At 33.1% G+C, this 72,089-nt stretch overlaps 5 protein-coding genes across 7 annotated transcripts in view; 1 reads left to right on the forward strand and 4 right to left on the reverse strand.

Annotated features, from left to right (window-relative positions):
• The first annotated feature begins 10,688 nt into the window (after nt 1-10,688).
• LOC127085594 (polygalacturonase-2) lies at nt 10,689-14,662 on the forward strand. The gene is made up of 9 exons (XM_051026106.1): nt 10,689-10,999; nt 11,157-11,282; nt 11,441-11,608; nt 12,393-12,413; nt 12,503-12,710; nt 12,893-12,974; nt 13,095-13,203; nt 14,081-14,197; nt 14,284-14,662. Exons 1-9 carry the CDS (start codon nt 10,769-10,771, stop codon nt 14,503-14,505), a joined length of 1,284 nt encoding a protein of 427 aa, XP_050882063.1. The 5' UTR covers nt 10,689-10,768; the 3' UTR covers nt 14,506-14,662.
• Nucleotides 14,663-16,888: 2,226 nt separating this feature from the next.
• On the reverse strand, nt 16,889-24,459 carry LOC127085595 (actin-related protein 7). The gene is made up of 7 exons (XM_051026107.1): nt 24,145-24,459; nt 23,807-24,037; nt 22,212-22,353; nt 21,519-21,763; nt 20,569-20,752; nt 17,720-17,787; nt 16,889-17,383 (listed from the first exon to the last, which is right to left on the reverse strand). The coding sequence occupies exons 1-7, from the start codon at nt 24,220-24,222 to the stop codon at nt 17,231-17,233; spliced, it is 1,101 nt and encodes a 366-aa protein (XP_050882064.1). The 5' UTR covers nt 24,223-24,459; the 3' UTR covers nt 16,889-17,230.
• Nucleotides 24,460-40,855: 16,396 nt separating this feature from the next.
• LOC127081465 (uncharacterized) lies at nt 40,856-41,470 on the reverse strand. The gene is made up of 2 exons (XM_051021719.1): nt 41,181-41,470; nt 40,856-41,093 (listed from the first exon to the last, which is right to left on the reverse strand). Exons 1-2 carry the CDS (start codon nt 41,468-41,470, stop codon nt 40,856-40,858), a joined length of 528 nt encoding a protein of 175 aa, XP_050877676.1.
• A 24,363-nt stretch (nt 41,471-65,833) lies between these two features.
• On the reverse strand, nt 65,834-66,417 carry LOC127085598 (photosystem II 5 kDa protein, chloroplastic). The gene has a single exon (XM_051026111.1). The coding sequence runs from the start codon at nt 66,338-66,340 to the stop codon at nt 65,933-65,935; it is 408 nt and encodes a 135-aa protein (XP_050882068.1). The 5' UTR covers nt 66,341-66,417; the 3' UTR covers nt 65,834-65,932.
• Nucleotides 65,834-72,089, reverse strand: part of LOC127085597 (uncharacterized) — an 11,130-nt gene continuing 4,874 nt past the window's right edge. For 2 of the 3 annotated variants that reach the window (XM_051026109.1, XM_051026108.1), the window contains exons 9-13: nt 72,036-72,089; nt 70,636-70,708; nt 70,455-70,535; nt 68,383-68,463; nt 65,834-66,752 (exon numbers count right to left, since the gene is read on the reverse strand). The exon at nt 72,036-72,089 is cut by the window's right edge and continues 8 nt beyond it. In XM_051026109.1, coding sequence (XP_050882066.1) covers nt 66,585-66,752; nt 68,383-68,463; nt 70,455-70,535; nt 70,636-70,708; nt 72,036-72,089 — 457 coding nt within the window. In that variant the 3' untranslated portion in view covers nt 65,834-66,584. The remainder of the gene's footprint in view (nt 66,753-68,382; nt 68,464-70,454; nt 70,536-70,635; nt 70,709-72,035) is intronic. The other variant, XM_051026110.1, reaches the window with a different exon arrangement.

Consider the following 72,089-nt stretch of genomic DNA (forward strand, 5'->3'; position numbering starts at 1 on the left):
TTCAAGCCTCAAATGACAAACCCTTAAACATAAAAGTTGTAGATATTTTCAAGCAAATCAATTTGGACTCAAATTTTGAATCATTTGGATTTTTGATGAGAAAGTTATGGGCACTTGAAGTTGGACTTTTTCACATTTCAATGCTTTTGGTCCAAAGTGACCTATAATGTTTTGCATTATCACATGTACTTCTTTTAGGATTATGAAAATTTGTTAAACATAAAAAATGAATTATACATCTTAAAATTTCCAATTAATTTAATCCCACCTCAAAATAATGAAAAATGAGGGAGTTAGGTCCTTGGGAAGTTGACCCAAAATTAGGGTTTCAGTCAAAATGACCTATAATGTTTTGAAATGGATGATGACCTTCCAAGATTCAAATAAATTTTTGATGAACATGAAAGTTGTTAATATGGTTCTTAAGAATATGTTTTCTCTTGGAGTCATCTTCATTTGACAAACACATCAAAAGTTAGGTCTTAGTGGATTCCAAAATAGTCAGATGAATTGACTGATCAACTTCTCAAGTCCAAACTTCACATCTTGAAGAATTGATGATTGAGGACACTAAAATAAGCTCAAATATGTGTGAAATGATAAATGAAAGAACTTCCCTTGATTGTATTTGATCATGGGTTGAGGTTGCTTCATGAGCAAGGCACAGTTGATGCATAGTTGAATTAGGGTTTCTTTGGGAAACAATCCTCAAGCTCTTTGGTTTATCTTGATCAAATTGACAAATTGAGATGCTTGGGAGGCATATATGATGAATGAGAGCTTTGGGAACCATTCTCATGCTTGCTTTCAACTTCATCTGGCCATTCTCTGAGCATAGGGGCCTCCAGGGAGCCTCAGATCTTGTGATTGCTCAAGCTACAAAACAAAAGATGTTAGTGACATATTTTTGTGCTTTTGGTTAGTAAACAAAAATGAGAAAAGCAATAATATATAGTTCAAGCATGCTTGGTGGTCTCAAACCAACTCACACAAGTCCCAACCCTAGGGTAAAGGAGCCAAGATGTTATGATCCTTAAGGCAAAATGCAATGTGCAATGATATGATGCCATGAGGGATCTTAGGGTAAAAATTAGGGTCTTACAAGGTCAAGCAGTTTTTGTGATCTATCTCTATAGATTCTGATTCCTAATATATAGGTTGCTTCACCTAGGTCCTTCATAGAAAAGCATTTCCCCAACCAAGACTTTACTTGTTGCAGGGTAGGGACATTGTTTCCAATGAGTAATATGTCATCTACATATAATACCAGGAAAACGATCATGCTCCCACTAACCTTCTTGTAGACACAAGGCTCATCTTCGTTCTTGATGAATCCATATTGTTTTACTGTTTCATCAAAACGAAGATTTCAGCTTCTGGAAGCTTGCTTCAATCCATAGATTGATCTTTGTAACTTACATATCTTTTGGGCTTCTTATGGTATGTCAAATCCTTCAGGTTGTGTCATGTACGCATCCTCAAGAAGATTGCCATTAAGGAAAGCAGTTTTGACATCCATCTGCCATATTTCATAATCATGATATGCAACGATAGCAAGTAAAATCTGAACAGATTTAAGCATTACAACTGGTGAAAAGGTTTCATCATAGTCAACCCCATGAATTTGTTTATATCCTTTTGCAACCAGTCTTGCCTTATAGGTATGTACTTTACCATCCATGTCAGTCTTCTTTTTGAAGACCCACTTGCATCCTATATGGTTAACTCCTGCAGGAGGCTCTACCAAGGTCCAAACCTGGTTTGTGTACATGGAATCCATTTTAGATTTCATGGCTTCTAGCCACTTCTCAGACTCGGGACCAGTTATGGCCTCTTGGTAGGTCACAGGCTCATCTTGATCCATGAGTAATACATCACCTTGATCAGTTATGAGATATCCATATCTCTCAGGTAGGTGACGTATCCTGCCTGACCTACGTTGGTCTTGTTCTACTTGAGCAGGTTGTTCTTTCATAACTACTTGTGTTTCCTGCTCTAATTCCTCCATAGGTGTATCAATGCTTTGTGATTCTTGAATTTATTCAAGCTATACTTTCCTCCCACTGATTCCATTGGAAATAAAATCCTTTTCTTGGAAAACTCCAGTTCGAGAGACAAACACTTTGCCCTCAGAAGGATTGTAGAAGTAATACCCTCTTGTTTCTTTAGGATACCCCACAAATAAGCATTTGTCAGATTTGGGCTCAAGCTTAGCTGAAATTTGTCGTTTCACATAAACTTCGCAACCCCAAATCTTCATGTAAGACATATGTGGTTTCTTACCACTCCATATCTCATATGGTGTCTTCTCAACCTTTTTGGATGGAACACAGTTAAGTGTGTAAGCTGCTGCCAATAGTGCATGTCCCCAAAAGGAGTTTGGAAGATCGGCGTGACTCATATCATGGATCGGACCATGTCTAACAGGGTTCGATTTCTTCTCTCAGATACACCATTCTATTGGGGTGTTCCAGGAGGAGTAAGTTGGGATAGAATTCCACACTCTTTCAGATGGTCATCAAACTCTAGGCTTAAATACTCACCACCTCGATCTGATCGAAGAGTTTTAATATTCTTACCTAGTTGGTTTTGTACTTCATTCTTGAATTCCTTGAACTTTTCAAAGGACTCTGATTTGTGTTTCATTAAATACACATAACCATATCTACTGAAATCATCAGTAAATATGATGAAGTACTTAAAACCTCCTTTGGCTGGTATGTTCAGTGGTTCACATACATCAGTATGTATGAGGCCCAAAAGATCATTCGCTCTTTCACCTTTTCCTGTGAATGGAGACTTTGTCATCTTTCCAATTAAACAAGATTTGCATGTCTCATATGATTCATAATCAAAAGAGTCCAAGAGTCCATCTTTATGGAGTTTGGAAATGCGTTTCTCATTTATGTGGCCGAATCGACAATGCCAAAGGTAAGTTGGATTTAACTCATTAGGTTTCATCCTTTTAGTATTAATGTTATAAATAGGCATTTCGAGATCAAGGACATATTGTCCATTGCTCATTTGTGCAGTAGCATAGAATATATCATTCAAATAAATTGAGCAACAATTGTTCTTTATTATAAATGAAAAACCAAACTTGTCCAAACAAGAAATGGAAATAATATTCCTGCTAATTGCAGGTACATAATAACAGTTCTCTAACTGAATTATCAAACCACTAGGTAAAGTCAATACATAAGTTCCTACGGCTAAAGCAGCAACCTTTGCTCCATTGCCAACTCGTAGGTCAACTTCACCTTTTGCCAAATATCTACTTCCTTTTAGCCCCTGCACATTTGTACAAATGTGAGAACCACATCCAGTATCTAATACCCATGATGCAGAAGTAGATAAATTTATTTCAATAACAAAAACACATGAAGTTGAAGTCTCTACTCTATTCTTCTTATCTTCCAGGTACTTTGGGTAGTTTCTCTTCCAGTGTCCGGTCTTACCGCAATGGAAGCAGGTGCCTTCCTTTGCTATGCCTCCACTAGGCTTCAAAGCAGCAACAGTGGGTTTGGGTTTGGCAACTTCCTTGCCTTTCCCTTTATCACCCTGCTTGATGGGTCTTTTGTTCTGTCTCTTTCCATTTCCGATCATCAGAATGGACTTCCCTTTTGACTTCAGATTCTGCTCAGCAGTTCTTAATATGGCTAGAAGTTCAGGAAGAGATTTGTCCATATCATTCATATTGAAATTTAGGACAAATTGACTGAATCTATCTGGCAACGATTGTAAGATTAAATCAGTCGCAAGTTCTTTTCCGAGGGGAAAACACAACCTCTCAAGGTTCTTCACATGCCCAATCATCTTGAGCACATGGGGACCTACAGGGGCTCCCTCAGCTAACTTGCCTTAAAAAAAGGCTTTTGAAACTTCAAACCTTTCATGCCTTGCTTGCTCTTGATAGAGCATCTTCAGGTGTTCGATCATATCGAACGCTACCATATTCTCATGTTGCTTTTGCAACTCTGAGTTCATGGTAGCTAGCATGAGACAGGCAGTTTCATTGGCATCATCGACATGCTTCTTATAAGCATCTCTTTCTGCCTTAGGTGCAGAACTAGGAGGTTCCTCTTCAGGATCAGGTTTCTCCAAGACATACAGCTTTCTATCATGTTTGAGGACAATCCTCAGATTTCGGTGCCAATCCAAAAAATTTGTCCCAGACAATTTTTCCTTGTCAAGGATTGATCTCAAAATGTTGTTATAGGTGTTTATTGTCATGGTAATCCACATGAAAATAATGAAAATATAAGTATCAATAACATATTTAATTAGGCCTTTAATTAAATATGCTCCTACTATTTTACTCAAAACAAATGACCCTCACCATTTGATTCGGAAAATCCCGTTGGAAGATTTTCTAGTGGGTCGAGATCCACATTTCACTTTGTTTTAAGTACGCGTAGGCGGATTACACAAAACTAGGTTATTTAGGTAGGAACTCCTTCCAATTGTATCTAATACAACTCTCGAATATTTTAGTTGGGTGAATAACTCCTTATTCTAATCCATCACATGGATCATTTCCAACTCTTGCTTCTAAACATATATAATCTTATTATAATTTGTTTAGTTAAGTTTGACCCATTGTTTTAGCAATTGGATATTACAATTATCCCATCGCACCTTACTAATATAGAACATGCACCTCGCGTAGGCGAAACCTACATTATCCGATACTAGTCTTGATGAGTGCTAAAACTTGGAAAGCATAAACTTAATATTTAATTTGAGGGAATTTGCAATTATTCTGATCTCACCGGCTTATTTATCATATAAATCGTCTCTCACATGCATCAACATACATTCACATGCATCAACATACATAATGAAACAGTTATGGCCCCTAGCGCAATTGTTCTCCCAAGCCAATGAGAGAACCTAAGCTAACCTAATAACGATCTAAGCTTCTCCAAGCAAGATCTTCAAGGTTGTCCTCCTTTGATATTGAATTCTTCTCTTTCTTCATAATATTACATTACATAAAAGAAACTCGTTTTACATACAAGGGAGTGAGATGAGAGAAGAAGTTATATTAAGAGATTAAAAGAGAGGCACGACACACATGTCGTATTTTAAAATCCCAAAACAAAATAAAGGAAAACTAAGGCCATAACCGATCACCACAAGACAATAATAATAAACACATTATTATTATTATTAATTTTAATTTTAATTCTTTTAATTAATAAAAACCAAATTAAATTTCGGCGACCGATCACACTACGCAGACTTAGCCGGGGGTCCGCTGCCCGATCACACTGCGCCGAAAATTTTAATGAACAATTCATTTAAAATCGACGTCGTTTTTGCATCAACACAACTCTTGCGCTGTCACAAAACAGAAAAACCGAGAATTATGACTCTGTGAATGTGACGACCGTCACAAAGCTTGTTACGACCGTCACAGGCCCATGACGAACGTCATGCGGCCAAAGCTTTGAAACAGTCAACAAACGTTGTGAATGTGACGACCGTCACAAAGCATGTTACGACTGTCACGTCCAGCTTGTTACGACCGTCACAGGCTCATGACGAACGTCACATGGCCAAAATCAGCGCTTTTGAAAGAGTCAACAGACGTGATCCAACAAGCCCTCAATTCACAACTCTTTGACGGCACAACCCTTGTGTCGTCACTAACCCTAATGCACCAACTTTAGACCGTCAAACACACCTCGATTGTTGATTCAGTATGATTGATCAACAGGTCATTGCTTCACCATACTAATGTCGGATTCCGAAGCAAATGACCATTGATCGCTCAAAGGAAAACAACCATTAAGTCTTTGAATGAACGAAACAGAAACAGTATATCATATATACCATATTTTTCATTAGGATTATTTATATCATATATATAATTTGATCGATCTCAATTGTGTAACCTATGGACGATCGATGTATCGCTGCTTCACCATACTAATGTCGGATTCTGAAGCATAGTCAACATCAATCATTCAAATCGTACACACATGATGCCAAATTTAATTACTCGTTTATTCTTTGATTCATTCTATCTTTTAATCGTATTAATACAAAAAATACAGAAAATAAACAACTATCAGATGCATGGTTTCGTAAGTGGCTCTGATACCACTGAAGGAGATTGGCGATCCAAAACGCAGCGGAATTTAAAATTTCTCCTTTAGTGATCCTTATGAATGGGCATGATCAGTGATAGAATTGTTACCTCTTGTGGCGATTGTAACCTTTGATGCAGATCTACGGAGCGATCACGAACGTTGAACGATGACAACGCCTCTACTCAGTCCACACGAACGGATTCCTTCAATGTCAGTGCTAGCTGCTACGAATGAAGGCTTTGAGTGAGAGAGAGAGAGAAACGAAATTGCAACTACACTCAATGCTTATGCACAAGGGTTCTATTTATAGAACCACTTGTGTGGGCTACAAGCTAAAAAGCTAACTTAAGTGTATGTGCCCCATATTTTATAATATGCCAAAATCACTTAAGTGCGTGGTACCTTACCATATTTCGTATTCTACTTAAGTACATCGTACCTTACGATGTTCTACAATTCACTTAAGTGCACCGTACCTTACGGTGTTCCTTATTTACTCTATCTCTCATCAATATGTCCTTTGTGTGTGACCCTGTAGGTTTTCGCGGCATTGGCAATTATATTAAATCACGCATTTAACATAATAAACAGTGAGCGGTATCTAGCAACACATCACTGCTACCCAAGATACGAAAATGTCATGTGATCTGACAAATCCTTTTGTGATAATACTTATGTGTACAATTACCCTTTTGCCCTTATGTCTATATTGAACACAAGGCATAGACCGTGTCATCCTTGTCCAGTTCAATATTGGGCCCTTAGACATTTATCCTGTTACGCAGGATGGGCAAATTCCATCTAGGTCACTCATGTCCCTTAGCATGCTTCGTGGAGTATCCATCAACTGTCTTTATGGTCATCCAGTTACGGACAACGTTTGATCAGCAACAAGACATTTGACTCTACATCTAGGGTTCATAGTGGTTTCAAGTCGAAGGGTGGTATACACCATTATCACCATGAGAATAACTTATGACACTTTGCATAACATTCTATATAGTATTCTCATAGTGGGTCACTTCATTATAAATATTACTCTTAATATTCATACCTATGTTTAAGACTTGATAACTTCTTATCCATGATCCATGAGATGTGATCATCAGTCTATATACATAATAGTCTTAATGCTTTAATGTTATCCCATTTCACAATAAAGCTCGACTACGGATACTTTAAGAATAGTATCCTTATGTTTAATGTGATCTCATGATTAAGTCATACTTGATACATTAAACGGACTAGCTATTTTAGGGACTTTATTAAACAAACATAATAAAGAAAAAGCCTTTTATTATTAATAAATAATTTGATACAAGTACCAAAAGTATTGACCTCTAGGGCTTACACCAACATAATTTACATATGGTACTTCCAGAATTTCGAGCGGATTCATGAGTACAACTAAGGGGAACTTATTTGATCTACTTGTACTCGAAGTTATCAAAGGGTTGTAGGTGGAAGACAAAACAGGTCATAGACAACATCACACTACTGGCGGTAATATTTATTGGTCTTTTATTCTTTATGTGTCATTTTCATTTCATCTTTATAATGTCATTACTTATGATTCGTGTGTGCCAAACTTTTCAGGCTTGGATCCTCCAGCACTTCTCGCGCGTCTCCGATTGGGCAAGTATACCGACTTACACTGAGGATATGTTGTGTGCTACTGCATTTGTCTCGTTCATAAGGAATCATGCGACTGATCCCTTTAGAGTGTATCTTGACCGCTTGGTTGCCGAGGACATGCACTTCAACAGCTATGTCGATCACCGTGAGACGCAACCACTTGACGAGATATTGTTATACTTTAGATGGTTGGCATGTGGATCACGTCTCACTGCTCCTCGTCTTCCTGAGCGCGTCATGCAGTAGTTTGGCTACACTTAGAGCATTCCCATATGCCCTAGTGTATCTGCTCCTCCTACTTTGACACATAAACAGATGGATTCCATGTTTGATGATTATGAGAGTCATCTGATATTGGAGGAGGCACGGAGTACTATAACTGTGAGCGGATGGAGTTACATCGACGGATACATCAGGGGTTTTTTCAGGGTGTCACATTCGTATATGGTGTAGGCTGCTCTAGGAGATCCACTAAGGCTAGCTCATCGGAAGATACTAGAGGAGAAGCATGCACAATTATATCATGTTGAGGATGTCTTACCTATATGTCGTTGCATATTGGAGATTGCACAAGCAGACATTAACAAAGATATCTTTCCTGATGGGTCTGATGTGAGGCAGATCCTAGATGTCATCATGACAAAGGCACGAGAGGCATTGATGTTCCGAAGACAGCGCCGGAGGGCGGGGGGAATTGATGGCCAAAGAGCCCGAGGAGGCAGATGAGATGTAGTCCGACATACACAGTAATGTTGTAGTATATAGTAGTTGTACTATGGTTTATATTTTATTTTCATGTCATGCTACTTTATTGTTGTATTCGACTTTATTTATATATGACATTTGGACCATCTGGTGTTATATACGTCATTTTTTGCATATGGATTGTATGGTTTATATGAATTGTATTATTTATATGAATTATGTATTTTATATACTTCATCTGAATTCACGTAAACAAAACATAACATGTAAAATTTTGTTCTGATAGTTTACGGAGATACAACTCCAAAAAGTAAACGGAACTACTTCTTCAATATAATAATCTTATAAAATATGTGTCTCTGATTCATTTAAGCGTTCGGAGATACATCTTTAAAATCTAAGGACATTTAAGTATTTTTCTCATGATGTTTAGGTAAAATATAGTATGAATTAAGTGATTTCATTTAAATTACACGAATATGGCTCATTTGATGGAGACAAGATACGATAAAAACTAAAATAATATTAAAATAAATGCTAAAATGTATTTTTGGTCCCCCTAATTTGGACGTTTTAAATAATTGATCCCCTATTACAAATCCAACTATTTTGGTCCCTTAATTTTTATGGACTTTGGATTTTTGTGATACCCTCCATTTTTGCATATGTGGTTATGATGACTAGGAATTAAACATTATTTTTAATTACATGGAATTACTGAGTAAGATATTTTATTTTTTAATACTTTTTTACATAATTAATAATTTAATAAATTTATTAATTAAAATTTTAAAAAACAATCGAGACCTAAAGCCCATTTCTTTGGAAAATAGGATCAATTTTTAAAGACTCACTTTCCTCTCAAGACACTTATGCAATAAACTCCGCACGTTAAATTTATACAAACCCTTATACTATACTAAGAAAAAACAATGTGGGACTATACTACCAATACCACTACAACTCACCTTTCAAATTCAACATAAAGAATTAGATGTCATTCTTTTACTAATATGCACTCTATTAGTTCCTCTTCATGTCATTCTTACCATCGTTGTTTCAGCACTTAAGAAGGTTGGTAATGACTAGAATTAGTTGATGACAGTAATAGTGCTCTTTCCTTTTTTGATGAAAGTTAAGCATATTTTGCAATGAAATGCACTTTTTATGCTTTGGATATTTTTCAAAAATTCTAATTAATTAAATATTAATTTAAATTATTTAAAATATTAAATTAGTTAAAAATATTATTAAATATTAAAATATCTTAGTCATCAATGACAAATAATTAAAAATAATTTTTTTATTCTAATCAGTCACATATATAAAAACGGAAGGATCACATAAATACAGAGATCATCAAAATTAAGGAATTAAAATCGATATTTTTATAATAGAGGACCAATCATTAAAACCTTCTTTCAAACAAAGAGATCAAAACTGGATTTAAACATAAATAACCAATTTTTTCTGTATATGTCATTACCTTAATAGTAAAAACTACATTTTACATCAATCAGTTATACCAATTTAATTTTCTATAAATTAATGCTTTAATGTTACAAATGTCATCATTTATTTCTTTTTTCTGACTGGAAGAAAAATCTCCGTTAATCAAAAGGAGTAAATAACCTTCATACCAAAATTATAGAAGCCAAATCTTACATTTACACTCCTTCTAAAATGAACCAGAAGTTAACAACTAAATAAAACTATTAAATATCAATCAAGAGTTCGATCCTATTTGATTAGAAAGAAAGTATTTGAATCATGAATAATAAAATTCAGATCTTTACTTTTGTTATTATATGCAAATCTCATCAACTATTTCAACTCAATCCTTCAGATAAAGTACGTAATAATAACTATGGCAAGAATTTCTTCATTTAAAAATAAATAAATAAATACCATAAATTCAAATTCATTCTCTTTCAATCAGAAAAACAATGTTTAAGGTATTAAAAGCTGGTCAACGTGGAAACACATAAAATGCTTGAATTATTGGTAAACAATCACATAGTGATAGAACAATAAAATAACTAACCCAAAATTGATTTTGTTTCCTAAATTCTGGTATCACCCCATCATTAGTTTTTCTTCCAAGTCTCAAGCATCTCAATCCTAAGAAAACTTTGTTTCTTTTCTACAATCAACTCTCTCTTTCCCTTTCTCTCTCTATATTCAATTCTCATTTTCTCTCTCTTAAAACCAAGCTACAAATCTTCCTATAAATATATGACACTTATTCCTTTGTCATTTACCTCAAATATCTCTATCATCTTCTTTACAACTTTTTCATTTTGCTTCATTTTCTTTAAAACATAAGAATAATGTATCTACAAATTTTCACCATTTTAGCCTCGTTTGGCTTGTGTTTTGCCTCTTACTTAGAAGAAACACATTTTCAAACAAATCATGGGAGGTTTATGAATCCAAAATATGAACAATTTGGTGTCATGGCAAGGACTCATCGTCCGTCTATCGCACCTTCTCGTTCTCAAAAAATTGTTAATGTCAACGATTATGGAGCTAAAGCTAACGACGGACAAATTGATAACGAGGTAACTTTAGAAAAAAAAGTCAAAATATATTTATATATATTTGATCAAATTCTAGTTATTACTGTCACGTCTCATTAAGATTGTGACACAATATTACGGTCACAACTACATGTTGATGCTGATTTTTAAAATCATGTGTCTCATTTTTGCATTATAGGCATTTGAAAAGGCATGGAATGAGACATGTTCTAATGGGAGAGTTCTTGTTGTGCCTGGAAATAGTGTCTATCATCTAAAGCCAATAATATTTTCAGGTCCATGTCAACGCAATACCGCGATAAAGGTAAGATAATATAAGATATTCATTGCATTTGTAATCTCAGTACATTCTTATAGTCTCACTATATCAACTACAGTTGAATTGAGATCAGACGGTTCAAATATATGAAAATTATTCATAGATGTAATGGTTTTTGTTTAATCATTGTTTCATTATGGTAGATTTATGGAACAATCAAAGCATGGCCTAAAATATCAGCATATGAAGAAGATAGGACACTATGGATTAAGTTTGAGAATGTCACAAATCTCATAGTTAATGGAGGTGGAAGCATTAATGGAAATGGAAAAATATGGTGGAAGAATTCTTGCAAAGTCAATGAAAGTCTTGTATGATATACCATCAAATTCCTATTACTCTTTATTTTTTTCCTTTAAAAAATGTATATGCTTTTTTTAAAATAAATTTTATGTATTTTATTTTAGCTTAAAAAAATTATACTTTCCTTGTCTATGAAAACTTTTTTTTAAATAGTAAAAATCATTTTAAATTCACTTTCTATAAATTAAAATATTAGTTTTGACATATAATAACATAAAAATACATTATAAAAATTAAAAACTAGTTTGAAATACATAACTTTTTAAAAATAATATAATCTTAAAAATATTTTTTTTTAAATATCTCAGAAATATATATTTTTTTAAGAAATTACACAAAATAAGTTAAATTTTAAATGATTTTTTAAAATTTTGATATACATAAAGAATTGTAGCAAAGAGTTGAAATATTTTTTAAAAAAATTAAATTAAATTTTCATTTGAAATGATACTAAACGGCCTTATTTGTTTAATTTAGAAAAATATTTTTTTTCATTTCTTAATTTTTTTCTTTTTTTACTTATTACAAAAATCCTTTGGCAATTAAACATTTTTTCTTTTAAAAGATGAATGTATATCCATATAAATATTCTAAATTATGGATAGTGTATATATATGAATCTATGAATAACCATTTAATATTATTTATTTTCAATCATTTTAATAATTAATATATGGATATTTTTTCTCTCTTCAACTAGGAAAATATTCCATATCTAAATATTTATCATTTTAACTTTATTGAAATTTCCAATACTAACCTTAATTTCTTTACTCTCCTTTTGTTTCACAGCCATGCAAAGGAGCACCAACTGTAAGTTACATAAGCATTTTTGTAACCTTTATTACATGCTTTGTTCCCATATTTGTTTATTTAATTAATTAATTTTTTTTCATCTATAGGCTATGACATTCGATGGATGCAATAACTTGAAATTGAATAACCTAAAGTTCAAAAATGCACAACAAATGCATATAAGGATTCAGAATTGCAATAATGTTTGGGCTTCAAATCTTATAATCAGAGCACCAGGAGATAGCCCCAACACTGATGGATTTCATGTTACTCACTCACAAAATGTTCTCATAACCAACAGTATCATTGGAACAGGTAAAAATATTTTACATTCTCCGATTAAGTAAATTTGATTTTTTTATGCATTTGACAGTCAAATATATCAAAAAGTTAAATTTACTTATAATATCATATTTTAATATATATTATATTATAAAATTATTTTTGAGAAATTTAAATAATTTTAATATTCTTTCTCACTATTTATTTAATTGAAGGTGATGATTGCATTTCAATAGTAAGTGGGTCCAAAAATATTAGAGCTACAGATATCATATGTGGACCAGGGCATGGAATAAGGTTCATAATTCTTTTGATTAATTATTTTTTCAAAATTTAATTTTATATTGATTGGTCAAAAATGTTGATGTATTATTATTATTATTTTTTATTTTACTTCGATTATTATTATTTACCTAGCATTGGAAGCTTAGGAAAAGATAATTCAGAAGCTCAAGTGTCCAATGTGGAAGTGAACAGAGCCACACTAACAGGAAGCACTAATGGAGTTAGAATTAAGACTTGGCAGGTAATTAATTAAGCATTTTACAACTTTGAAACGGTTTAATACAATAAATTAAGGGTCACTATTATAATATAAAGTATAGAATATGGAATTGAATTTACCCACTAAGTTAATTTTTTAGGGCCAATTTAGGTGCATTAGCACTATTATATTGGGAAGTTGACTAATTGATAAATGAAGTAATAGTGCACTCAAAATTTGTAAAAGTTCTTTTTGTTAAAGTCAAATTTTTTTGACCAACATAAAAATATATATTTATTATATTAAAAAAAATATATTAAAATATTTTCATGATTCAATTATATACGTGTTTTTCATTGACAGTAAAACTTTTTAAATCAATGGTGATTATAATTGTGAGAAACTATTATTCATTTGCAACTATTATTTTTTTTTAATAATATAAAGATTAAAATTTTACTTATTTTTAAATAAATAATAATATTTCAGTGGATTCAAATTCGCGCGATTAAGTAGAAGAAGTATAAGCAAGTTTATTTTGGTTGATTATTATTTCTAACTAAACATAAACATAAAGTTTGAGTTGAGATACTTTAACTAACCAAGTTTGGCAAGTTTACAAATTCCACCAATTCCTAACCTTATTACTTCAAACATGTCAACAACATTTTATATTATAAAAACCAGTTTGCTCAACTTTTTTTAGTCCTTCTTCTTAACTAATTTGAACCAACAAACAGTTTGATTTTTCATTTGTTTTTCATGGAATGACATCACATTAAGGATGGTATAATTCTTTATGAATAATGGTGAAAACACATTTACCATTTATTATAATATATTGTTTAAAGTAATGGTTTTATCGTTTTTTAGATTTTAATCATACTTATTTTTCTTTAATATAATGAAATTTCATCAGGGAGGCTCTGGCTATGCAAAAAACATAAAATTTCTCAACATAGTTATGCATAATGTGTCAAATCCCATAATCATAGATCAAAATTATTGTGACCAAGAAACAGAATGTCAAGAGCAGGTAAATTTGTTATTATTTGTAACTATTAAAAATATTAAACTTTAATCAAAATTATTTTGAATTGATTGTGATTTGTTGAATTGTAGGATTCTGCAGTGCAATTGAGCAATGTGGTTTATGAAAACATAAGAGGAACAAGTGCCTCAGAAGTGGCAATCAAACTTGAATGCAGCAAAGCTGTTCCATGCAAAGGGATTCATTTGCAGGATGTGGTTTTAACACCAGAAGGCAATGATGGAACAATTGCAAAATGTGAAAATGTTAGATATTCAAATAGTGGAAGGTTTTTTCCTAAATGTCAACCTTGAAAAAAGAAGGAAGAATTGAATTATTAGGGTTTGTGTATATACAAGTCAGTTATTCAGAATTAGGCACAAAGGCTTAAATATTCTTGTTGGCCAAAAAATATTGTGAAAAAAAAACAATGATGAATAATTTAAACATAAAATATTGTTTAAGTTTTTGACAAGCAAATGTAATTTTCAGTTCAATAAATATTGTTTAAGTTTTTGACAAGCAAATAGTGAATTTCTTTTCACAGCCTCATTATACTTTATACATTTTTATGTAGTTTTGTAATCTGAAACTACATGTAAGGAGATTTTAAAATAAACTAGTATTTTTATAAATTATAGGCTTAATAAGTTTAATGAATTCATTAGTTTTTTAATTAAAAAATACTATATTAGTTCTTTAAAATTATTCTATTATCTTAATTAGTCATTTCTATTAAATTTTCAAAAAAATAAAAATGTTAACTAACTGTCTACATGACAGTTCACATGGATTTTTAATATATGATTTGATTTTTTGACTTCTTTCTTTTAACTTTTTCTTTTTTAACATCAAACCCTACCATTTCAAAAATGAAAATAATGAAAATAATGTTTCTTCATTCATGCGTGTTTATGTATTTATGTCTCATTCCAAAAATAAAAACTTAGTCGTCATCAGCTTTTTTTTCTCTTTTTTCGGCCACCGAGACTTAACAAAAAAACTAACATCGTTTCTTTCATTCATGCGTGTTTATATATTTATGTCTCATTCCAAAAATAAAAACTTAGTCGTCATCAGCTTTTTTTTCCCTCTTTTTGACCATCGAATTAACAAAAAAACTAACATCGTTTCTTTGCTCCTCGTCGCATGACTTTCTTAATGAATCTGTCGGATTTTTCGTTTCGAACAATTTGAATATTTGGTTAGTAATATGTGATTTTTTGTGTTGACGCTGAGGAGGTTTTGTAGTATTTTGCTGGGTGGAACAATGGTCGGAAAACAGGTCAGCGACAAGGTTTATTGACAAACTCTTTCATTTTGATTTCTCATTCAGAATCTAATAGAATATGGTTCAAAATCCTATATTGAGCAGAACACTTTTATTTCAAATTTATATGAATTTTAATTTTTTTTCTCGTGTTAGTTCTATACATCTTTTCTTTTAGTCACTATTATAAATAAATTTGTCTTTTTTTTGGTATATTTGAAGTTAATGTATTTAAGTCATATATAAACTAGATACATTAATTGTCAAATGTATTAAAAAAGTCAAATTTACTTGTAATAGTGACAGGAGGGTGTACATTCAAGGCAATAGAAAATTAAAAAATATATTTAAAAAGTCAAATTTATTTATAATAGTGATCGAATGATGTACATTTAAAATAATAGAAAATTAAAAAAAATATACTCAACAAAGGTGTCTTGTCTACGGTAGCTGTTCTATACTATGGTCTTCTTGGTTAACTGGTTTAGGTTTAGAAATTTTAGTTTTTGTTTCGATAATTAGTTTAATTAAGCTCTTAAAGCATAAGAGCTTATTATATAAATGCTTATGTATAAGCTATTTTTAGAAAGTATCCTGGAGTATGACAATAAGATGAAAACAGGTTATGGACATGTTAAAACATGAGTTGTTTTCAAAAAATTCTCCTGAGCAGTCCCTTTAGTGCTTATGTGAGTAAATAAAACTAAAATAAGCACTTAATGTGTTTTGGTGTGTACTAGAGAGGTAGAAATGGGGACTGAGGAGGAAAAGAGGAATGTTGGGATTTGTGTTGGTTACTTTTGATCTTATAATAGTTTCTCTTTTTCTACAATTGTGGCATTGCATCGGTTGATTTAAAGTAAATGTGTGCAAAATTATGATTAATCCAATTATATTATTAAACTGAATTGTATTGCACCATACAAAAAATTGAACCACTTAAATAGTTGATGAACTTAACTATTTAATTTAAAAAATTCTAATTCAATTTAAAACTAGTTGATAACCAATTTCTTTTATAAACTGATTTAAATTTAATTATAGGAATAAGTTTTTCATAAAAAGAAGAAAAACTATTGAGTGAAAAGAAGAAAAAAAATTGAAAATTAAAAAATACATTTTATTATGAAAAATAAAAAAGATTTTTTTAAAATAAAAAATAGTTTTTTGAAAATAAAAATTAAATCTGAAAAAAATATTTTGCATCCCAGAAATTTAAGGTATGTATGTGTTATGTTACAGGCATTTGAGGTATATGTAATATGTGTGATAAGCTAAGACTATAACCGTTGTTGAAATATGGCTTATAAGTTACAAGCAAAATGTTGTTTGTTAGAGGTGAAATTGTATAAACTGTGCAAATAGATGTTAGAGGACCAAACATAGCCTCTGTTTGTTTCTGTGTCCAAGGGGCTAAAAGATGCGTGTCTGGCTAATGCTCTAAATTGGAGCTTCTTGCTTTTTCATGTTTTCTACTCATTACTAGATAAGCAAGCTGCTATTGTTGTACCTTACACATTTTTCAGACCCAGATTTTACAGAAATCGTCTAGATTTGGTGCCTAAACACTGGTAAGCGGAAATAAACTGAGTTTAATGAATGGAGATCCACTGTATAGGGTTGAAGTTTATACAATACAAGTACCTGGACATCTAGCAAGACTGGCATTTAGAATCTGAAGTCAACAGAAGGCCTACCACATGATCTAATCTAAACACAAGTGTGTATGAACTCGTTGTTCGATGATGATATTGTGCAGAAGCGTTCTTTCAGAAGCATTTCCGGTGAACAATGGAAGGTCCATTTTCATCATAATCTGCCTTAGTTACATGCTGATTTTGAGGAAAAACTACTTTGGCGAGTATAGCGCCTCCCACCCATGCAGAATACATGGTTAAATTTTCTGGCATATATTCTGGAGGCTGTAATGAACCAGATATTATCCACCAACAAAAACAAAAATTAGTCGATGAAAAATGATAAAGATTATGCAGAGGTTATAGCCTCATAGGACAATATTGAACAATTACAAAGACTATAATGCCTATGATGCATGCTATGTACTTTACAAGACTACAAGTCATCACTTCAGATAAACTTATTCATAAGCATTTATGAAAGCAAAGTTAAAAAATCTTGCAATAATTTCAAATTTGTTGAAGATGGGTTTGTCATATAAGGTGAAAAACCATACTTATTTTAATTGAGAAGTTCTTACAGTTACAAGGTAGAAGCTAATTGAAACTAGATCAAATTACCTTAACCAAGGTAGGTCGAACAGCAGATGAACTTAGCAAAGATTCCTTCTGAAATCTCTCTTCAAAACCTGCAGCAAGAAGAAACATGAGCATGTTAGAATGTAAAAGTAAAACAAACAGCATCCTCATGAAGAAAGAGGTTAGATTGATTTGAGATGGCCCTAGTCGTATCATGACCGTAGTGAATCAACTGATAGATTAGACAATAGAGATATACTTGCTGGCGAGAAAAAACATAATACCATATGAAGTAGCATCAAAGTTCAAACATCATCATACAGAACACCACTACATTCCACCTTTAGATTCAGTAGGGTTGTTCAAAAAAACCATGAACTGAACTGAACCGCCGAACCGAATCGAACTGAAGTTAAAATAACCGAACCATTATGTTTGGTTAGTGAACCAAACCATATTGCACAAACAGTTATAGAACTGAACCGAAACTGAAACCGAACCAAACTGAAACTGTAACCGAACTGAACCGAAAATGAAAATGAAAAATACTAAAAACATGTTTTAATTTTTTTTTATAAATTTTTTTTTAAAATAGTTTAACAGTTCGGTTCTTTAATAAATTGTTCGTTTGGGAAAATTTAACTTCTAACAGTTTGGTACGGTTCGGAATTTCAAAACGGTATATCAAACCAATGATTATGGTTCGGTTCAGTTCGAAGTAAATTGAAATGGTCCGGTTCAGTTCGAGTAAATTTTTACTAATTTGTTTCGGTTCAGTTCGGTTTTTTCCATGAACCATACCATGAACAGCCCTAAGATTCAGATTGATTTTAATATTGTAAAACAGAACAGTACTTCAAATATGAATAGAACACACAAAATCAACATTAACACATGGTTAAGACGATAAACATAACTATGAGGTAATCAAGCAGTGAAGAATAAAGTGAAAACAGAATAATTGCCTCTTGATAACTACATGCAACAGAAAAGTTATACGGCAACAATAACCAAGCCTTATCCTACTAAGTGAGGTCGTCCGCTACATGGACCAACTTTAGCCATAATGTTCTATCCAGGATCATGTTTCTTTCCAAATCGTTAATCTTGACATCTTTCTTAATAACTTCTCTTATAGTTTTTCTAAGTCTTCCTCTTCCTCTAATTGTTTGACTTCTCTCCATCTGATCTACTCTCCATACCACATAATCTACGGTGGATCTTCTCTCTACATGCCCAAACCACCTAAGTCTATTTTCCACCATCTTCTCCATTATAAGTGCTACTGCTACCCCAACACCCTCGAACATTTTCATTTTTTATATAATTTTGTCTAATCTTACCACACATCCAACACAACATCCACATCCAACGGAAAAGAGGTACACATTTGACTATATTCCCCTATTTCTATTTTTTTTAATCTGAATAGCTTGTGGTTTTGGGATCGAACAGATGTACCGAGACCAATGAGTATTCTCTGTATTCGTCAATGATCCATGGATCATTAATATATAGACCATAACCTAGTTTTCATAAGTATTCTCTGTATTCTGCAAGTAAGCTTATGAATAAATTTAAGTTTATGTAAGTATTTGGTTTTTATGATCTTATTTGTGAGCTATGCTTAAGAATTTAAATTTACACAGGTATTTCAAGTGATTAAGGTTTTATGTCCTACTAATGCTATTTTATATGCATATATATGTTTCAGAATTTTGTTTAATCTTACAACTAGCGTTACAATTCCCCGATTTAGGATTTTACTTCCCCTTTCCGATTTTGCACAAAATCTCGATTTTAACTACCTTGCTTATTCCAGTCCAGTCAACCATAAGATATTCAAAACCTAGAAATCTGATCATGAACCAAAGGGACTGATGGTTGAATTGGCCTTTTTATTTTTATTTTTATATGAACTTTTGAACAATAACATATAATGTCATCACCACACCAGCTATTAGAGATATATAACATAAAATCACTCACGTGCCTTTCTTGCTCAGGCTGTGATGAAGAAGGACGTAGACTTCAATTTACCTTTCTATTCATTTTACCACTACTATTTTCAATACTCTCATTACTGTTTCTAGAGCATTGCTCTATTCTTTCTCCTATTATACCAAGATCAATTGTAGTAGTAACTAGTAAAGAGAGTTTAAGTTAGTCCAATCATCATTCTGCTTAATAAATATTGTAGATCATCTAATGGTATCTTATACTATCTTATGGGATTAATTTCTTATCTTAGATTGTCTCTAATATAAAAATAGTTTCCATACATCTTGATTTATCATCATGATTTGTTTTTCTAATTAATTATGATTTCCAGTCTTGTATTTAGAGTAAATGTAGGTTGGTGTGTAGTCTTCGTTCAAAATCATAGTCATAAATAAATCATATAAATCCTAATATTTATTCAAAATCTTTATTATTTCTTTTACCTCTTTTTATTGAAAATCATAGAACTTACATTTGTAATTAGTACCTATTTTAAAATAAAAATTCAATCCTTGTAGAATCATGAACTTTTAGCCACCAATGAGCAACTAAAAGCACACTAGACTAAATAGTGTTTAGTCCCTGTAAAAATTATTAAAATTTAAATAGTGAATAAAACAACTTAAATGTTATATTTTCATAGGCTAAATAAAAAATAATCTTATTGGCCCAATATTCAGTGGCATTGCACTGCAATTTAACAAAGAATATGACCCCCATACACTAAGTAGAAAATTGTGATTCCATTTAGTAAAAAGTTAAATGCAGAGATAAAATACATGTCGACCGTGCTTTGAATTAAAAAAGAAGAAAAAATGTAACAGATTAGAATTGAAGATTTGATCAAACTTGTACTTGATAGATAAGAACTAACAGAAATAATTGTTTACCAGTCATAGAAGAAGTGCCACCACAAACTACAGTATTTTCCAGAAGTTGCCTATGATTATCAGATGTCACTGTTGAAATAGTACGCACAAGCTGCTCTACAATGCCATGAGCCTCTAAACCCAATAGACTTGGCTGGAATAAAGCTTCACCAACTGTATATCTTTCTCTTCCAATTGTTATCACCTGCACAAGAAAGTTAGGCAAAGGTCTGTCATCTCTATGATAATATTGTTCTACGTGTATGAAACTGATAACTTGCTATAATTGATCAAATAAAAAATTACATGTTTCAGGTTGGATTAACCACATTCTTCCTCTGGAATGGCTATGGTCACAAACCTACTAGAGACCGAAAAGTTTTTACAAACTGCTATATAACTATCCGTCAATATTCAGTTACTTCCATGTAAAGAAGAAACAGATTTAGACCTGAAGCAATCTTCAACTTTTTTCCCCAAATGATAATTTCCTCACCACATCTAGACACAAAAGAAAAAGAGCTTGGGACTTGCAACTTGTTGTTTCATATTTCAATTCAAATAACTAAAATAGAATCTTAAATAACCTAAATCTTGATCAGACACATTAGAAGATAGAAAAATCCTCATGACCAGCCAAAAACATAAAGTTTGATGTTGATAAGGAGTAAAATAAATGCAATCCAAAGTAACAAACGTCAACCGCCTCCTCTCTTCTGTTTAGGCATTGTTTAAATCAAGAACGGCAACAAAAAAACAAACCCTGCTCTCGCCTTAATTAGTCAACTCATCATCACCTCCCTTTTTATTTGCTTCCCACTACCATAACCAGTGTTAAATTACCAATTGTAGGATCTAGATGAGCATTAACTTGATTTTAGAACCAACCAAACACAAAATCAGGAACAAGTAAATGAGCGATTGTCATATTAAGTCATAACTATTAAAGAAAACAGAATCAAAAGGTGGACCTGTCCATCAGGAAGGGTATGTGTCTCCACAGGACAATAATCTTTCGTCTTCAGATAAGCGTAGTCATCTTCAGCACAACATGAGTATAGCTGTTTGATTTTCTCAACATCAGACACACTGATATTCACTTGCGGATTGGACTTGCCTAGTTCTTGAGCCAGAAAATTAGTTAGATCAGTACCTCCAAACTCAAATCTTCTTGAGGCAATGTGGTTGACAGCACCCTCAATAACTGGAGCAATATCTGGATACAAAATCCAAATAAGATAAATTTAGACAGAAAAAACGGTAATATCTAGAGCATAGTAAAACTGACAGAAAAAACACTCGGTCATCCATTCATGTAACAAGCATTAGGTATTAGAACTTCATTAGAATGGCTACTTGAACCACTGTAAAGAAAGTATATCAGAACTGTTTGTCTTTCAAGTTACCACCATCACCATGTGAAGATAATTCTATATCATAAACGATATCTGTTATTTAGTTTGATAAATAGAAAATACCCAAAAAGATGTGATTTAAATATGAAACTTAAATTAGTTTGTTTTTCTTTTTTTAAAACCCTTTCACTATAACCCAACTTTATGATTGACATATAGGAAGCACATCAAACAAACCAACAATTAAATGCAATACTTATTCATAAATTCTAAAAATCTTGAAATCCCTGTTCCTTCAAATATGGATACCTATTTTTCCATGACCAATATCAACCGTGCATCCAGAGATCCTTCCCACAGCATAGAGTGACAACACTGCCTGCTCCGAGGCATAAAACCCTGATATGTTGAATGTTTCAAACATCAGTTGCACTAACTGTTCTTTGTTAGCCTGAAATACAATAATAAAAATACACATTTTAAAAGATAAACCATTAAAACACACACATTATATGTATAAAAATGCACATCAAAAGAAAACTATCTTCATCCCCAATTTAATTTTCAAGGAAAGACCGCACAAACAACTCAACGCCTAGTTGGATAAATATAAATCATAAACATTAACATTCAAAAGAAGAAAACATACATAAATATGATATCAAAATTATCTAGGATCACCATAATACAGCAAGATAACCAAGGAGGCAAATGGTATAATACACAAGAACACATACACAATCCCATGATGCATCTCAAAACCCTGTTTGGATAAAAGGTGTAAATAAATACTAATTTGAATCAAGTCCGTTAGCTTTAGTCCAAAATTATTGTTAAAAAAACTATAACTATTACACTAACTATGTTAACAGATTTTGCATAGATATTGAATCATATTTTGATACTTATAGACGGAACTTAAAAGTAATACTACCTCCGTCCCAAATTATAAGACGTTTTGGGCATTTCACAAGAAACGTAATTAATATTGTATGGGGAAGAGATATTATGTACTCCCTCCGTTCCTTTTTAAGTGTCACTTTCTTGATAAATTTGTGTTTCTTTTTAATTGTCACTTGTAGAATTCAAGGTAGTATTAAATGCACTTTTGTCAAAATTACCCCTATGTAATTATTACAGAGAGAGAAAAAGTAAAATGAACGTAGAATATAATTAAGGGTATTATAGAAAAAATGAGAATTATTGTTTAAAAAATAATAATAATAATTAGCTTTCTTGGTACGTGTAAAAAGTCAAAAAATGACACTTAAAAAGGAACGGAAGAAGTATTACTTTACAATATTGTCCTTCATTTATTACGTATGAAAGAGAAAGTTAAAGAATTAAAAAAAGAAATAGTAATAAATGATGCAGGTATAATAGGAAAAATATCATTAATATTGCATTTAAATTATGAAGTGAATTATAATTTGGGACCAATTTTTTTTATGCAAAGTGACTTATAATTTGGAACAAGAGGGAGTATTATGTTTGCAAGATGGACAAACATGACCAGACACTAAACAGTAACCATAATAACTTATTTTCACAATCTTAAATCGGTAGCATCTGTCACTAAAGCCCAAAACAGTCTCATCAAAGCAGGAACAAAACATATATAGCCCTTAAACTCCAAACTGATGGGGTGTCCAGTGTCAGAAGCAGTATTGATGTTTGAAACTGACACAACAACAACATGCGGTAACACTCAAATAACTTCAGTTTTCTCAAATTCTTATCGGCCTCTATGTGTCACAGTTGTGGTGGACTGGTGGTGTATGTGCTTCATTGAACAAAACAATTTGCAAGTTCGCATTGCAGTTAACAAATTTCCAACAAGCTGAAAATAAGATAATAAAAAAATAAGCCTTACAAATAAAGAACAAACTCCTAAAATCAAATACCTTAGGGGTACAAAGTGGATCCGTAAACAGAATTTGACCTTCATTTCCAATTTCCCATCCAAGACCAGAATACAAAACATAATTCAACAAATCCTCCATAGCATCCCAATCTCTAACATAACCTCTCACCACCGGCTCCACCGCAACATCATCCACCACTAACTGACCATTACCATTATCACCAACTGATCCTTTATCATCAACCATTCGTTTCATCTGACTAGGAATAATCTGAACCACAACAAACACAAACATCAAAAACAACAACCATAACTAAGAAACTCGAATTTCTGTTTTGATGAAAAGAAAATCAGAATCAAAGCTGTTATTGGTATTACCATGGCGGGAGTTTGATCGGGAATTGCGAAACCGGCTTTGAGGAGACTGGAACCGGCGTCGATAACTGCGGCTTCCATGGCTGTGCGGGTGAAGAACCAAAACCCTAACCCTAAATTTGAGGTTTCTGAAAGGGGGTCGAGTGTGTATACGTTAATTGAAGAAATGAAGAAGAAAGAGGTTGCAGTTAAATTATTTAGCGGGACTCAATTTGAATTGTGAAGTTTTCGTGGTTGGTTTTTGTGTATTTCTCGTTTGTTTTCAAATCTGTGGAATGGATGTGAATTTTGCTCTTACATTTCATTTTCTATTTTTATTTATTTTTCGGTTCAATTTATATTATTTATAGTTTTTTATAAGCATTTTTTTTACACAAAAGTTTTTTTTATAAGCATGTTATTTACCATAATAGTTTTCTTTTATTGCAAATCTCCAATCATATCCTACATTTACCTTAACTTTTTTTTTAAGTCACGTCATCTCATTCGATCCAGCCAGGTCGTAATTCAAAACTAGCTTGATTGTTTAAGTCAAATGAGCTAACTTCAATTAAGCAGGTCATACTTCAACAATAGTTTGATTGTTCATATCATACCCTTTCATCTCGCATATTCAGGTCCTACCTAAGAACTAGGTTGTTTATTTAGTACAGACTCACTTACAAGGTCTTACCTCAACATTTACTTGATAGTTCAAGTCATGCTAGCTCCATCCAACTAGGTCATACCCTAACATATGCTCCACTTTTAAAGTTATATTTAGTCAACCATATCAAGTTTGCCCTAAACTAGGTTATACAAGATAATTTGTATTGGCGCCTTCTAAGTGTTACCACACAAAACAGTTAACTAAGTTATGTGTGATCAAACTCCATGTGTACTTTACAAACAACTAGTGTTTTTAAAACATGCATTGGCTTCAGACGCCCTATACGGATGAGTTACAGCCAGATTTGAGCACATCTTATCAGACATGGACGGTGATCTGTGTATTTTAATACACCATATTTTACTTTGTGCTAAGAGATTTTTTATGATTTGTGACTGTTATTTTACTGTTTTGAGTGTGTTTCCTAAGTTTACCTTATTTATGCTATGAATTACGAACTAAAAATTGAAAGGAAAATAAATTGAATTGGAAAATATATAACCTCAAAGTTTATAGAATCCTAAAATAGTAGATCAACCGAAGGTTTAACCTTCCATGGAATTTATTCGTCTAATTGTTATTTCGTGAAAAAAAAAACAGAATCCCTAACATAACCTGCGGTTTTAGTTTAAGTATTACAAGGAGTTCGGACCCTAATGAAAATCGACCCGAAAAAACATAAAAACCAGCCCAAAACTAGTTATTTGATTCGAGTTTTGAGTGTGTTTCCTAAGTTTACCTTATTTATGCTTTTATTTTAATTCGAGTATTTATTTTCTAAATAAGCAGTAATTTGACACCTTCTTGCACTATAGATCATAACTTAAGTTACGAGAATCGGATTGACAAGTTCTAATATATGTTGGAAAGCTGAAAGAATAAGCTACAAGTTTCATGTTGAAGTAAACATCTAATTTGGAGTTCAAAAGGGTCGAATAATTCGTTTTATCATCAAAATTAATCAAATAACTAGTTTTGGGCTGGTTTTTATGTTTTTTCGGGTCGATTTTCATTAGGGTCCGAACTCCTTGTAATACTTAAACTAAAACCGCAGGTTATGTTAGGGATTCTGTTTTTTTTTTTCACGAAATAACAATTAGACGAATAAATTCCATGGAAGGTTAAACCTTCGGTTGATCTATTATTTTAGGATTCTATAAACTTTGAGGTTATATATTTTCCAATTCAATTTATTTTCCTTTCAATTTTTAGTTCGTAATTCATAGAGTAGGATTAATTAATTTCAATTGATGCATGTTCCCATTTTTAATCACAATTAAACTTAGTTTTTTCGTTTATTCGCTCTATCTGTAACTGTCTGCTTAATTCGGTAAATACAAATGTAATTCATATATTATTTATTGTGCTTGTTTGATCGATACTTTAATTAAAGAGGAATCGAATCTACTTGGATAATTGGTAAAATAGTAATCAATGATAAGTAAGAAACTGAACTGATAGATTAACTCGTTAATCATATTTGTTTCTTTTAATCATAAACTTAATCGAAAACCTAAATTTCATTCTTTTCATTTAGTTCGTTAATTTAACAAAGATTCATTGTGATACGACCCAAGTGTCACTTCCGTATACTATATTTTATTAACTCGTTTTGACCCGTGTGCGACAGCAGATTAAATTGGCACCGTTGCCGGAGACTCTCTGTTAATTTTAGCCAATTTTAGAATCCTAATTTAGAGTATTGTTAGCTATTTTTTGTTTGTTTTTTGTTTTTTGTTTGTTGATTTCCAGGGTTGTAGTATAGTGGTAAATATCTTAGTCTATCAAGTTATTTTGTAAGCTACTATTTTGAATTGCTTCGAATTTTTCTAAAAAATCAAATAATGTTACTCCCTTTGAAAAAACATCTAATGGGTTTTGACCCTCAAAATCGCAAGTTTCTCATTTTTCTATTTTATTTGATTTATTTTCTATTTTCATGTTCTCAAAAAGATCAAAAACAAATTGTAGATTCGATATTTTATTTGATTTGATTTGATTTTTAGTCATATTTTCATTTTTTTTAGATTTTATTTTAATCATTTTTCTATTTTTTCATTCTTTTTCTCAAATGGACATTGTTGGTATTTTCGTAATTATTGCATTGCGGTGTTTTCTGATCTTATTTGGTTATGTGTTAATTTGATAATTGTATCATGGCTTGTCAAATTAGAACTTTAAGACAATTTGCTTCATCTGATTCACTTTTTGTTGATTTCCCTTCTTTGTTTGATTTTAATGACATTTATATTTGTGATGTTTGTACTAATAGTCACTAATTGTCAGTTTGCACTAAAATTGAAGCTGCTTTACAAGGTGATATTTCTACTAATATTTATTATGAGATTTCTAATGACAAATTTAATGTTATAGATGTAAATGTAGTCCTTTTCTGCAAAAACTTTATCATTCATTGAGCAACCACTTGCTTTAGAGCTAAAGCCACTCCCTGTGTTTTTAAGTTTAATGAAAAAATTTCTTTAATAATTTCCTCTAAACTTGAATATGAACAAGAACATAAGTTACATGTAATGAGGGAACATAAAAAGGCAATTGGATGAACCTTGAATGGGATTCCTGGTATTAGCTCATCGATGTGTATGCATCAGACCCTACTTGAATATGGAGCATAGGCAGTGAGGAAACCCCAAAGGCGACTTAACCCCTTGATTTTAAATATTGTGAAAAATGAGATATATATTGCACTATAGGATAAAGAGAAGACCACTTGCCCATTCGAAATTTTTACATATAGAAGAATGTTATTTGATCCTGAAATAAAAATCGAAGGCATTGATAAAACTTTCAATGTTAATGGACACCTCCTTAAACTATTTCATGAAAGCCCCACATTCGAAGAAGAAAATGTAGAAGAGCTCTTAGTGGGAAAGACTATTTATGCAGTCATCTATCTTCATTGACTCATCGGATGTGTTCTTTCCTCTCTCTCCTCTCTTTTATTTTATTCTTGATTATTTCATTGAGAACAATATGTGTTTTAAGTGTAGGGGAGAGATGTCATTTACTTTTCTTGCTTTGCTTCTCCATTTACTTTTATTGTTTTGTTTTCTTATAAAAAAATAAAAATAAAATCCATATCTTTTCGTTGGATTTTGGGGTTGCAAGTGTGAGTAATTTCTTTGTTCTTTTGACTAAAGATTTGTGATGTGATGTGCGTGATTTTCGTTGCATTCTTAGTATGATAAATAGGACTAAATTCAGAATTATACATCATTTGTTCTCTTGATCTTTTCTTTTTTATTATTTTTTGACATACCTTTTAATACAATTTTAGCACCTATTAGTTCATCCATATTAATACACATTCTTGACACATTAAAATATATTTTAACTTTGTTATTAACTATTAGAATTAATAGTAATTATTAGAACTTAATTGATTTTAATCCCTTAACTCATGTATTAGTTGAAATTCTCAAAAAATGATAATACACTTAGATTCTAGAAATTAGGTAGTTTTAGTCTTAGAATTAATTCAATATAACTCTATTTTAGAATTCCTACCAAGTACAACTTGGAGGTGGCAGGAAGATTCCTCTCTTCATAAGCCAAATAAAATTGTTTCCAAAGCCTTTAAGCCATTTTCTAATAAAATATTAATTTTATTTTAAAAAAAAAAGTTAAGAAGAACTTTTTTTATGGTGACATTTAATTTAGGAAAGTGAAAAAATTTCATACTGGTACAAATAATGTTAAAGTTAGATATATCAACTAATTTATTTAAAGGTTGATATCTTAAATCAAATGCATACTAGTAATGTTTTTACAATACATAACAGATAAAAAAGAGTCTAAAATATCTCAAGATTCAACGCAAACTTGAAGGTAAACTCAACGATTCTCTTTCTGCTGATTTTGACCCTCGCTTCCTTGATAGAAAAAAAAAGATTGAAATTGAAGATGCCTGATAAGCCAATGAGTGAGAATTCTATGAGATCAAAAGATGGACAAGATCTACGAGAGCGAAGTACAAGGAAGATGACAGAAATCGGGTCTTCTCTAAGACCTCATCTCAACCAAAAAATTATGTTGATGTGATTGATATGCAAGTAGTTGAGAACAATGGAGCAAGATCATATAAGGATATGGTTATAGGGTAGAGTGGAAACAAGGACGAGGAAGACGAATATCAGGAAGATGGTGTTGATAAAGAGGACATGGAAGAGGGGGAAGGGATGAAGGAGGAGGAATGTCGTATAGGAGAATATGATTGTTCAACTTTTGTTTTCTATATATTTGAAGAGAGGCAAATTCATCATCCATTGAGGAAATCAGTGATTGTGAAGTTGTTGGGAAGCAAAATTGGTCCCAAGGCCCTAGAAACGCGTTTGAAGCAAATGTGGGTCTGAAAAGGTGTAATTGGTGTTATTCATTTGAGTAATGATACTACCATATTGATTTTACGTGTAAAGATGATAAGAATTTATCTCATTCGTATGGGCCATGGTTCATAGATGATTAATATATAACAGCGAAGAAATGAAACCCTGTCTTCCATCTAACAAATGATAAAATTGAGAATGTGATTGTTTGGATTCGTATATTTGAATTACGTATTGAGTACTATGATGCAAATGTATTATTCTTTGTTGGTAATCGTGTTGGAAGAACAATGAAAGTTAACAAAAATACCTTGTAGCACGAGCATGGGAAATGTGCTAGATTGTGTCTTGAAGTTAACCTCATTAACTTGCTCCTAACAATGTTTACTATGGTGTCCAGTCGGAGGTGTAATATTTTTTGAGGAATAATTAATGTGTGTAATCTCCTAGACCTTGGTATAATATGGCCGAAGTAAACTTGGAGAGGACCTAATTATCATGGTTGTCAACTTATATGTGAGAAATTTGATAGAGCGTTGAGCAATGAACTATGGAGATTGAAGTTTTCTGATCACCGTCCTATTTTGATTTCTCTATCAAATGGCTCATCGGGAATTTAAGTTTGAAATTGCATGACTTCTCGACAATTCGTATTATAAGACGATACAGGCTCCTTGAAAGAATGATATCAATATTGAAGATAATCTTATGCATCTTGAGGAAGCCGATTAAAGGTTGGGAGTACCTTGGTGTGCTCCATAATGGTAAAGCTCTTAAACGTCCGAATATATTACTAATCAGATTAACTCTAACCGTGTAGTTTGAAAAGTGAAACATTTTTCTTTTTCTCTTGTGGAAAGAGTTATATTGGCAAAGAGTGTCATGGAGGCTATCCCGATTTATCTTATAATGACTAATAGAATTCCTAAATATTGTATTCATGAAATTCATTGTTTACAATGCAAATTTATTTGAGGAAAAACAAAGAAAAAATGTATCATGACGTAAAGTGGGATACAATGGAAAAATATATGTTTATTTGACAAGATGTGTATGTAAGATAATGAAAATCGTGTTCTTCTCATTGATCTGAATAGAATATATATACATCAATATTCTATTTTATCGGTGTATAAGTTATGTACTGACCAATTATTTTGCATTCTAGATGTACTTGTGCGTCCATGAAGAATGCTAGAAATTTTATACTAGAAGATGGAGCCGTACAAATTCGAATTTTAACTAGTACGTAACATAAGATATAACATTAGTGGAGTGTACCGAAATTTTATATATATTATTTATGCATGAGTGAGGTTTCACATAATATTGTTTCTAAATAGTGATATAAAACTCAATATTTTCTATTTAGAAAAAACTCAACTTCAAATTTTACAAAAGTAACTTTTCTTATGACATCATCATCGGTTTCTTTTTACTGTGTTTTCACTTTCCTCTACGAGTGTTTATGGATGCGGATCGATCCACGAATCAGTTAACTCAAACCAAATCAATCATACATTATCTGAATTTATTCATTTACGAGTATATTCAATCTAACCTATAACAACCCATAAAAACCTATATAATTTTGATTCAGATATCAAGTTTGAGTCTAACCTATAACAACCCATAAGAATCTATATAATTTTGATTCGGATATCATGTTTGAGCTTTGCAACCCGTTGACTCAACCCATTAATGTGATTTTAATAATTTTTTATTATATTTTTTATTATTTTAAATAAAAATATAAAATTAATATTTTAATAATCATAATTTAAAAAAAAAACTATTCTCCACCAATAATATTACTAGATCAATAAATTTACGTAATTCTAAGATTAAATAATTATTTCCAACTTATGTATTTTATAGAAATAACGTATATGGTAGAATTTTATACTATTATCAAATGTTATCTCATGTTGATGAATTTTATTAGATATTAGTGTTTCATCAAATTTGAATGTTATAAATGAATATAATTGTATTGAGCCGTGTTACATTTTTTAAACCGACAGAAATCATAAAAATAATATTTTATTTGAAACACAATTCGTTAATCCAAACCAACACAACCCATAAATAAACGAGTCAATTCAGATCGGTTTTGACAATAAAATTGTGGATCGGAGAAAGAACTTAATCCATCAAAGTTTGAACGGTAAAATAACAGATTAGGCCAAATTCAAACTCATCCTATTTACACCCCTACTCTCCTAAAAGAAATTCTATTAGAATTTTATAAATATTTATTTATTTAGTACTTTTCTTTAATTTGAGAACGTCTTCACATGAATTAAATTAATAAATAATTAAACGTATAGTATATTATGTTTAGTAAGATTTATTTAAAAGTTTTGATAAGTAATATAAATATTTAACAATTATTAGTTTACTTAAACAAGAAGTGGGTAATAATATAATAAAAAATAATTTAAATGCATTTTTGTTCTATATTTTAATATTTGGGCCTAAAGCACATTTTCTTTTTAAGCAACAACCAAATACTGTGACAAAAAGGTAATGTTCATCCCGAATAGGTTCATTCCACAAAATTTCACAAAAAAAGAGACGGAACGAACATAATTGAGGAAGAGGATCTAAAATCTAGATCCACATCGTAAAAAAAGTGAGTGCGGGATGGGGAAAATCCGTAAGCACTGCACCTTTTACGTCTAAAAATATAAAAATTTATGTTAATGCTCGTGCCTACAAAAACTTTCGAAGAAAACGATGCAGGAAAGGACGGGGCAGACACATTAGAATGCGAGGGTCTAAATTTTTGACCCGTGTCAAGTCCCAAACATTTTCCAACTTGAATGTTTCGGATACTTGCTTCACAAAACAAACCAAGTGTTGAATTTTGTCAATGTTTTCATCTCTATTTATTACTATGATTTTGTGAATGTATCCATAACCTTCCTATTTCCAAAATTATAGTAACATTACATAAATGTGTCTTGTTTTATTTTCAAAATCAAAGTAATAACCTGCAAAGGCAATTCTCAAAAATCTTAAAGATAAGCAACTCTGTATAATAATAATTGTGTCTTGTTTCACATGTTATTAATGTGTTTTAATATGAATGGTATCAAAGAGTTGAGGTTATTGTAAAACTTGACAAGTGGAAATAATTAGTTTTAAGTTTTAACTACTCTACATTCTCTTAACTAAATTATATTTTCAATCCACCACTATCATTGTACAAAAATATTAAGAGCACTCATCCACATTTTAAATTTAATAGTGTGTGACTAATTTGGAACATTTAAGTACAAATGTAGCAAGTAAATTTGGAACGATGTCTTTCCCGCGCTAACGTTATCCAATCCATTCCCGAAGTATAGTGGCCAAAAAGTTGGATTTGAAACGGGGGACCAAAAAGATAAAATAACCTAAATAGAGGGGACAAAAGTGCATTTAAGTCTAAATATTTCTTAACAAACTTCAATGACTTTGAGAAATTTGTAGGGACTGCTATGCTAAAATCAAAATCCGAGGTTCAATCCTATGTGGAAAAAATTCATTATCATGAATGAAATTTAGTACTCCCTTCGTCCTATAATGAGTGATCACTACTAGAAAAACAGTTATTAGCGTTAGTCCTTTGAAGAGCTAAAGGTGAAAAAGCGGACACTACTATGTGTTTAGTGTCAGTTTAGCGTCGGTGTTAGGCCTTGGATAAAAGTTGCGAAGCTACTGGGTAGCGTCGGTTGGAGATAAGCCGAGGCTAATCAGCGTCGGCTACATCGAGGCTAAGAGGACACTAAATGCATCGACGCTACGTTATTTCAAAAACATAAAAAGTCAATAATTATGCTTAGCGTTGCCCAAGCCGACTCTAAAGTCAAGAAACAAAAGTCAACATTTTCTTATAGCGTCGGTCAGTCAACATTAATGTCAACTTACAAAAGTAAAAATAAACTATAACATCGGCTTCTCCGACCCTAAAGTCAATATAGAAAGTCATCAATTATATTTAGTGTTGCATAGACCGACTCTGAAGTCAACACAAAAAAGTCAATATTTTCTAGTAGCGTCGGCTTGGCTGACTCTGTAGTCAACCAAGGAAAGTTAATGGAACTAAATAGTGTCGTCCAACAGACTCTAAAGTCAACCGAGGAAAGTCAATGAAACCTCAACTGCAGATACTCCCCAAACTCCAAAATGCCTCAGATTGGAGTACTCACGCTTCTGGAAGATCATTTCCATATACACAATTTTGTAAAAACAAGTTACATCAGTATTAATGGCTTTGCATACTCTTATGATAATGAAAAAAAAAAGTTAGCTTTGATGTTGTTTTCCGCTGTAATACTTGAATCAAGTAAGCATAAGCCTCTCCATCATGCAAAAAGAAAGCATTAAAGATAAAATAGAACCATGGCAGCTTAGAACCATGTTGTATCTGTTTACACTTTACATCTATCAAACATGTCCTATGAAGAAAATATGCCACACAATGATTCAGTATTCAACTATGGTATACGATAATACAGTAAATTTATTCCTAGAAAATTACTAAATACTATAAAGGACAACAAAACAAAAGGAGGTTCACAGTTTCGCCACTGATCAAGTAGATCAGAACAAAAAAGGTTTATAAGGAGTACTACAATATTCTTTCATTAAACTTTATACACGTATACATACCTCTTTAATTTCTTTCTAGAGTTTACGCTGTCCTATATTATTATATATTTACAATTTTACATGATACCTTAACTACTTAATTTTATCATTTCTTACAATTTATATTAGAGTAAGTAAACATTCAATAAGAATTAACATTTCCCTCACTTCACTAGTACATAAGCATTTACATGATTAACACACTTATTAAGTTGCAATCACAAAATAAATCAGATTCAATAATTAGCTAATTACTTAACAATGTACATATCAAACCAAATAAAAAAACATTATAAGGATAATACCTTAATTCCATGAGTACGAGAAACGAGGGTTTTGCCAACATTCTTCACCTAGAAAACTGAAGGAGCTTTGATATCATACCAATCCTATTTGGCAAAGGGATCTGCTCTGGAAATTCATAGAAAACAAAATGATCAAAACACAGAATTGAACGTCAACACAAAATTCAAAACACAAAATGCAAAGGAAAGATATATTAATTTCGTAAAGTATGATATTTAAAAAGTTGAGAACTCAGATCCATATTTTTCATGGGGGAAAACAGGACATTGAATGAAGTTAGATCCATAAGTATCCACATACAGGTAAACTTATAGCTGGCTGTTACCAGATGAATCCACATTGCATTCAATGAATCGAGTAAACCCATCTCCTTTTTCTATAGCTTCTTTGATACTGCTCAAGTTGTATGAATTTCCATGAATTGTATCCCTGACACAAAATCAATGTTTATAAGTAACTTGAGATATCATCTCACAAAATCAATATTTTGTCCTTAAGTCATATATTTACCTGCACTAGTAAGAGCATCGAGGAGATTAGCCTTTTGTTTCAAGTTGAGAGTTGTTTAAAAATAATCATATTGTTTAAGGCTTGATCCATAGCAAGTTCCATGTTTCTCCCATTCATGAGTCCAAAATTGTATTTCATCACCACTTGGACATGCAACTGTGGGCCAGTTCTTTTGTAAGCTACTTGTGAGATCAGACATGCAAGTGTGGGTCGTTGCTGAATTGAGGCTAACGGTGTAATTTTCATTTATCTCCCATGGATTAAGATCCTGTTTAGTGTTAATAGCTCGTTCATCTATGGTCCCAGGAACATCGATATTGATAAGCTTGCTGCATCAATAAAATAACCAATAAAATTGGAAAGCAAAAATGTTAGTCTTTTAAAAAAGATTGATCCCGTGTTGTGCGTCGATCATTTACCAGAGCAGAACTCCATCTTTAGCAAAATCAAACAATGCATTTGAACATGGATCAATTGGAAGAAACTGCGTCATGAATTTATCTTCATCCATGTAATTGTTAATATGTGAAACATATAAGAAGCCTTCTCATATTCATTAATTGCATGATGAACAATCGTTGTGGCTGTCTTAAAAAATGAAGAAGAACTTTTTGGACCGCCACCATAGCTCGAGTTTGCAAATTTAAATGTGCCTACCACAAAATATCATGAATAAATAAGCTTCTAGATTCAATATATAGAATACCAATAAAGACGCTCCAATTGTTTTCTAAAAACAAAGACACTGCTACAATTGTCTTCTAAAAACAAAGACACTACAATCAAAAAAGTTGTACAGAATTAAATTACCTTTAGTAGCGATTGTCTTCTAAAAACAAAGACATTGTTACGATTGTCTTCTAAAAACATCGACAAGCTTGCACCTGTGTAAAAATACTATGATAAAAACAAATGCATATAGTCAATTGACTAACCATCTATATATCAGATAGAACCTATAAAATTGTATACAAGAAGCTTTAGTAAACATAGCATACACATGTTTTGGTAGAGCCTCTAAAATTATAGAAAAAGTCATACAATTAACAACCACTAACATTTGTCATTTCAAAAAGTCATACAACCTTCCTAATATTGTAAAGTTGATTGAAAATACAAAATAAAGTAGTCATAGGTACAACAAAAAAACAACCCCTAATAACTCGGAATATATTCAAGATCAAGTCCCAAAAAACATACACAAAAAATAATCACATCCAAGATTAATTCGTTCTACTAAGAGTACACGATCAATCTTCATCTAATGACTGATCATCCAAATCGTCATCATAATGATGAGGATGTAATCCAATAGTTGAAGCGTTAAATTTCTTCATCATAAATTCCTTCCAAGCATTCATCTCCCTCTCCATCCTCTGTGCAGTATTGGTAACAGCTTTTGCAGCCTCAGTAGCAGCTCGAATAACTTTGTTAGCCTTAGCAATTTTTTCAGCTCTAATTCTAGCTGCTCTTTCAGCTTCTAATGAAATTGCAAACATAGTGTTGAGGAGTTTGAGATTGTTGGATAAAACTTTTTGATCCACGTTTTAGATTAATAGCTAAATTTGTCGCGCCATAAACCCGGCCACGGCTACGGCCCTCAGCAGCTTTTGTCTATAGCTGATTTACACGCTCTCCATCTAAAACTTAAACATCATCTCCATTTCCTTCTTCAGTTGGCTGAAGTTCTACATCAAATTTCTCTTTGAAAGTCTTCCCTACAATGAAAAAGTAGTTAACATGTCAAAGTTGTATGACTGAAAATTGTGTTAAAGTTGGAGATACATGAAGATAAAATAAAGTAAAAAGCCATGAAAGCAGAATTTTCCAAGGAGAAAATGAGATGTGAGTTGCAATAGGTTCCGATATGTTATATCAAATTATATTAAGATATGCATGTATACTTATCTTACATGTATGTGCAAAAAATAAAAGATTATACTTTTTGTATTCTTTCCTGGGAGATTGTGATGGTTTTGTAGTTGACAGACTTTTAGTGTTTTGAAGTCAGTTATTCATTTGTTATGAGAAAAGTTTTTGGAATTTACAAACTGTTTGATCATGTATCTTTTCCCTTTACAAACTTTTGTTAGAAAGTTTTCATGTATCTTTTCCCTTTACTATTGTCCTTAGCAATAAATGAAAAATAAGAAAAACAATATGATGATATGACCTAGTCAGTTACAATTACATCAACTTCACATGGTAGAAGATGTTGTTTGAAAACTACATAGAACTCTGATTATGCTTCAGGAAACAATATGCATATATATATATATATATATATATATATATATATATATATATATATATATATATATATATATATATATATATATATATATATATATATATATATATATATATATATATATATATATATATATATATATATATATATATATATATAAGAGATGAAAGACATGAAAGACATGAAATTAAATGCAATAAGAGATATTGATGCAGTAGTAGTAATGTCTAAGCTAAGAAAGTTTTGTATGCAGTAACATTTACGAGAACTTACGTAAGTAGATGCAGCACGATTATCAACCCATTCACCATTTTTCCTCTTGTGTGTTTTTAAAAATAACTCATCAGGACGCAGATCCCTTTGAAGTTCACATGACTACAAATAATCAAATGATCAAATAATCAATACAGAATACAAGTAAAATTACCGTGATATAAAGAATCTTCACAATAATTATTATTTGTTATGATTTTATTACTTACAAGTTCAAGTGCAACATCAATATGAGCCTTACGGCCTGTAGTGTGGACTGCTCCGCCTCTTGCAGAAGCTTGATTGGTTTTGTTTTGAGAAGACACAGCCAAAAACTCGGCCTTTTTCCAATAAGTTTGAAGTTCAACCCAAGCATCATCACCAATCCACGAAGGTCGAGTCCTTTTTCTCCTCGCCTTCCCCAGCATGTCGTTTAATCGTTTTCTTCCCTTTTTTTCAAATGCGATATAGACAAATGCATGATCGCAAGGATCCCACGAAACCTTTTCCTAAAAATAATTAAAATCACATAATTAATATTTAATAGCTGATCCGTTACTTGTTTAAATATAGTTTGATCAACTTAAGTGACAAAAGTCAATAAATACTTACTCCAAACAACTTAAATCAATCAATTTTTGTATCTGGATCGAGTGCAGACCAATGATGTATAGGTTTATAAAATTGTGTGCGTATCACATAATTAATTGCACCTGCAACTTCTTTGGTGGGAACCAGCCTGCAAAATATTGAAAAATTCAACTAAATAAGACTCACTAGTTCAATATTATTGAAAGATTCATGATGCAGACTATCAAAAGGATTCAATATACGAATCTATCAATTCTAGTTAGTTATTGCACTAGATGTAACTTAAAATAAAACTAACATTATATCTCATCAACTCTATCCCCCATTCCAACACTTACTCTTTAATTTTGTTCCAAAATATAATTGGTTACAACTAACATCACTTTGTAATAGCAAAAATGAGAGATCAAGAGCAACGAAAAAAGGTAGAAACTGAATCAAGTTCTAATCCTTTATCAGCACCACCACCAAAGGAAGATGTGGCCAAGGAGAAATCTCTAATTCCACAACCTGATCATCTAGATCACTACCCTACCCATCCTCTTCCTGTTGTTGTTGATGATTCCAAAGCTCTTGTTGTATAAAACATGAAAAAGCTTGTTGAAGAACTTAAACAAAATAAGTTGGAAACAGATTACAAACGTTTCTTATGAGTAACTTATTCCAATGAATAAACTGAAATAACTTAATCCAAACATTCTTAAATAGAAATCAGCTGTTTGCTTTGCCAAGTTAGCTTATTACCATCACATCACATTTTCATGTTATTTTATTAGTCAATGACTTGTTTTTTAAGTTACTCAACAATATTTTGTATACTGATTTAAATGAGATTCTAAGATTCTGAGTCTTGTGAGTTAGAAATTGTCTTCATGTTAAGTCACGCCATTCTCACAAAAAAAATGTTTTGTGCAGATTTTGTGTTTTGTGCAGATGGTGAATACTATATCACAAAAAATGAGATTCAGAACACTAGCAATCAAATCACATTATATGAGTTGAGAATATTATTTTTACAATAAATTGTTGTGTAATTTTTTTTCTCGAAATAACAAATTCCCTAGAGTCGGTCAAACGGACTCTAGATAATAAATAAAATATTTAAAAATATATAGACTCTAACTAACTAACTAAATAATATAAAAAAATGTATGTTATTAAATAGAGTCGGCTAATCAGACTCTAGATAATAAATAAAATATTTAAAAATATTATATAGAGACTCTAATTTAATAAATTAATTTTAAAAAAATGTATGTTATTAGATAGACGGTCAGGCCGACTCTAAATAATTGATTTAAATAATTAATAGAAGTATGTGACTTAATAGAATCAATCACACCGACTCTAAATAATAAAACTAAATATAATTTAAAGTTAATGATGTAAGTAGACTTGGCTTAACGGACACTAATTAAATAAATAATAAATAAAAAATAATGCTACTCAGTAGAGTCGGTTAGGCCGATGCGAATTAAAAAAAATAATTAGTAAAAAAAATGTACCTAAATAGAATCCATTAACTTAAGTTTAACCGACACTAATAACGTCTGAGTCGGTGTCCGAGTCGGTGTCCGACTCTAAACTAGGAGGTTAAAATGTCATATTCTAGTAGTGGATTCAGTTGATCATTTCACATAGATTAAGAAAAAAGAATAAATGAAAAAGAGAGAATGATATTTTTACTAAAATGTCTTTGTCAAATATTAGGAATGATAAAAGTAATATTAATTAAATGATAGAATTGAAAAAAATATATTAGAAATTGAAATATGACATTCATCTTGAAACATTATTTTATTCTAAATGGACCACTCATTATACTAATGTTAAATAAAAAAAAAATAAAAGGTCTGAAAATCGTTGTAAGTTTCATCTTCAACAATTTTATATATCTAAAGATATTAGAGTTTTCAACAAAATAAAAGATTTAAGAGAAAAATGTGTTTGAAATTATTTCAATTAAAGTTTCCTATGAAATTTTGGTCATATACATTATTGCATGCCACTTTGATTATAGATATGGTATCAACCCCTTTACTAAAAATTCCTTCTCCATTTCATTTATCTTTTCATCATATTAATGACTTAAAGGAACTTAAACTTTTTGGCTCAATTCGGAAGTTTTAACTTAGTCACCTGACATCCCTCGTTTAGAATATTTTTATTATTATATCCTTTTGCAAATTGTGAAAATTTACAGTTTTTTATTGGAAATTTGTAGTCTATACTAGAAATTTTCAAAAACTTTATTTATTTTTTTACCGCAACAAAGTTACATGTAATGTGAATTTAGAATTTTCGAAAAAAAACATATCAAAAATTGTAAAATTTTCGTTAAAGGTCTGAAGTGTTTTATTAGAAAATTTAAAATTTCTGAAATATCACAAAATTCTTGAAATTTTCAAATTTTCAATAATTCAGAAAACTTTAAAATTTATGGTATGTGTCCAGAATTTTAAAAAATGCTTAAATTTTCGGTATTCCACGTAAATATGTTCAATTTTTCATGCATAACTGTTCTATAAGAAAACCAATTGATATAATATATACATGAAAAAAATATGTTACATACAAGATTACAAAATAAATTAGGATGAGTTCCTAACTTCATCTTCCTAGTGCATAACTCGTCACACATATACTGATTCCGATGCTTTTGCATCTTCAGTACAGTTCTGTCTCCAACAGTCAATGACGGGAGGCAGTGGACTATCAAGTTTCAAATTAATGATTGTTGTTGACAAAATCAACATCAATAATTTTATACATGCTCGTATACATAGGTGGAGATAAGGTAAGAGAGAAAAAGGTAATGTTAAGTATATGACTATGTATCTATAAGCAATAGGGTAACACATATAAGGAATCATTATTCATTTATTAGTATCTTGCACACTCAAGGGTTCTACTCGTAACACATTCCTAACTTCAGAGACCGTGTCATAGAATAAATTAGAAAACAATTGAGGGTGTTGATGAACTTTAGTATTTAACTGTATTTAAATCAGGGGTCATGACTTTTTGCCTCATCCAAGTAAAATTTCAATATCCCGAAAACCATAATTTTCATCGTCACCCACATCAACAATGTCATTAATGTATGGATGCAAGAAAACAGAAAACTGGGACAAGTAAAGATGCCTCGAAGATGTAGTGGACGATTGACTTTGACTATACATACTTGATAGTTGACTTTGAAAACACAACTTTTATGGCATTCATCAACGCAAGTTCCTGGTCCGTCACCACAACCTTCAGTGGCATTTTCTCGTAAGAGAACAACTCTTTGAGTTTCTCCATTGCCCATTTGAAGTTCTCACCCCTTTCATGTTTCAAATAGGCAAAGCCTACCGAAAATGTCAATTTTATTAATGTAACACCAATAATCTCAAGCAGTGGTAGCCAATACCTGTATGATCACAATGCACATGATAAAAAATATGATAAATCAAAGTATGTCAAAAAGATATCAAAGTATTATCATGATGCACATTACCTATCTGTCTTGTATGTACAATAAAAAATCAACACCAAATGAAACATATTCAACTTCATTGAATCAGGATGTGTCCAAAAGATATCAAGAACAACATTTGAGTCTTCCCTATTTCTAGTCCGGCACATGTATTTTTCTCTATGAATAAGACTCAACAACATTTGCATTTCCGTCGATGAGACTCTCTTGCTCGCATTGTATGTAGCTCTAGCTTTATACACCTGGGTAACACTTGTGAGGTCTTCTAGATCTTTGTCTTTCAAAGCAACAACTATGTACAGTGGAGTCATGTTATACTTCGTCATGTCATTCACAAAATTCTTAACTTGTATCACTTTTCCGTTTGGAAAAATAGCAAGTGTACTATTTTGCCTATTATAGTAATAAAGGGAAAATTCCCCGAATGTCGATCTCAAGGACTGCAAGTTAATATTGAGTTAAATTCATCATTCAATTAAACAAAAATTATAATTGGGTTTTTTAAATTCAAAATTATAAAAATAAAGGCAAAGAAAAATAATAATAAATATAAGGGTTTGCAAGGTATGAGGAACAATGCCAGGGAAGGTGTATGATTTATCCCTATAATAATTCTGAGTCACTACTGCATCAACAAATATCAATTACTACCCGTTCTCAAGGGTATTTTCTCCCAAGTCCTTGGTGAGAAAACATTTAATCAATCTACCATAATTTCTATGTCCATAGGCAATTAGGGTGAAGTTAAGCTTTATTATATCAAGAATGCTCGGATTCATACAGGATATCCCTAGTCCTAGGTGATATCTACTGCAAAGTAACCTTATGAAAACCTTATCAATGGTGGTTCAGTCTAATTGATAACCACAAAACAATCTCGATTGGTCTAAAAGAGAAAGCATTAAACACATCAAAAGGTTACCGTAAGAATAATATTATAAATGCAATCGTAAACTCATAGTCATTACAATTCTAAATCAGGGACATCCCCCTAGCATTGGGGGGGTTTAGCTACTCATATTGTTCAAAATAAATGCAAGATAAAAATTACACATTACAAGTATTTGGATGACTTGGATCTTCAATCGCTTCCGCTCATGAAAACCTTCCGCTCTCCGAACTCCTTGATTTCTGTAATACTTGATTGCTCGATAATATTATGTTTTTCCTCGTTCCAAGTGAAGGAGAATGGCGATCCAAAACACAGCGGAAATTAATTTTTTTTCCTTTAGTGATCCTTACGAATAGGCATGATCAGTGATAGAATAGTTACCTCTTGTGACGATTGAAACCTTTTGATGCAGATCTACGGAGCGATCACGAACGTTGAACGATGACAACACCTCTACTCAGTCCACACGAACGGATTCCTTCAATCTTAGTGCTAGCTGCTATGAATGAAGGCTTTGAGTGAGAGAGAGAGAGAGAGAGAAAGAGAAAACGAAAATGCAACCGCAATGAATGCTTCTGCACAAGGGTTCTATTTATAGAACCACTTGTGTGGGCTTCAAGCTAAAAAGCCCACTTAAGTGTAAGTGGCCCGTATTTTATAATATGCCAAAATCACTTAAGCGTGTGGTACCTTACCATATTTCGTATTCTACTTAAGTACAATGTATCTTACGATGTTCTACAATTCACTTAAGTACACTGTACCTTACGGTGTTCCTTAGTTACTCTATCTCTCATCAATCCGTCCTTTGTGTGTGACCCTGTAGGTTTTCGCGTCATTGGCAATTATATTAAATCACGTATTTAACATAATAAACAGTTAGCGGTATCTAGCAACACATCACTGCTACCCAAGACACGAAACTGTCATGTGATCTGACAAATTCTTTTGTGATAATACTTATGTGTATAATTACCCTTTTGCCCTTATGTCTATATTGAACACAAGGCATAAACCATGTCATCCTTGTCCAGTTCAATATTGGGCCCATAGACATTTATCCTGTTATGCAGGATGGGCAAATTCCATCTAGGTCACTCATGTACCTCAGCATGCTTCATGGAGTACTCATCAACTGTCTTTATGGTTATCCAGTTACGGACAATGTTTGATCAACAATAAAGCACTCGACTCTACATCTAGGGTCCATAGTGGTTTCAGGTCGAAGGATAATATACACCATTATCACCATGAGAATAACTTATGACACTTTGCATAACATTATATATAGTATTCTCACAGCGGATCAATCCAGTATAAATATTACTCTTAATATTCATACCTATGTTTAAGACTTGATAACTCCTTATCCATGATCCATGAGATGTGATCATCAGTCTATATACATAATAGTCTTTATGCTTTAATGTTATCCCACTTCACAATAAAGCTCGACTACGGATACTTTAAGAATAGTGTCCTTATGTTTAATGTGATCTCATGATCAAGTCACACTTGACACATTAAATGGACTAGCTATTCTAGGGACTTTATTAAACAAACATAATAAAGAAAAAGCCTTTTATTATTAATAAATAATTCGATACAAGTACCAAAAGTATTGGCCTCTAGGGCTTACACCAACACCAAGATGATATATTCTTTGGTAGAAGGTTCGCTTATATAGTGAAAATTCCAAGCAATAGGTGGACATGTCCAAAAATCTCTCTGCAAGCCCGATAATCTAAAGCCCGACGAAAAGGGAAAATTTTGGGCTTGGGCTGACACGGCCCGTGTCAGCTCACTGCTTCACTTGACACGCCCATGGGGGCTTGACACGGTATGGGATAAGGTCTGACACAGGCCGTGTCAACTGACACGGCCGACCGTGTCAAACTACTATTTTTTTGCTTCATTCTCCTCCCGCATGACATGGCCCGTGTCAGGTGACATGGGTGGCCGTGTCAGACCTCCTGTACCGGGATTTTTCCACTCATTTGCTTGCCGGAATTCCGCACTGTCTTGCTCTGAGTTTCCCGGTTCTTTCACCTGGACCTGTTCACAAAAAGACAGACATCCCACGCGTAAAATCACGAAAATATAAAATAAAACATGACAATGAATGAAAATGCTCAAATATAATACGGAAAGTAAAATTGCCTTGAAAAGTACCAAAATGCTTGCACAGTGTCTCAAAGTCCTCGGTTTCTTGTCGGATAAGCAATGAAAATATAGTGAAAATGGTGACTGATCAATGGTAGACTTGAAATTACTGGTAATAATGAAGACAATCTCAATATTGTGTCGTTATTAGAGTAATATGAAGGAATGAAGTTTTTATCTATCGAAGATGTAAAGAATCACTATACAAGGTATACAAAGAATAAAGGTTTTAGTTTTTGTATGGGTCGTATTACTAAATCAAAAACAAATGGAAGAAATTATTTGTTCAAAAGAGGGATTTAGGGCAAAAAAACATTCGAAAGAGGAAAATAGTAGACTTATCACACAAGATGAAACACGGGTAGGGTACAAGGCTATGTTATATTTGAAGAAAAATCAAGACAAATGAATCATTTCTAGATTTATAATAGATCATAATCACGAACTTTTTTCACCAAGAAGTTCAAAGTTTCTTAGAGTGCATCAGAAAAAAAAGTAAAGTGCAAAAACAATTAATTGATGTGTTAGATGAGTCTGGTTTGCGCCCTAGTAAAATAAGATTTGTTTTATGTATTAAAAGTGGTGGTATTGATAATGTTGGATTTAGTTAACAAGATGTTATTGACTACTTAAATGATAAGAGACAAAAAAAATAGAAAAGGGAGATGCTCGGTTGATGTTATCATATTTTAAAAGTTGTCAGTTGAAGAGCTTGTGATTTTTTTATGCATTTCAAATGGATGTAGAAGGACAACTAGCAAATTTCTTTTGGGTTGATTCAAGATGAATTGGGTGGCTCTCACATGTTTATTGCAGAGAAAGTTGAATCTTCCCTTGATGTGTCCATATACAAGGTTCATGAAATTTATAAAGAGAAATCTAGTTATTGTGTGACTTCTCATATCATTTCAAAATAAGTGAATTGCAGTTGTCACTTGTTTGAATTTTGGGCACTCTTTATAGACATGTGTTATATGTATTCATAAAGAAAAAAATTGTATCTCTTCCTTCAAATTATATTTTACGTCGCTAGACCATTGATGCAAAGAAGGATAAAGTTAAAGGATTGATGAGCGAAGAATATCAAGAAGGGGACATTAAATCTTCTCGCACTTTGCTGTATAACAATATTATGAATCATTATATATAAGTATCTGAAAGAGTTTCCCGTTCAAAAAAGCATTATGATGTTGCAATTCGAGGATTTCAAAAGTTAATTGAAGAACTAAATATATTGTATCTTGAAGATTCAAAAGGAGCGTTTAGTCATTCAACAATATCTGATGTTATTCTGAAGGTCTTTTGCAATGAAATAATTATGCGTGATCTTCTCGTTGTAGTAACTAAAGGGAGGCCACGGACTTTGTGAATGAAAGGTAGCTTGGAATATCTCAATAGAGGTTTGTTTACTTGTAGTAATTGCAAGAAGAGAGGTCATACATAATTCAACCCATCCCCTTCTTGTGTATTTTTCTCATCTTCAGAGTGGAAGGTCAAAAGAAGATGTATTGGCTTAGTTGGTCCAATATTTGTAGAAGCAAGGCCAAAGAAGGTCTTGGAGTCAAATATTGTGGTACTTTTAGTTTGGCATTGCTAAGCAAGTGGCTTTGGAGAATCTTCCAAGGTCCAAATTCAATTTCATTTGAGCTTTTAAGGTCCATATATGGCAAGATTCTCAGTCATTCTTGTCCCTCTTTAGGTAAGAAGGATTTGATTTGGTGGAAAGACTTGGTTAATGTCTGTTTCAGTCCAAACTAGGAAGGTAACTGGTTTGCAAAGTCTATCACTTCCAAACTAGTAATAGAGAGGAGTTTGCATTTTGGAATGCCACTTGGGTAGGCACATAACCCATATGCATGATTTTTCCTGAAGCTTTTGATTCTTGTGTTGATCCTCTTGCCAATATTGAGGATATGTAAAGTTGGCTCAAGGAAAATGGTGCTGGAATCTTATCAATTCTTTTATCCAGCCTGGTGTAGTGGCTTACAATCAACAGTCTGATTTATTGGATTTTCTTTCTGACATTCAACTTCAATTGGATAAGGATGACATGTACATTTGGTGGAAGGACAAGCAATGTTACAGTCTCCATAGCAGCTACATAGTAGTTTTGTCTCTTTTGGATTCTGAAACGAGAGGCAATTCATATCATCTTTTATTGGAAAATCTTATAAAAAGTATGGAAGTCCAAAATTCCTAGTAATATGCAGGTTTTCTGTTAGATACTGATTCATAATGGATTGCCAACAAGAGCCTAATTGAGTCATCGGGGAGTGTTGGCTGAAGGGAAAAATTTGAGTGTGATTTTTGTGATTCTAACATTTGAAGATGAAATCCACTTTTTTTAAATTGTCATGTTGGTATTTCAGTCTAGAATAAATTCATTAGGTAGTTCAGAATTCTAGAAGTAGAAGAGAAGATCTCCATTCAAGAATCCAAAAGCAATTGTGGGAGTGGTTCCAAGTTAACTACCAAGTAAACAAACAAGCATGTTGGAAAGATTGACAAAAGCATAATGGAAATTATTTTCTTTCATCTTCTAATTAGTTTTATTTTTCGCTTTTGGTATTTTTGCATTGTTGTATTTCTTTTCCGGCTTGATAACTACTTCTCTCTTTTGTATTAAGGGTTGAGTATCCCTTGTACTCTCTTTAGTATAATTGGTTGCTTATAAAATAAAGTAGTTGATTTTAATGTCAATTTAATTGGTAGCTGTGCATGAACATCAATTGCAGGGGTTGCGGGGCAACATCCCATGTGTTCACCTAATCGTTGATTTCCATGTTACCGTTGAAATTAAGTGAAGTATAAGTTTTTGTTTTGGAGAAAATGGACCAATGCACTATTTTTACTTTTCTTCATTCCTATTGGTCTAAACATTTCGTTTTAGTTAAGTTACACAGTTTTTCGTTGGTAATTTATCCTAAATGTTGTGTATTAATAAAATTGTGTTGCATAAAGTTAAATTTAAAGTCAAATGTATATAATATTTTTTAATTATATGTAACATTTTATTAATGTAAATTGAAATTAATTGACTATATAAAAGGATTTTACATCGTCAGTTAATCATAGATATTGGATATGGTGATAAATTAACAGTGTACAACTTTTTACATTGACAACACATAGTAATTATTAATCTCATGAAAATTTTAGTTAATTGGATTTTAGATTTTGTATTTTTATAAGTTTATTATTTGTGTCCTTTTTTTGTATTAATAATGTTTAGTATTAGAACTAGAATTGTGATTGATTGGTAATGATGGACAACTAATGCAGTGATGTTGATTTCTTATCTATTGGCGTGGGAGCGGAACTACAAGGTTATCACTCGAACACTCAAGTCAGTTACATAGTCTAAGATGACTGAAGTGAAATTATGAAATCAAAAAGTGTATCTTAAGTCTCAGGTGTGTCCGTTATATATAATGGATAATTTAACTTGGGATTTTGCATTGTTGGGCTTGATATTTGGATCTTACCCAAATGAGGTCTCTGGCCGGCTCAAAACAGTTTCCTTCAAGACTTGTCGGGTTTTTTATCAGCCAGGAAGTCTTTTAGAGCTTATGACTAACATCTCGATACAGAATCAATCGAAAAAGAAGTGAAAAGAACATGAAGCAGTTGCAAAAGTAATGGGGAACAAGTGCATTAAATGCATTTTTCGTCATAGAGACGTTTCGCCGATTCTTCATGCATGTGGCTTTAGGCTCATAAGTTAGGGCGTGACACTATTCTCTAAGGCATTCGAGTGCACTTGAGCTTGTTTGTGTTCCCAAGGTGAAATCTGACCATTGATTGTTTAACTTTACTTTTTCCCTTTCATCTAACATGTTGCTCGGTTTCCCCTGTATAAGGGCTTTTTGGCTTTTTGGGAGGTTTTTTTTGCCATTCTTGATAATCAACTTTCCTTTTCTGGTAGTTGTTTCCTTTATTCCTAGGAGCCTTTACTTGAGCGTTTGTTTTCTTTGGAATGGAGCTTTCACATTCTGCATTTAATCTCCACCCTTTTTCCATATTCTAATCTTTTTAGGTACCATTCTTGTCATGAGCTTATTTTCTCATACTCAGTCCTTATTTTCGCTATGCCTCATATAAATGATCATCATGCGAATACGTCTAGTGATTATGGAAATAATGGTTCCTTTCCTCTAGTTAGAATAGAAAAATATGCTAGCTCAAACTTTAACCTTCCGGTTAGCCACTCTTCCCCAATCATTATAAATGTGTCTGATAGTTCTAAGTTGGAGAGGTTCTCTAGCAGTTCTCTTGATAGAGAAAATCTCCTTGATGAATCTTCCTTTGACACTATCCTTTTTGATGGCGATGCTAGAAGTGGTTGCGTTATCAGCTCTATGCTTGTTCCCATCGCATCCATCGTGGATTCAACTTTCATTGTTTTGACTTCACCGGAGGTGGAAGTTACTGCCTTGAGGAGGGAAGAGGCACGAACTTTCATCAGAACTTACCATTCCATGTTTGGTCGGGATCCAAGTGATGCTAAGATTAAGAATCATCTTGTGCGTGGAACTTCTCTGCTAGTGTCAGTTGGCTTAGGCCATCAGATATCTTTCGGGATGATGAGGTACCTTAAAGACACATCGATATTGTGGGGTCGAATGATGCAAGCAAGTATATTTGGGTGGACTTTAAATATTGGGCACCCTATCTGCTTTATATAGCCTTGCAACCATAATTGAGGCTAATATAGAAATAGGTTGCTCGTCTAATTGATTGGTTCTTCCTGTGGATTCAAGTAAAAGAATTTGTAGCAACTTCGGAGAATGATCTATCTCTTTTACGAGTGTCTGTTTACTAGATAAATTTGTGCCTACCATGACCGACTTTGAATATGAGTTATTAAGGTTCTTGAAGACATCCCCCTCGCAGCTTCATCCTAGTGCTTGTGCCTTTCTGAGGGTGTTTCAACGTTGGGATGATTGCCAGCTCTAGAACCCTTCCTACCGAATTTTTCCATCTTTTTGTCATGGTGCATACTTCAAGAAATAACATCTAAAATCAAGGGCTCATCTCATTGCACCAAGATGTTCCCTGGTTTAATAATTAGGTTAATAACCATGACAATTTTTAGGATCGTTTTGTGTTGGTAAAATCTTGCTCTTTGAGAGCTCACTCCATCTTCTGTTAGGTTTCCAACGAGCTTCCTCTCCCTACTAGTTCCCCGCCCCACCTCATTGACATCTTTTAGGGAGGATAACTTAGTGGATATTCGTGAATAAAATAAATAGATATTTAAATACTTATTTTTTAATGGATGCATATGCGGTTTAATGATACCCGTGTCCATGGATATTCGTATCTGTTAATAAATTATAAAAATATAAAAATGTCATTAATTTACTTCTTCTAAAAAAAATTAGTCTTCTCGTTATTGTTTTATAAAATTTTCTTTGAAGAAAACCTTTCAGATTTCATACAAATTCTATTTGGTCATTTCATATTTAAGCTTCTTCTATATTCCATACCCCACTTCAACATTTTCTCCGTCGAACTAACCAAGATTGTCCTTCATTCGTCTAACCAGTGTCTCTCTTCCTACTTCTTCGTCGTCCGTTCTTCCCCATAACTCACAATCACAATATCTTTCATTTGGTTTGGTTAAAAATTAAATGTATGAATATTCAGTTTGAATATTATTATGTTTTAGTAAAAATAAATAAAATTAATATGATAAAATTTGTTGTTAAATTGAGAGCTAATTGTATATATATGATATAGGATAATAATTTTTTGTGTCTTTAAAAGAAAAAAAAATTTAAAATATTTTTCTTTTTTAAAATATTATCCATAAATATCTATAAATATCCACGGTTATCTTAAAACTCATAAATTATCCATTTAAAAAATATCAACATAGATACGGAGCAAATACGTAAATCATATTTATTCAAGGGGACAAACACAAATACAATAGTATCCATCCCAATGGATATCCATTTAGGTGACAACTTTATTACCCTACAAATTTAATTGAATAACTTATCCTATCAAATTTCACCCTATCGTTTATTATTATTTTTTAGTTTTTTTAAAATAGAAAAAAACAATTTAAATGGGTAAAATTATTTTGATTTTTTTTCCAATATAAATAGCCCAAGACTCAAAGTCACAAAAATTTCAGAGCAAATCATCAACTAAGACATTCGATATTAGTGTCGCATTTAACACATTTGTGCTCCGAATGATACATATATTCCAATCAAGCTAAAGCAATTACTTAATTATATTATGCACAATGCTCCATCAACAAGTATTGTTTTGCTTTCTGATATCAATACCACAAACTACAACCTCGAAATCAACCTGCATGATCAATCTAGAGATACCATCATGCCTAGCCATTTTCAAACCTTTGAAAACTCCCCGCAACTTAAAAAAATATGATGTTTGTTTCCCTTAATATTTAGTGAAAAAATCATGAATCTATTTATCATGTTAATCTCTAATCAATCCTCCACATCTTTTTCGACCTCTGTTGCTCTATCAGTTTTTAGGTAACACCAACCTATAGGGTGCTTAGTCCATTGATAGGTGTCAATAATATATTAAGAATGTAGCTATTTGTTAACTTATTTTATAAGTAATTAAGGGAAAAAAATTCTCGACTAATTAATGAAAAGTGATAGAATGTATGTTTGTATATTTTAACTACACATTGACTAAATAGATAAAAAAGGACTAAGAAATCATCAAAGCAACGCAAAGACCATGTCAAAGCCCTTTCCCAAAATCAAGGTTCGCTAAGCCAAGGACATATGCGCGCTTAGCAAAGGCGACAAAAAAAAATCATGACCAAGTAACTTCAAGGTTAAGCAACTAACGTTTCTAATGAACCTCTCGGACTCGCATATCGTGTTGACTATCTTCCTTGCTAAGCAATGCTCAGCTCACTTGCAACTTGTCTTGCCGCAAAATTGCGCTAATATTGGGGTCTGATATAAAGATAATATAAACTATTGATTAAATACGATCATATATTTTTCGAATCTTTTATCTATTTTTATTTGATAATTATGTAACTACAATTGAATCTCTATTATCACGATAAACTAACAAAATATTCACGCTCCATATCTTGGTGCGCATTAGATTTTACCGTATATTAGTTCATATTATCACAAATCAAATGACACCCTATATCTAGATTTGTAAGATGTAGAACAATAAGGTTAGGTCGAGTTATAAAATAAGGATTAGTAATTATTCATAACTCAAAATCAATTAAAATATTTGTCAATATATAAAAGTATTAAGAAAAAACTTTATTGAATAATGATAGGTATCTATTTCATAAATCACTACTTAGTAAACTATATAGATTAACTATTTAAGATAAATTCATCTAAAAGATTTAATATAGAAAAATTTAACTACTCATACTATAAATATTCATAGGTCAAAAGTTTGAAAAAGAATACATGGATTACAAAGAAAGAATTGAACATCAAAATTCTGCTCAAAATTTTTCTCAAAAGTTTATAATGCTTCTAAATAGGTATCCACTTTCAAAGCTCAAATTGAATAATTTTGACAGTCAAAATGGAATGAGCGATGAAAAATTGAGTTCTACTCTACAACAAAAAAAATCACTCATACTATTCCCACAATTTCCTTAAATAGATAGCTATGCTGCTAATTTTATTTATAAAATAGTACAAAATATATTGATATATGTAAATTTAAAATGAAAGATGTAATTATAAATAAATAATAATTATATAAACAAATATTATATAAAAAAATCATATAAAAAAATCAAAAAGATAAATTATTTAATTTTAAAATAAACAGATATTATATAATATACCAAAAGTAGTGAACATCAAACAAATAACACTGAAACTTAACAACTCAACTTTTCATCCGGTATTGAATACAAAGTCTATATAGTCATAGCCTCATAGTCAAATAAGATTAGTGGAGCATGATTAGTAAAAACAGTTTCAAAAATAAATGAAATAAAAAATGGACAATGAACATAGTAAAAAGAGTATGAAATAATAAGTTTCAAAAACATGTCATTTGAAAAATAAACAATAAAAAATAATTCAAGCAACTCAAAAGAAAAATAAATTGTTTGTACTTATATTTCAACCAGTTTTGTGTGTATCATGAGTAATGCTACTTAATTAAAATTATGAGTTATACTTTAAAGCATACCACAATCCATGTCATATATCAACCAGTGTTACAAATTATATTCCTTCCATTAATGTTAACCATTTTTATTTGCCATAAAAAAGTCATAAGTAGTATAAGGACAAACTAATATCTATGCTAATGCAAAAGGTAAAATCAAGCTTTGAAAATTCCAACTATGATAAACCATCCAAAAACAAATAAAAGTATGCAAAAAAGAAAGCTTCTAATTTATTTTTCCATGTCTCATAAGTGAGAGTTGGTTTCCTTTCTCTTGTTTTTCAATTCCTGCTAACCAAAGAATTAATTTTTTTAACAAAATGCCTTATGACACATGTTATGGAGCTCAATGACATTGAAACCAACCAACAAAAACACATTATCTAAACTATACACAGTTAAATACAAACACTAAAAAAGTTCTATCTAATTAAAAGATATAGAGAGAGAGAAAATGAGAAAAAATGGAGATTCAAAATTCAAAGTCTAATTACATAAGAACAAATAATAAAAACTAATTTTTTTATTAAAAATAAAAATAAATAATAAAAATAAAATCCCTAAATAAAAATGTTTCAAGCCCAATTCCACATATTTTTATATTAATATTTATCATTTTGCAATGATCATCACCTTTTCTTCCACTAAATTGTATTTTTTTATATATTTCAAGGTTTTCAAATGAGACAAATTTTAACACAAATTTATCAAAGCACACGTTACAAATATTTAAAAACCTCAAAATCACATTACCATGTCACACTAAATAAATTAGATTTAAAAATTGTCCAGTTTCTTTACAAATCCCATAGAAAAAGAACAAAACTATTAAATATTACTTGTTAAAAACCCAAAAGCAATAAAGGAATTTAAGATAATGGAAATCGTGTTCTTCTTATTGATCTGAATAGAATATATATACATCAATATGTAACATTTGATCAACTATCTAATTATGATACAACATAATTATAGAAAACTAATTATGACTAATTATAACAAAATATTCTATTCTATCACACCCCCGCAGTCGAAGCGGAAGGTTCACGGACACTTAGACTGGTCCGAAAATCATCAAAGAGAATGCGAGAAAGTTCTTTGGTGAAGATGTTTGCGATCTAATGTCTTGAGGGAACATGAAGGATGCGAGCCTGACCACGAGCTACCTTTTCCCGAACAAAATTAATGTCCATCTCAATATGCTTAGTGCGTTGATGCTGCACAGGATTACCAGATAGATAGATGACACTAACATTGTCACAATACACCAAAGTGGCTTGAGGAATAGGAAAATGGAGTTCCAAGAGAAGATTGTGAATCCAACACGATTCAGAGACAATATTGACAACCCCTCTATATTCGGCTTCAGCACTGGAACGGGAGAGAGTTGGCTGCCTTTTGGAAGACCAAGAAATAAGGTTGTCACCTAGAAAAAAACAGTAACCAGATGTAGAACGTCTGGTGTCAGGACATCCACCTCAATCAGCTTTAGTGCAGGAGATAAGATTTGTAATGGGAGATGGGGATAAGTGTAGTCCAAAATGTAAGGTGCCCTGAACATAACACAAAATGCGCTTAAGAGCAAGCATGTGTTTCGTGTGAGGGGCATGCATGTGAAGACAAACTTGTTGAACATCATATGATATATCAGGTCGAGTGAATGTGATATATTGTATGGACCCTACAAGACTCCGATACAAGGAGGGATCCTCATAAGAAGTGTCAGAGAATGTGATGAGTTTCTGCTTGGTGTCAACAAGAGTGGTTGATGGTTTACAGGACACCATGCCAGCACGTTCAATGATCTCTGAAGCATAAGTGCTTTGACTGAGAAATATGCCATTAGGATGACGAGATACTGTAATACCCAGAAAGTAACTTAGAGGGCCAAAATCCTTCATTGGAAACTCAGATGCTAAGAGTGACATAATTGATTGGCGGAGGACCTGAGTGGAGGTGATGAGGATGATGTCGTCTACATACAGCAGAATGTAGGCCATGTCTAAATCTTGTCGATATATGAAGAGGGAGTAGTCTGATGTGCTATGGCGAAAGCCAATGGTGGCGACATAGTCAGCAAAATGTTGGTACCATGCCATAGGCGCTTGCTTGAGACCATACAATGACTTCTTCAACCGACATACATAATCTAGATGGCGGAGGTCGCGGAAACCCAATAGCTGATGCATGTAAACAGTCTCATGAAGATCACCATGTAAAAAGACATTTTGGACATCCAGTTGATGAATGGGCCAGGATTTGGAGAGAGCAATGGTAAGCATTGTTCGAATGGTAGCGGGTTTACCACGGGGCTAAAAATCTCATCACAATCCACACCTGCAACCTGTGACCTGCCATCACTTACAAGACGAGCCTTATAACGCTCAAAGGAGCCATCCGAATATTTCTTATGCCTAAAAATCCACATACATCGAATAAGATTAGCATCACAAGGACGAGGAACTAAATCCCACGTCTTATTTCGAATAAGAGCATCAAATTCAGATTGCATTGTGAATTTCCAATTCGGGTCTGATAAGGCTAGTTTGGGGTTTTTAGGTATGGGAAAGATGGTGTGGTCAGAGTGAGAGATTGATAAGTTAAATATCGTGCGGGGTTTGACAATGCCTTTCATGCTTCGAGTGGTGATGGTTCGTGCAGGTGGATGTGGATGTGGTTGAATTGATGATGGTGATGGAGAGTTTATTGTAATGGGTGTGTTGATCGAAGAGGTAGGAGATGATGATTTATTGAGGGTAGCGGTTGGTTAATTAGGATTGTGGGTGTTGGTTGGTTATGTGCAACAGGTGGTGAAATTTCATTTTGCCACTGATGTATAAGGTAGGGGTGAAGGTCATCATCTAGGAATTGATAAGAGTGAGGTGAAGGAGAGTGCATCTTAGTGAAGGGAAATTGAGTTTCATCAAAGATAACATGCCTCGAAATTATTAATTTTCTATTAGACAAATCAAAACACTTGTAACCTCTATGATTCGGTGGGTAACCCAAGAAGACACACGAAGTAGAGCGAGGTTGTAACTTATGAATGGTAGATGACGGGAATAATGGATAACATGGACAACCAAAGACTCTGAGATGTGTGCAAGTGGGATCACGATGATACAGGAGTTGTGTTGGTGACTGATTATGAAGTTTCTTACAGGGAATAATATTTAACAGGTAAGTTGCCATGTGGAGAGCATGATGTCAAAACGAGGGGGGAACAGAAGAATGAGCTAGCATAGTGCGTATCATATTATTAATGGTTCTTATTTTGCATTTTGCTTTCCCATTTTGTGAGGATGTGTGGGGACAAGAGAAACGAAAAACTAGACCATGATCAGTGCATTATTATATTCACTGCCATTGTCACATTGAAATATTTTGACTTTTTGCAAAAATCAAGTTTGAATGAGTTGAGTAAGTGACTTGAACGTTTCAAACACATGAGATTTTCTGCTAATAGGAAAATTCCACAAGAAGTTTGTAAAACCATCTAAGAATAATACATAATATTTATGACCAACAGAACTTAAAATTAGAGACGTCCATAAATCACTATGTAAAATGTCAAAAGGCATCAAAGTCGTAGTTTGAGAATCAAAAAATTGCAATTTAACCTATTTACCTAAAACACAATAGTCACAAACAACAGAAGAATTAAAAGGTTCACAACATATGAACTTATTTTTGCGAAGGGAATTCAAAACAGACACGCCAGGATGACCAAGACGACTATGCCAAAGACTGGATGTGAGACCGGCAAAACTGGGAGGAGTGGTAACTAGATAAAGATCTCCACGACTGTCACATGTTATGGAGCTCAATGACATTGAAACCAACCAACAAAAACACATTATCTAAACTATACACAGTTAAATACAAACACTAAAAAAGTTCTATCTAATTAAAAGATATATAGAGAGAGAGAAAATGAGAAAAAATGGAGATTCAAAATTCAAAGTCTAATTACATAAGAACAAATAATAAAAAATAATTTTTTTATTAAAAATAAAAATAAATAATAAAAATAAAATCCCTAAATAAAAATGTTTCAAGCCCAATTCCACATATTTTTATATTAATATTTATCATTTTGCAATGATCATCACCTTTTCTTCCACTAAATTGTATTTTTTTTATATATTTCAAGGTTTTCAAATGAGACAAATTTTAACACAAATTTATCAAAGCACACGTTACAAATATTTAAAAACCTCAAAATCACATTACCATGTCACACTAAATAAATTAGATTTAAAAATTGTCCAGTTTCTTTACAAATCCCATAGAAAAAGAACAAAACTATTAAATATTACTTGTTAAAAACCCAAAAGCAATAAAGGAATTTAAGATAATGGAAATCGTGTTCTTCTTATTGATCTGAATAGAATATATATACATCAATATGTAACATTTGATCAACTATCTAATTATGATACAACATAATTATAGAAAACTAATTATGACTAATTATAACAAAATATTCTATTCTATCACACCCCCGCAGTCGAAGCGGAAGGTTCACGGACACTTAGACTGGTCCGAAAATCATCAAAGAGAATGCGAGAAAGTTCTTTGGTGAAGATGTTTGCGATCTAATGTCTTGAGGGAACATGAAGGATGCGAGCCTGACCACGAGCTACCTTTTCCCGAACAAAATTAATGTCCATCTCAATATGCTTAGTGCGTTGATGCTGCACAGGATTACCAGATAGATAGATGACACTAACATTGTCACAATACACCAAAGTGGCTTGAGGAATAGGAAAATGGAGTTCCAAGAGAAGATTGTGAATCCAACACGATTCAGAGACAATATTGACAACCCCTCTATATTCGGCTTCAGCACTGGAACGGGAGAGAGTTGGCTGCCTTTTGGAAGACCAAGAAATAAGGTTGTCACCTAGAAAAAAACAGTAACCAGATGTAGAACGTCTGGTGTCAGGACATCCACCTCAATCAGCTTTAGTGCAGGAGATAAGATTTGTAATGGGAGATGGGGATAAGTGTAGTCCAAAATGTAAGGTGCCCTGAACATAACACAAAATGCGCTTAAGAGCAAGCATGTGTTTCGTGTGAGGGGCATGCATGTGAAGACAAACTTGTTGAACATCATATGATATATCAGGTCGAGTGAATGTGATATATTGTATGGACCCTACAAGACTCCGATACAAGGAGGGATCCTCATAAGAAGTGTCAGAGAATGTGATGAGTTTCTGCTTGGTGTCAACAAGAGTGGTTGATGGTTTACAGGACACCATGCCAGCACGTTCAATGATCTCTGAAGCATAAGTGCTTTGACTGAGAAATATGCCATTAGGATGACGAGATACTGTAATACCCAGAAAGTAACTTAGAGGGCCAAAATCCTTCATTGGAAACTCAGATGCTAAGAGTGACATAATTGATTGGCGGAGGACCTGAGTGGAGGTGATGAGGATGATGTCGTCTACATACAGCAGAATGTAGGCCATGTCTAAATCTTGTCGATATATGAAGAGGGAGTAGTCTGATGTGCTATGGCGAAAGCCAATGGTGGCGACATAGTCAGCAAAATGTTGGTACCATGCCATAGGCGCTTGCTTGAGACCATACAATGACTTCTTCAACCGACATACATAATCTAGATGGCGGAGGTCGCGGAAACCCAATAGCTGATGCATGTAAACAGTCTCATGAAGATCACCATGTAAAAAGACATTTTGGACATCCAGTTGATGAATGGGCCAGGATTTGGAGAGAGCAATGGTAAGCATTGTTCGAATGGTAGCGGGTTTACCACGGGGCTAAAAATCTCATCACAATCCACACCTGCAACCTGTGACCTGCCATCACTTACAAGACGAGCCTTATAACGCTCAAAGGAGCCATCCGAATATTTCTTATGCCTAAAAATCCACATACATCGAATAAGATTAGCATCACAAGGACGAGGAACTAAATCCCACGTCTTATTTCGAATAAGAGCATCAAATTCAGATTGCATTGTGAATTTCCAATTCGGGTCTGATAAGGCTAGTTTGGGGTTTTTAGGTATGGGAAAGATGGTGTGGTCAGAGTGAGAGATTGATAAGTTAAATATCGTGCGGGGTTTGACAATGCCTTTCATGCTTCGAGTGGTGATGGTTCGTGCAGGTGGATGTGGATGTGGTTGAATTGATGATGGTGATGGAGAGTTTATTGTAATGGGTGTGTTGATCGAAGAGGTAGGAGATGATGATTTATTGAGGGTAGCGGTTGGTTAATTAGGATTGTGGGTGTTGGTTGGTTATGTGCAACAGGTGGTGAAATTTGATTTTGCCACTGATGTATAAGGTAGGGGTGAAGGTCATCATCTAGGAATTGATAAGAGTGAGGTGAAGGAGAGTGCATCTTAGTGAAGGGAAATTGAGTTTCATCAAAGATAACATGCCTCAAAATTATTAATTTTCTATTAGACAAATCAAAACACTTGTAACCTCTATGATTCGGCGGGTAACCCAAGAAGACACACGAAGTAGAGCGAGGTTGTAACTTATGAATGGTAGATGACGGGAATAATGGATAACATGGACAACCAAAGACTCTAAGATGTGTGCAAGTGGGATCACGATGATACAGGAGTTGTGTTGGTGACTGATTATGAAGTTTCTTACAGGGAATAATATTTAACAGGTAAGTTGCCATGTGGAGAGCATGATGTCAAAACGAGGGGGGAACAGAAGAATGAGCTAGCATAGTGCGTATCATATTATTAATGGTTCTTATTTTGCATTTTGCTTTCCCATTTTGTGAGGATGTGTGGGGACAAGAGAAACGAAAAACTAGACCATGATCAGTGCATTATTATATTCACTGCCATTGTCACATTGAAATATTTTGACTTTTTGCAAAAATCAAGTTTGAATGAGTTGAGTAAGTGACTTGAACGTTTCAAACACATGAGATTTTCTGCTAATAGGAAAATTCCACAAGAAGTTTGTAAAACCATCTAAGAATAATACATAATATTTATGACCAACAGAACTTAAAATTAGAGACGTCCATAAATCACTATGTAAAATGTCAAAAGGCATCAAAGTCGTAGTTTGAGAATCAAAAAATTGCAATTTAACCTATTTACCTAAAACACAATAGTCACAAACAACAGAAGAATTAAAAGGTTCACAACATATGAACTTATTTTTGCGAAGGGAATTCAAAACAGACACGCCAGGATGACCAAGACGACTATGCCAAAGACTGGATGTGAGACCGGCAAAACTGGGAGGAGTGGTAACTAGATAAAGATCTCCACGACTGTCACATGTTATGGAGCTCAATGACATTGAAACCAACCAACAAAAACACATTATCTAAACTATACACAGTTAAATACAAACACTAAAAAAGTTCTATCTAATTAAAAGATATATAGAGAGAGAGAAAATGAGAAAAAATGGAGATTCAAAATTCAAAGTCTAATTACATAAGAACAAATAATAAAAAATAATTTTTTTATTAAAAATAAAAATAAATAATAAAAATAAAATCCCTAAATAAAAATGTTTCAAGCCCAATTCCACATATTTTTATATTAATATTTATCATTTTGCAATGATCATCACCTTTTCTTCCACTAAATTGTATTTTTTTTATATATTTCAAGGTTTTCAAATGAGACAAATTTTAACACAAATTTATCAAAGCACACGTTACAAATATTTAAAAACCTCAAAATCACATTACCATGTCACACTAAATAAATTAGATTTAAAAATTGTCCAGTTTCTTTACAAATCCCATAGAAAAAGAACAAAACTATTAAATATTACTTGTTAAAAACCCAAAAGCAATAAAGGAATTTAAGATAATGGAAATCGTGTTCTTCTTATTGATCTGAATAGAATATATATACATCAATATGTAACATTTGATCAACTATCTAATTATGATACAACATAATTATAGAAAACTAATTATGACTAATTATAACAAAATATTCTATTCTATCACACCCCCGCAGTCGAAGCGGAAGGTTCACGGACACTTAGACTGGTCCGAAAATCATCAAAGAGAATGCGAGAAAGTTCTTTGGTGAAGATGTTTGCGATCTAATGTCTTGAGGGAACATGAAGGATGCGAGCCTGACCACGAGCTACCTTTTCCCGAACAAAATTAATGTCCATCTCAATATGCTTAGTGCGTTGATGCTGCACAGGATTACCAGATAGATAGATGACACTAACATTGTCACAATACACCAAAGTGGCTTGAGGAATAGGAAAATGGAGTTCCAAGAGAAGATTGTGAATCCAACACGATTCAGAGACAATATTGACAACCCCTCTATATTCGGCTTCAGCACTGGAACGGGAGAGAGTTGGCTGCCTTTTGGAAGACCAAGAAATAAGGTTGTCACCTAGAAAAAAACAGTAACCAGATGTAGAACGTCTGGTGTCAGGACATCCACCTCAATCAGCTTTAGTGCAGGAGATAAGATTTGTAATGGGAGATGGGGATAAGTGTAGTCCAAAATGTAAGGTGCCCTGAACATAACACAAAATGCGCTTAAGAGCAAGCATGTGTTTCGTGTGAGGGGCATGCATGTGAAGACAAACTTGTTGAACATCATATGATATATCAGGTCGAGTGAATGTGATATATTGTATGGACCCTACAAGACTCCGATACAAGGAGGGATCCTCATAAGAAGTGTCAGAGAATGTGATGAGTTTCTGCTTGGTGTCAACAAGAGTGGTTGATGGTTTACAGGACACCATGCCAGCACGTTCAATGATCTCTGAAGCATAAGTGCTTTGACTGAGAAATATGCCATTAGGATGACGAGATACTGTAATACCCAGAAAGTAACTTAGAGGGCCAAAATCCTTCATTGGAAACTCAGATGCTAAGAGTGACATAATTGATTGGCGGAGGACCTGAGTGGAGGTGATGAGGATGATGTCGTCTACATACAGCAGAATGTAGGCCATGTCTAAATCTTGTCGATATATGAAGAGGGAGTAGTCTGATGTGCTATGGCGAAAGCCAATGGTGGCGACATAGTCAGCAAAATGTTGGTACCATGCCATAGGCGCTTGCTTGAGACCATACAATGACTTCTTCAACCGACATACATAATCTAGATGGCGGAGGTCGCGGAAACCCAATAGCTGATGCATGTAAACAATCTCATGAAGATCACCATGTAAAAAGACATTTTGGACATCCAGTTGATGAATGGGCCAGGATTTGGAGAGAGCAATGGTAAGCATTGTTCGAATGGTAGCGGGTTTACCACGGGGCTAAAAATCTCATCACAATCCACACCTGCAACCTGTGACCTGCCATCACTTACAAGACGAGCCTTATAACGCTCAAAGGAGCCATCCGAATATTTCTTATGCCTAAAAATCCACATACATCGAATAAGATTAGCATCACAAGGACGAGGAACTAAATCCCACGTCTTATTTCGAATAAGAGCATCAAATTCAGATTGCATTGTGAATTTCCAATTCGGGTCTGATAAGGCTAGTTTGGGGTTTTTAGGTATGGGAAAGATGGTGTGGTCAGAGTGAGAGATTGATAAGTTAAATATCGTGCGGGGTTTGACAATGCCTTTCATGCTTCGAGTGGTGATGGTTCGTGCAGGTGGATGTGGATGTGGTTGAATTGATGATGGTGATGGAGAGTTTATTGTAATGGGTGTGTTGATCGAAGAGGTAGGAGATGATGATTTATTGAGGGTAGCGGTTGGTTAATTAGGATTGTGGGTGTTGGTTGGTTATGTGCAACAGGTGGTGAAATTTGATTTTGCCACTGATGTATAAGGTAGGGGTGAAGGTCATCATCTAGGAATTGATAAGAGTGAGGTGAAGGAGAGTGCATCTTAGTGAAGGGAAATTGAGTTTCATCAAAGATAACATGCCTCGAAATTATTAATTTTCTATTAGACAAATCAAAACACTTGTAACCTCTATGATTCGGCGGGTAACCCAAGAAGACACACGAAGTAGAGCGAGGTTGTAACTTATGAATGGTAGATGACGGGAATAATGGATAACATGGACAACCAAAGACTCTAAGATGTGTGCAAGTGGGATCACGATGATACAGGAGTTGTGTTGGTGACTGATTATGAAGTTTCTTACAGGGAATAATATTTAACAGGTAAGTTGCCATGTGGAGAGCATGATGTCAAAACGAGGGGGGAACAGAAGAATGAGCTAGCATAGTGCGTATCATATTATTAATGGTTCTTATTTTGCATTTTGCTTTCCCATTTTGTGAGGATGTGTGGGGACAAGAGAAACGAAAAACTAGACCATGATCAGTGCATTATTATATTCACTGCCATTGTCACATTGAAATATTTTGACTTTTTGCAAAAATCAAGTTTGAATGAGTTGAGTAAGTGACTTGAACGTTTCAAACACATGAGATTTTCTGCTAATAGGAAAATTCCACAAGAAGTTTGTAAAACCATCTAAGAATAATACATAATATTTATGACCAACAGAACTTAAAATTAGAGACGTCCATAAATCACTATGTAAAATGTCAAAAGGCATCAAAGTCGTAGTTTGAGAATCAAAAAATGGCAATTTAACCTACTTACCTAAAACACAATAGTCACAAACAACAGAAGAATTAAAAGGTTCACAACATATGAACTTATTTTTGCGAAGGGAATTCAAAACAGACACGCCAGGATGACCAAGACGACTATGCCAAAGACTGGATGTGAGACCGGCAAAACTGGGAGGAGTGGTAACTAGATAAAGATCTCCACGACTGTCACATCTGAGAAGGGTGATCCCCGTCTGAAAATCAGAGACAGTAAAACGAAAAGGGTCAAAGGAAACAGAAATGTTGTTGTTAGTGGTGAGTTATCTCACAGAAATTAAATTTTTAATAATTTTCGGGGCATGTATGACATGGTTAAGGTGAAGTGGTTGGTGAGATGTGGTTATTTGTGTGTGTCTAGTGCCGTGAACTAGAATTCCATGGCCACTGCCAACAATGGCTTTCTGATTTGAATTACTTACTGGAAAATAAGACGAGAGATTACCTTGTGATGCAGCTATGTGAGACGTTGCGCCCGTGTCCATGTACCACTGATTGCCAGGATTATGGAGTGACATGGTGTGCATTGTGGTCTCAATGTCTGTCGATATTTTAGATGAGGTAGAGGTTGCATACACCTGAGGAAGTTATCCTAGAATTCCTGACTGCCTAGGAGGACCGGCAGGGCGTGTCCACTGAGAGGTGGGATACGGACACGGTGGCATAGTCCATGGTGGTGGAGCCCAACCCCATGGTTTCCAGGTTGGGTACTGTTGTTGTTGTTTCCAAGGAGGAGCGGACCAAGGTGAGGGAGCGCTAGGAGCTCTAGACTAAGTTGCACTGCGGTTATCACATCCCCCTCCGTGACCCTGGTTGCCACGGGAGCGAGAACGGTTGTCGGGGCGGCAGTTGACACGCTAAGAGGTGTCTTCAGTAGGTTTCGACTGAGTGGTGTGCATAGCAGCATGAGAGCCTATGTTTTCCATCTTAGCCATACCGGCTTCTTCCAAAGTGAGCATGGAACGAGCCTGATAGAATGCCGGAAGAGGGTTGCTCTGACGAATCAAAGTAGCAACACTGCGGTAAGCTTCTAGGAGACCAGAGATCAGCTGAAGGACCAGACGATGATTGTTGACAGGAGAACCGATATTTTTCAACTGATCAGAAAGCATCTTAAGACGTTGACAGTAAGTAGAGACATTGGGAAAATCCTACATACGAGTGTTAGAAAACTCTTGCTCAAGAGTGACAGCTCGAGCATTTTGGTTGTCCTGAAAAATATCTTCAAAGAGATTTCATGCTTCCATTGCAGTGGAGTTGGGTTCCAAAATAGTGGTCAGCAAATCGGTATAAATAGTGGAATAAATCCATTGAAGAACGGTGGCATCAAGAGTGGACCATTGTTCATGGTTGGCGTTGGTAACGACTGGTGGCTCTTTTTTGATAGATGGAACGATGTGATGCAAGACTCGATGTGAGCGAGCATGGATACGGAAATGCTCGGCCCAGCTATCATATTGATCTTTTTCCATCTTAAGAATAATAGAATATTGGAGAGGGCAAGAGCGGGATGAAACTCCGATTTGGAACCTCGAAACGTGGTGTTCTTGGGCTGGCCAGAATCACCAATATCGGCGGATTTGTGGGTATCAGCGTCACTGTGTCCTGAATGGTCTGATTCAGAAATGGCTGCAGGTGCGACAGCGGCGGCGCGAACAGAGGCGGAAGGCAAGAGAATAGGGTGGTTCTCGTGTTCGGCGGCGGCGGTACAGAGGACGGTAGTCTTGTTGCGGCGACAAACTTCAAGGAGGGAGAAGAAGCATGTGGCGGCGGACTGTAATAAGGGAGAAGAAGCAACACATTTTTGCATTTGCTTTTTTTTTAGAGAGAGGGATCGGTTAGGATTGATACCATTTAATATAATAAAAACCGTGTCCTTCTCATTGATCTGAATAGAATATATATACATCAATGTGTAACATTTGATCAACTATCTCATTATGATACAACATAACTATAGGAAACTAATTATGACTAATTATAACAAAATATTATATTCTATCAAGGAAAAGATTGAACATTCAAACCATTCCACACATCCAAAATATTAAATAAAAAAATTTCCAAAAAAAAAATTACATCAACAAACCAAAGAATATAATCTTTAGCTCATTTAGTTCAAATAACCAAAAAAAAAAGAATAAACTTTCATAATAGAAGAAATGAGAATAGAAAGAATCTTGTCAGCAAATGAGGTTTGCTGAGATGAGATTTGAAGCTTCCTAGAGTGAGGAAGCATAGAAACATAGAGAGTGAAAAGCGAGTGAGTGAAGTTGGAGAGAAAGAGATAGAAAAAGGGTGTCGAATAGGAGAAAGTTAGGTTAGAGAGAATGTGAGGTAATGAGAAAAAGAGATGGTGTGAAATGTGAAAGAGTGTGTTTTGAGGGAAAATAGTTTTGAAATATTTGGCAAAGTAAAATAATGTCATAATGAGATATGGAGAAGAGATTTAATTGGTATATTTATTGATTACAAACTAGCCCTTTTAATAGTGTAAATTGTGGGAACATATAAAGAGTAAATTGATGGGTAGATAGTATACAAGCTCAAAATAGCATGTGTGCCTATGAAAAATCTCACTTGAGAAGTTTTAATATCAGAAGTTTTTTCCTTTTTCAAATTTGAATGATAAACTCCAACTTGACATAGCAATCTTAACAGTAACCTTGTGCAATTAATGACAAATATACTACTCACTAATTATTTAAAACTTCTCAGATGGTATGGCTGTGTTTTGCAGATATGGCCATATGATGAAGTTGATAAATGGGACGGATTCTAAAAAATGTTAATATTTTGATGAAGCAATATTAATAAAGTAATTCCTTGATTGAGCATGAAACTGGTGACACCAAAGAGATAAGGCAAGTTTATACTTTTATGAACAAATTAAAATAGTACAGTAACCATTACATGAAATATAAACACCACAACACAACCCCATTGTTAACCAAGAGACTCAATTGCGACAAATCCTGGCTGTTGGGTTAGTGACACAAACAGGGGCATACTTTTTCTTGGCTTCTGGGGTACCTCTTTTTGGTTCATCTTCATCTGCCATTGCAACACCTGCAACAGAGCAAACAGCAGCTGCTGCTGCAGCAAACATCAACTCTCTCCTTCCATTGCTTCCCTGCTTTTCTTTGTCGTATCTGACCATCTTTTCCCCTTCGACTGCTCTAACAGCGTTGACGATTACTCTTCTCTGTCTTGCTACGGCTGACCGATTGGTTACAGTCGGGAAGCCAAGGATTGAGGCTGTCATGGTGATTGATGCCATTTCTACAATTTGATCCTCTTTGCTAGTTGCTATACCTTCTATGGTACATGTGGTTGGATGGAAGAATGTATAAGGAATGTAAAACATACAAAATAGGACTTGTTGTGGTAGGACCTTGCAATATCTTATCTCATAAATAAAATGGGGATGGGATCAGGCTTATCTGATATGAAGTAATATAAGCCACCCAACATTCTTCTTAAAAGATAACACAATACATATTTAAGTAAAATCAACAGTAAAAGCAAAAGCCCTAATTTTTTTAACTTAACCTTTCTACATAGAATGAATTACATTTTTTAAGTCATTTGCATAAAACAGATAACTATTACTAGTGGATGTAAACAGAACCCTCATCTCTTGTTCTGTATGGTGGAGGTAATAAACTGTCAATGTTAGCAAAAAGATCTTCACGCCCAGGCGGTGATTTCGCAAACGACGAATCCAAAACCGAGTCTGGAATTGCTACCATAGTTTCTTCAAGAAATGATTTTACTGTCTGCACGGTTAAAAAAATTTTAAGTTTTTGAAGCACGCCTAATGAAGTAACTGAAGTATTAAAAAACAAAAGAGATATGTTAATAGTATGCCAAAAGATAGCTACAAACCCGTAAAATGGCATTTACATGCCATAAAATCCTCCTAACTAACCTGGTAACTTAATAATAAGCACCTTGTACAGAAAAAAGAGAAAAAAAACTATAAATAACAGTACACACATCCCTGAATCCCAATTTTGCATAATATTGATGACATGATACTTTTTTGTAGTGCACGTTCGTGCCAGATAACCAAACAAAATGTCAACTGAAGGAACTAAAAGTGGTCATTTTGAAAATGTCAGGGATACCAAATGTACAAAAACATTGCAGGGACTTAAAGCAGAATACATATGCTTTTAGCTGCACACTAAAATGGGACAAAGAAGAGAAAGGGAAAATAATGTCATTTACAACTCATTTCAACCAAATTACCTCACAAATGACTCATCTGGGTAAGGTATTCAACTACAACGCTAGATCCAGACACAACAATTTATTTCTTGATCTTCCGAGTTACTATATTACATTATAAAAAAGTGCGGTGACATGACATAAACTTTCACCTTGAGGAAAAGGTGAAATATACTGAAAATATATTTCCTTAATAGCTGTCATAATTGGTTCCTTGTTGTGCTATTAACAGCTGACTAATTAGTAATTACTTTCCAACTTGCATGCACTAATTATGTTTAGTACATAATTAACATATACCAGTTCCCTTATTATCCATGAATGAGAAATCAGGGAAATTACAGACTCTTAAAGCATACAGGTAGGGCTGGAAATGAGTCGAGTCGAACCCGTCGTCAGCTCGACTCGATTCGATAAGAATTGGTTTAGTTCGAAACTCGACTCGAGTTCGACACGAACTTTTTTTTAAGCTCGAACTCGACTCGTTTTAAGTTCTTGAACAACTCGGTTCAACTCGTTAGGTTCAGTTCGTTAGGTTCAATTTGTTTACTTCACGGACTAAAAAGTCATTTTTTAAAGTTTAAATTTTTTTATTATATTTGACATTTTAAATTATTCTTTTTAAAGGGAAAATATTAAAACAAAATAAAGCTTTCAAGAGATAAATTTAAAAGTCTAATTCAAAAACTATTCTTTTTTAATTTAACTTTGTATCAAAAACTATTACAAATATAATAAAATAGTACAACAAAAACTATTAGAAATTGATACTATTGAGATATATGATTTAAAAATATTATATATATATATATATATATATATATATATATATATATATATATATATATATATATATATATATATATAACCGAGTCGACTCATGAACCTAACGAGTCGAACTATACATAGCTCAAGTTCAGCTCATTTATTTTACGAACTTAGTTTTTAGCTCAAGTTCGACTCATTTGGTTCATGAACCAAGTCCAACGAATTAACTATCGAATCGAATCTCGAACTATTTTCGAGTTGGTTTGGTTCATTTTCAGCCCTACATACAGGGTAAGATAAGTTTGTTTATCTGGATGTTAGAGGACTTCATCTAATCAATGTGATATAAGTAAAATACTATATACACCATAGTAATCAAATATTTAAATTTTTTCATAGTAAATATACCGTGCAAGTTTGGAAAGCAGAATCGGCTTTGCGCTTCCAAAGTCCATTCCCAGGTTCAGAATGGAAAAAACCAAGTAAAGGCTGTAACAAAGGAACAATGGCCATGTGATAACAGAAAGCATCACTGATATATTTATCACATGCTTTGTGCAAATAAAGGGAGAGGAAAAAGTGAAAAAAATTTGGGTACATATTCATACTTTTAACCTAAAATATAAAACATGAAACCATAGTTGAACCACAGTAGGAAAACAATAGAAGGAAAAAAAATGGTGGGTATAACAGCTTAAAGTGACTCTTAAAAATGTGCGGTTGGACCTAACTCAACCCTACAAAACCGATTTGTAAAGTGAGAATTGTCTTCATTTATAAACACATGTTCATGTCATATATCATCCGATTTGGGACTCTTTAACAGTGACATTACATGTATGTTTGAAACATTATAGCTTTATGCAATTATTTTCTACAACAGTGCTATTAAAAATAATGTAAATAGGGTAACTAGACTGCTTCTGTGTTGTATATTATTATGAATTGCGGTAATTAGGGTAATCTATGACACTCATACATATAACATCCTCATGTGTGTAGGGTAACATAAAAATTCATCATATGCACTCTTGATTTTATCTTTCTCACATATTGTATCTAGAGCCTAACGGAAGGTAGCCCTAATATATGGTTTAGCGTTAATATTATAACTAAGTAGGAGATTTGTTACGCTGTTTAGGAATAGGCCAAGACCCTTCAAAAATCTCTTCCCAAATTGGTTGTTCAATTCAATTCACATATTAAGGAGAGATAAAGCAAGGGAAAAAAATTTATGCCAAATTCAAGTCTTTTCTATCATCCAAAGGGATGATTCATCAATTTAGTTGTCCAAATAATCCAGAAGTGAATGTGTTAGATCTCTCATAAAGAATACTTATAAGAGGAAAGGGGCACCAGTAAAGCAAGATAAATGTTGTCCAATAAAAAATACATATAAACAGTCATTTTAGCAGTTACAGATTCTAAGGGGCAGCAATTATTATTATTACTAGAGTAACAATTATTATTAAGAACACTTACAGAATTTAGGCAATATAAGAAAGGAAACAGAACTGTGTTTTGATCATCCTGCAGTTGTGAGTGTTAGACACTTGGGAGGGAGAGAACCAAGCTCTCGAATCGTGGTGTGTGTCCTAATATTTTGTACTATTTTCCTATAACTATTGTAAGCATAATATTCTGGTCTTTGAACTTCCACCAGAATTATTATCAGGAAAGTATTCCTATTCTCTAAATTATTTTGTTCAGAGCCGGTTTCTATCAGAATGATATTGTAATAATCCCTTTAAAATTTTAGGGAGATGCAATCCTTACTGCTGGTTATTTATTTAATCCTATGCCACCTTCTCTACTAATAACCAAATTCCACATTCCATTTTATTTTCAGGTGAATCTACATGTAAAGCGTTTGTTTTAGATTTTTTTAAATCATTTTTAATGTTTTAGTTATGTTTATGTGTAGGCTATTCTTAAAAATCATCTTTTTGAAAAATTGGTTTTCATGTTTAAAATGAAATAGCTATTTTGGATTAGCTTTTGAAATATCATATTAATGAAATTTTATTTTAACATGCATAGTTTTTACCTTGAATGCTTTTTCAACCATGGTTTAAACTAATTTTAAAAGTCTAAAGAACAACCTCTAAATTATTTACATCAAAAATGATTTTTAGAGAATCTAAAATAAACGGGCTCACCACTCATGAAATCAAATGTATTTTCTTTGGATATTCTAGAATGCAGATTTGGACAATACCATGTACATTTATGTTTAGATTTAAGGCCGGGGGGAGTGTATAAAATGTAAATAGACACTCTTGCTGAATGTGTTACTTAATCCAGCATTCAGAAATCTCTATCATATTTTCTTCTCGAGTTCTCATGTGCTCTATCTTCTCATGTTATTCACTCATCTGCTCTATCTTCTCAAGCTCTTGCTTTATTGAATAGTAGAAATTCTAAGAGTATGAAGTTTGAAACAAAACAGCAAGTTCTAAGTTCTATTTGTCTGTTCGTACCTTCACAATGTCTCGCACAGTTGGCCGAAATCCATATTTTAGTAACACAGAGTCTCCATATACTTGGTATTTCTCAAGGACCTTAATAAAACAAATAAGAATAATAAGGATTAGCAAATTTTAAGTAATGACAAAAGTGAACTAAGAAATTTGTGCAAATTGAAATAGTAAGTGATTGAACCTGACGACGTGTAAGACCAATACTTGGTACACCATAAATTGCAGTGTCAACGTTTCCCAAAATATGCCAAGGGCTGTTGAAATTATAACAATGGTTACTTGAGCTACCAAGTATCAGTTTATATAAATCACATTAAAAATGTTCAATAACAGTGAAAACATTATGAGATAGGCCAAATCATTTCTGGACTTCAACCTAGCAATTTAAGGTCTTAGAAATTAGGACATTTGGTTCTCAACATGCTAAGAGAACCACAGAAACTAACTAGTCAACAGTTGCATCCTTATCAGTCCTCATTTTCAAATCTAGGCACAAAATATTTTACCCGTGTACTTAGTCTAACCCTTTAACCCAAAGTTCAAAAATGCAAGAAAAGAATTTTTAATCCATAATTAAAGATACATAGAACACATGTCTAGATTGATTATTCTTGCCTTTTATTTCTTGATGTGTTTCCAGAGACCTAAGCAGTTGCAGGAGATTAGTGGAAAAGTTAAATTATATCACCATGACCAAACCAGTTTAGACCAATGATTGCACACTGCATTCCTATTTTTTAACTGGAGAGCAAGTGATAGTATAGCATTAGTATACTTCAGTTTTCTCTTGAAAGTAAAGGTCAAGTAACAATATTTATTGATTTTATTTTTAAACTAATGTAATTTTGAAATTTGAAAAGCTTCTGTTAGAAGTTGAAGTTTTTCTGTCAGACTAATAAAATTAAGGGAAATTCCAGAAAGTATATTGGGTGAAAGGCTCCCAGTTCATATCCAACTTCCAATTTAAAAGTTGTTCATCATAAAGAAATATTTCCAGTCAGACTAAAAAATAATAAAAGAAATTTTCCAAAAAATTATTAGGTGAAAATTGACTTCCAGTTCTTGTCCAAATTTTAATTTAAAAGTTGTTCATCATATAGAAAAAACTCCAGCCGGGCTAAAAAAATTAAGGAAAATTCCAGAAAATGTTTTAGGAGAAATGGGAGACAGTTTTATTAATGAGAAGCAAGAAAATATATAGAGGAAAATATCAGAAAGCTCCCAGCTATAGAAGACCTTTCCTAGCCCAAGCAATAAGCTCAGAGAAAAGGCGGAAGAAAATAGCATAATCTCTTGACCTAAACCAAAGCTTGCCTTCTCCATCAGAGTCCCCTTCTCTCTCTTCTAACCCCTTACGTCCTATCTTTCTTAAATAAATCACATTCTTCTCTCTAGTCTTAGCTCTACGAGAATACAGTTTTAGGGCCTTTGTTTTAGGCTTTAGCTAATTGTGATTCGGCAATCCCATCACATTTTATAATTTTTTCAATCACTTGGTCATTTATGAGGATTCAAACGGAAAAACTTGTTCCCGGTTATTGAAATGCAGATTCCTGATGTTTGAAAGCATACGACACTTACTTGTGGTAGGCAGCACGTCCAACCATAACACCATGAGCACCAGTCTTTAGAGCT

Source organism: Lathyrus oleraceus, chromosome 5, assembly GCF_024323335.1.
Source record: "Lathyrus oleraceus cultivar Zhongwan6 chromosome 5, CAAS_Psat_ZW6_1.0, whole genome shotgun sequence".
In the NCBI taxonomy this organism is placed as follows: Eukaryota; Viridiplantae; Streptophyta; class Magnoliopsida; order Fabales; family Fabaceae; genus Lathyrus; species Lathyrus oleraceus.

Bases quoted from the DNA above. Each gene is read 5' to 3' on its own strand.
- LOC127085594 (XM_051026106.1), top strand. From the start codon at position 10,769: ATGTATCTACAAATTTTCACCATTTTAGCCTCGTTTGGCTTGTGTTTT. The intron at 11,000-11,156 runs GTAACTTTAGAA...TTTGCATTATAG, and splicing joins ACGGACAAATTGATAACGAG to GCATTTGAAAAGGCATGGAA. The intron at 12,414-12,502 runs GTAAGTTACATA...TTTCATCTATAG, and splicing joins CATGCAAAGGAGCACCAACT to GCTATGACATTCGATGGATG.
- LOC127085595 (XM_051026107.1), bottom strand. From the start codon at position 24,222: ATGGAAGCCGCAGTTATCGACGCCGGTTCCAGTCTCCTCAAAGCCGGT. The intron at 20,753-21,518 runs GTCCACCTTTTG...TTTCTTGTGCAG, and splicing joins ATACCCTTCCTGATGGACAG to GTGATAACAATTGGAAGAGA. The intron at 17,788-20,568 runs GTAAACAATTAT...TTCTTGCTGCAG, and splicing joins TGGCACTTCTTCTATGACTG to GTTTTGAAGAGAGATTTCAG.
- LOC127081465 (XM_051021719.1), bottom strand. From the start codon at position 41,470: ATGACTCCACTGTACATAGTTGTTGCTTTGAAAGACAAAGATCTAGAA. The intron at 41,094-41,180 runs GTAATGTGCATC...GTGATCATACAG, and splicing joins TGTACATACAAGACAGATAG to GTATTGGCTACCACTGCTTG.
- LOC127085598 (XM_051026111.1), bottom strand. From the start codon at position 66,340: ATGTTTTACATTCCTTATACATTCTTCCATCCAACCACATGTACCATA.